This window comes from Apium graveolens, chromosome 4 (genome assembly GCF_009905375.1).
Source record: "Apium graveolens cultivar Ventura chromosome 4, ASM990537v1, whole genome shotgun sequence".
NCBI lineage: Eukaryota > Viridiplantae > Streptophyta > Magnoliopsida > Apiales > Apiaceae > Apium > Apium graveolens.
Genome location: NC_133650.1, coordinates 289,044,870 through 289,116,958, shown reverse-complemented (window position 1 = coordinate 289,116,958; position 72,089 = coordinate 289,044,870). Strand labels below are relative to the sequence as shown.

Here is a 72,089-nt window from a genome sequence, read left to right as displayed (position 1 = left end):
TTACGAGTAAGTATTACGGAGAATGTTTAAGTAACCGAGCAAACGCGTAAACGATTAAATAAACGTAACGCACTAACTAAACCATGGTAAGGAAGTAACCATGGTTACTTCATCAAATAGTGAGCTAACCATAGGATGACCAAGCTAGCTAGCAAATAGTGAGCTAAGGAAGCTAACCTTGTAGTTTAGCTTGTAAGCTAGCAAGCTACAAAGATATGTCTATGGATTTGGCAACAAGGAATAAACCTAGAATACTATACTAGGAAGAATAAAATCAAGTTGCAAGATATCAAGTCACCTTCCAAGAAGCAACATATCGAAAGCATCCAAGAGAAGCAACCAAGTAGTATAAATACCCCCCCCCATCTCCATTTGTTCCATTCGGCCCCAAGGAAGAAAAAGGAAGAATAGGAATTCAAAACTCCAAGTTCAAGCTATTGTAAAATCACCCAATTAATTCCCAAGCCTCCTAGTAACTAAACTAAGGTAAGAAAATTCTTTAATCTCTTTTTATCAAGGTTTGATGGGTGGAATAAATTCAAGAAACTCACTAGTGAATAGTATGAATAGTAACCTCTCTTTGGTTTCTTAATTTCAATGATGGTTTTAGGTTCTAAAAATCATACCAAGCACTTCCAAGCCTCCATCATCCTTAAGAACACATCTCAAGCTTTCAAGAAAGGTAAATATCTTTGGCTCAACTTTATTTAATGTTCATTTTTAAGATCCATTTAGTATGTGGTAGTAAACCTAGCTTACTAAGTAGTATTGATGAAATCTTGATGATTAAGTTAAGTAGATTTTAGATTGGTTGTTGTTGCCTCAAGAACATGATGTTTTTGAGAGGAGTTTTTGTGTTGATGATGATATGATGATTTTTGGTGGTTGTGTTGATAGTTAGGGCGTAAACGAAACCCCGATCGTAAACGTAACTTTGTTAAAACCAACAAACCTTAATTTTAAGTTTCTGCAGAATGTCCCAAAGTTGTAAACTGTAGATTCTTGAAAAATAACCTTTTTTAGGATGGAAAATGTTATAAGGATCGTTTAGGCGCTTGAATCGCTTGATTCTGATTTACGGATCAAAATATTGAGTTTCCTAACTGCCATAAAAATTTCAAGTGAAAATAATGATTTCTCAATTTTATAAGAATGTCGGAGCCGAGACCGCGCGAGTAGAAGCCAAGAGAATCCATAAGCGGAGCCGACAACGATAATGAGAATGAACCCAATATACTTAGGAAAATGAAGTAACCATAATGTGATTATGACTTAAAAGAAATGTTAAGGGTGGTATGAGTTGAGAGGGTGCATAATGAGTAGCGCATGAGTGCGAGTTACCGTAAATTAGAACGGAACCTAATGAAATGAAATGTGTTTATGGTTATAGATTTTCGAGCGGAACCTAGAGCATCCTCCACCTCGAGATACCCAGGCAAGTTTACAAGCCCAACTCCATTTTTACTGTTGTATTGTGAAAAGATTGTTTTACTATCATCGCATAAATACCATGTTTGCCATGATACGTAGTTGTTGAATTTCGCATAATGTAGCGATGTTGTATGATAAGTATATAGCGTGAAATGTTATTTCGCTTTAAGCGTGACGTATTATATAAGACCGAGAATCGGTCGGGATTTAAGACAAAACCCGGGAATCATTCCGGAGATATTATAGGATGGTTATAAGTCCATAGTAGTATGTTTTAAAGGGACTCATCGTCCACTTACGAAACATTAAAACACCTCGAACTTTTATTAAAATGATTTTCCAACGATCATATTCCCTCAACTATATTTTATTGTTCGGATAATAAATACTATATACTTATTCCTTTATTATGGGAGTAGTATACTCCAACGTTTATTTATTTCAAACCTGATTAATCATTATAGATTATTAATTACGTAGACACAAACTAGTTGAGGAATATTATTTTAAATAAACCTTCTAGAGAGTAAACTCATTCGAGGTTTAATTATTTATTGACTGTTATTTAATGAATTATTATTCTTAAAATGGTTTATTATTGATTTAAAAATCATAGATCCTAATTTAAAATATACTTCTGATTACATAATATCATTCGAATAATTTCAGATCGTCGGTGAATATTATCCCGACTTATTAATATATTGAATATAGTTTCGAGAAGAAACTTTTCCCCCCTTAATAATTATATGTTGACAACGGTCAACTCACATCCTTAGTACTTCCTCCGAAATTCTCGGAAGTACGTATATGCATATATATACACTTATATCTTAAAAAGATAAGCTATTTCTATCAACAAGCAAAACGCTTGAGGAACTTCGATGTGGTTCGAGTTCTCGAGATTGATAGAATTCTTTTAAAGGACAAGGGAGGGGTAGACTCTGGTACTATGTGTGCTAGATGGGCTACCAAAGGTACCGCAGGCGAAGGTACTCAGTGTACTCAGGAACTTGTGAAGTATGTGTATAACCGAAAATGGGACACGTAGCCCGAATGTGGAAAGGGTGATACCCGAGGGATGACGGTTTCATCCTTCTACTAGTAGAAACGGTTACTATTTCCGTAGTACGACTGATCGTATGCGGTGGCTCCGGTGAATATCCAAACTCTTCCAATTGGAATTGAAATGCAATACCGTAACCCAAGCCTAGGTGCTGGGATTACTATTAAGGTATTCGCAGGTTATTAAAACCCCCTTAAAGAATTGTCTTCGTAAGAAGGTTTGTGACACCAAGGAAAACTGTTTTCGAATAAACATATATATAATATATGATGTTATCATACAGTCATTTCCATACTGTACATTATTATGCTGAGCATTATAGCTCACACTTATTTTCTTAAATTGACACAACACAACAGTGAATCAAGATACCTGCCATGAGAACCACAGTCAGGAAACGGGTAGGAAATGGCTAGTTGTTCCGTAGATTGTTTGGTGCTGTACCACAGGTAGTCAAAATAAGCTGGATTAGTTTTCAGTTGTTTATAGTTCGGCTTATTTATAAGTATGATTTATGTAGATAAGGAACAAGAAACGTATATTTGGTCGGCGGACTAGCCTTACCTAAAGGTCACTCTCCGGTAAGATTAATTACTTTTGGATTGTAATAAATATCATTTGATGGTTAACAATTACTCTAGTTATGATGGTTCGTTTCCAAGACAATAACCTGTAAGTGTGTGTGTGATAAGTGTGGGGTCGTGAAGTGTGAGTATTTATATATTATAGTGTGAGTTGTGTGAGTTTAGATGGCGTGGCTTCCGAGACTCCTGACCCCAGGTTATGGGGCGCCACAACATATCTTCCTTTGTTTAGTCCAGATCCTCTCCTAGAAATCAGCTGCACTTTACTTCTGAAGCATATCCTTCCTTAAGTTCTGATACCTTAAGTTCTGATATCTTCCTGTCTTCAGTAAATCTTGATTTCCAGTAAGTCCTGATAAGTTCTGATATTAAATTCTGAAACTAAACAAATCAGATTAGACATGACATCACAAATATATCTAACAGAGTGACTGAAGGGTGTCAAGGTTTCCCCAACCTCCAATCCGGAATCTTTTTCCATTTTTCGTTGGAGCTCATAAATCATATCTTTCAGATCCTTCTGGCCCTCCTCATCGTCATCAGAAATGACCTCGGGGGTGGGGTCCCTCGTGCCCTTTTTCCCTTTGTCTTAGCTAGGAGCCTCTCCTCTTCCAGCTACATTCTTTTATGAATCTTTAGCTCAAGCTTTGCCTCTTCTTATCTTCTTATTTGTTCCCTCATTTCTTCCAACTTCTTCTTTCTGGTTGCTTCTGTCTCTCTTTCTTACTAGGATCTTTTTTATTCTTTTTCACCTTAGCTCCGATTCGGTCGAAGACAGATCTCCTAGATTGCTGATAATCCCTGGACTCTTCCTGATCATCCTCTTGCTCATATTCTATCTGAGCCCGGGCTTGTTAATCTCTGTAGAGCCTGATTGCTTCAGCCAGTTCATGACTTGTTAAGTTGGCTATATGCTCCTCTGCCATTGGAATATTAGTATACTTATACTGATTGAGCTCGATGACGTTCCTGACATCCCGGGGTGTTACTATCCTTTCCAGGAACGGGGTATGCTGTGTCAATGGTTGCTCCTGGAGGGTCTCTCGGTCTCCCCCAGGTTTTTGAGCTTGAGAGTGGTCCTGATCCTGGCCCTGGGTACTGGCAGAGGGCCTACCAACCGTACTCTTTCCTGATCTTGCAATTACCATAAGTGTACAATCAACTGACCAAGTTTTGAGGCTAAAAATGTAGATCTAAGGTTGCTTTTTCTGAAGATAGCAAAAATTTTCCAGAACAACACCAAACAAACTTTCTGGGTTTTGCTAATAATATTACTGAACAAGAACAATAGGCTCTAGAGCACAAATATAATATTCAAACTAAAGCAGATCTGGGTTTTTAAAACTATCAAAACTACAAAACCCCAAACAATCAAAACTAACAAACGAGAACGGGCTCACACAAACGTGGCCTAGCGTAATGAGTTCACACAAACGTGGCTTAAATGAATAACATTCATATTCAAGAGAGGGTATGGTTGCTTGTGTTCTTACAGGTTTAAGACGTGGACTCTTTTAATAGTTTGTTGATGAAGGTGAATCCAGGGGCACCGAGACCCAAGGATGGAGAGCCCTCCTTCTAGCGCCAAATGATAACTCCGGTGAGCGGGTCGGCTTCTTCTGACGCCGTGTCTGGACCTTCCTCCTGAGAGCGGGGTGTAGCTGATGTTAGGTATCTGCAAAACAACACCGGAGGGGGGTTTTGCCTCGCGTCGCCTCCGGTGTAAGAATAAGAGTTTGGTTGGGGAAGAAGATGAAGATAGAGAGGACAAGGGTGGCTGTGTGTGTATAAGCTGTATATATGAGAGTGTGTGTAATAAAATGTGTCTAACCCCTAAACCCTTCATTTTTTGGGGTATATATAGCCCAAAGGTAGGGTTTAGGGGTTGGTACCTCTAGATCAGGGCCGTCGGTTGCTGGAGGCGGAGGACGTCTGACTTGGGTGGATTGCATACACGTGTCCAGGCGAGGACCACCTTCAGGGTGTCCTAACAGTACTCCGACACGCATCGTGCTTGTCTGATATGTTAGTTGTTGATAGCTGTCATCGTCACGTGCCCACGTACCCTTCCTTGGCGGGTTGTGGGATGTGCCTGTGCTCGTTGTGACCCCCCTCGGGTCTACCCTATCTGGGTGATCCTGGATCCGGGTTGGATCTATCAGGGTGGTCCTGGATCCGAGTTGGATCTATCTAGGTGGTTCTGGATCCGGATTGGCAGGTGATCCAGGTCATGGGTAATCATGGCTAGGAGATGATCCAGGTACTAGGTCGGCCCTGAGTCTGGGTCTCTCCACTTGATTGCATTAGGTAAGGGGGTCTTAATCCATCAATTGAGCCTATTACCCTTTAGATCCAGATTGGTACCTGAGTCAGGTTACTTATACCCTATCGAATATATCTCTACCACGTGCATAATAACCATTCGCTAACCCAACACCACTTAACATCAAAGCATCAGTTCCCTTTCCTTTAGTATGTTTGCATACATAAGACCTCCGGACTAATCTTTGCATAATCTTCAGTCTCCTATGCTTGGTGCCATCTTAGTAGTGTTGGTGCAATTTAACAAAATCAACTTCAAAGTTAAAATAGGTGACTTAGCAAACCACTTCTGATATGCGCGTAACATGATAACTAGTCAATGTTAATTGTTAAGTGTGTGCCCAGCGAGTTCAACCTATGATTTTTTTTTATAAATTAACTATTAACTATGAGCTATAGTTCACAAATTGCAGCATGATGTGATCTGCTTGACAAAAAAATTCACGACAATTCGATTCTAAATAGTTACATATAGTATAACTTATACGGGAGGATCCCTAACAACGGTTTATCAGGAACGACTTATATAACAAACGATTTTTTTGTCTATTAGATCAACTATCTAATGACTGTGATTAAAATAGTACTTATAAGGACCGCGGATATTGTCAGCGTTCTGGAGATACGGACTGCGGACAATCGGTCTGGAGATACGGACTGCGGACATTGTCTGCGGTTGGCACCTTCCTATTTACTAAATGAAAATAGATCCCACATATTAATATCAACTCCTCACCGTAAACAATATCCACGGTCCGTGATAATAAGGCAAAAAGGTAATTTAAGATAAAAAGATAATTTAACTTATAATCATAATCATGACGTGTGTTTAAAAAAGAAAGAGATGACACAATTCATCCAAATTAAAGCTGGTAAAAATGTGTTAATCACCTCACTAAGCCACAATAATATTCCAATTCTAACCAAAATCAATGCATACATCATATTTGTCTATATCTACTTACATTGTTAATAATGATAATTAATTAGAAATCGGTTGATAATTTAGCCAATCTTCTGATATAGTTGAACTTAAATATCATCTTAACCGCTCTACAATCAGTAATTAAAATGTTTCATTAATATTTTAAAAAGCTAAATAATCAAAACACACTCTCACTTGGGCCCAAAACATTCATCACAGGTTTTTCTTCCCTTTACGACGTACATGAGACATAATTATTACTTACAAAGACAATGGGACTGTTTGCCAATTCCGATAAGTCAATTTACTGTTTTATAAGCCCGTAACAGCTTATTGACGAGTTTTTGTCAACCCAACTTATAAGTTGAATTTAAAACTTATAAGCTGTTAAGTTGAATATTAGTAACGACGTACTTTTTTTCAACTTATTTTTTATTTTTCATTTTTTTTATCAATTTTACTTTAAAAATATACTTTTAAAATGTTAATCAAACTTAAATTATATAAATTAAGAATTATATTTAAAATTATTTATTTTAGTTCATTTAAATAAAAAAAATTCTGACTTATAAGTTAAATTATCCAAACACTTATATAATTTATAAGTATTTATTAACTTATCACTTATCAGTCATTTATTTGATTTAAGTAATAAATTATTTATTTTAATTTTTCTCAAACGCACGTTTTTGGTGTCATGGCCGCGTAGACATATCTACATCCATGTCCAACTTATTTTGCTAGTATAAACAAATGAATAAAACAATATCAAGAGCTGAGAGCACAATTGGCCTTTCCACCTCACCATCACCATCATGATTCATGATCATCAACAAAACACAAACAAGTGAAACAATATGATGCATACTTAATTTCTCATTCTCATGAAGATGGAGAAGACTATCTTACAACTTTTCCCTCTCAAGATCTCCATTTACAAACATAAAAATCGCAGAATCTCCGCTTTATCTTTATGAATATATGTATTATAATCCCAGCCCTCCTTAGATTATCCACTTCTACAGCGTTGGGTTGGTTTCTACTCATCATTCAAGTGCTTTTATTATCTAAATTATATTCAGTTCCCATGTGCATTAAGCCTGCCTCTATTTTTATATTTTTATTTTCAATTAGTAAGTGCTTAGGTTGGAATCCTCAGGCTCACGCTAGGATGGTCTGATTTACCCGTTGTGACTATGTCTCTTATTGTAATGTCCCTTGGCATGCCGCAGAGGTCAATCAAGGGGATCACCGATAATGTATCAACCAGTACCCAGTTACTCCCTCCGTCTCAAAAAGGTTGACACTTTTCTTTTTATAAAAGTACCAACTTTACATTAAAACAAATGTTATGCCACAATTATTGAACATTCCGTCGGTGCACGTCACTTCCTGCTCTGCTCTGAAATCCAATTCTGTGTGTGAATTATCAGTGTTTGGACAACAATCATCATAATCATCTACAATTGTCTTTCAATTCTTATTTAGAAATGAACCAAACTCATTAAGTCAAACAAACCCCACATGCATTATCATAATCATACTGCACTAACCCCATACTATATGGTTTCTGTGCAGTGTGCAGTGTGCACTGTGCACTGTGCACTGTGACTCCCTCCGTCTCACTTGATATATCTACGTTTGCTTTTTGCACGTATTTCAATGTTCAAATATCGTATAGTTATATAATATTTTTTTAAAATTTTATTTTTTCTGAATAAAAGTTTAACGTTTAAATTTTTATTCAGGAAAAAAAAATTTCAAAAAAATATTATGCAACTATATGATATTTGAACATTGAAAAGCGTGTCAAAAAATAATGTAAAGAATTCAATGGGAGAGGGAGTAATTTAGTGCAAGTGCTATGTAGTTGGTGCCTAGTACTAAATTTTGATAGCCTGATTTGTAGTTAGAAAATTTTGTAAAAATATGATGGCTTTTCCTTACAAATCTCCACATCTCAAACTCTCTGTCCCCCACCGCATTGCCTCATAATTAAAACATCAATACTTTCAAGAATTAACATAAAACAAGTAAACAATTACAATGTATCAAATTATCTTCAAATTACTAAGTTCTTCAGAGCTTTTAAAAAATTGATCATAACCACCACCACCACCACCATTTAGACTACTCTCCAGTGCCCTCTTCTCTTGCTCCTCTTCGTTTACATTTCCTTTCTCCTTCTTGTCAGCCTTCATTCTCAATGCCTCTAATACTTCCCAAACAGCTTTTTCCCTGTCTCTCCTATTCTTGATCAGAAGCTCACTAATATCAGCTGGTGACATTTCGGCTTTATCGATGATGTCCCTCAATTGATTCATCAAATCTCCATCGATGTCACCTTCTTCATACTCCAAGTAGTTTTTAAAAAGTATTTTTAATGAATTAAATGAACAATAATTCATAAATATATGCATATCCATTCTTCCACTTCTCAACAATGCCGGATCAAGTTTCTCTACATGATTAGTAGTAAACACAAATATCCTCTCACTCCCACAACACGACCATAATCCATCTGTAAAATTTAACAATCCCGATAAAGTAATCGTATTACCACCCTCTTCTCCTCTCATTTCCGCTGGCAGGGTTCCGTCCAATCCCCTTCCAGCAACAACATTACTATTACTCTTGTTCCTGTTCGTCAAATTTATCGAACAATCGATATCTTCAATGACAATAATAGACTTCGAACTGGTCTTCATCAACAACTTCCTCAACTCGGAATTTGTGTGCACTTCAGTCAACTCCAAATCATAGATATCATAACCTAGATGATTTGCCATCGCAGCAATCATACTAGATTTACCTGTACCAGGAGGACCGTACAGCAAATATCCACGCTTCCATGCACGACCAGTCCTCCGATAAAAAGCCTCACCATCAGCAAAATCTTTAAGATCTGACATGATTTGGTACTTTCTAGAAGGATCCATTGCAAGTGTATCAAATGTACTAGGATGTTTAAACGGCACAGATTCCCATGGATGTCCACGCGCATCCAAAGATCCTCCTCGGGAATTGGTGTACAACAATCTATCCTGATTTAACCTTCTTATTTCGTTAGCTCTTTCCATAATGAAACTAAGATACGAATCTAATATAATTTTCTTGTTTTTCTTGTGTATCCGAAGTGTAAACCCACGCTTCTCCTCCGGGAGTGGGCGCCACGAGAACGTTTGTGATTGTCTTTGAGTGACAATATGTTCCCATATAACTTCAATGCCGTTATATGTATCGATCAAACGATCATTATTCGACAGTCCGAAAGTGATTGCCGAGGAGTTAAGGCCGCGAGTGAGACTCAAACGGTTACCAGTGATTGATGCTGAGGTGGATAGGTAGAGTTGGACAGCATTGTAGAGTTCATTAGTGTTGACACCATCAATCTCTGTTATGTCGTAGTAGCAGTACGATGAAGCCCAGTGGAAAATACGTTGAAATATTTTGATGGAGGCGAAACGGAGTTCTGGTGGGAAAACAGTGTGTAAAATGCTTTGACAAAAAGCCCAAACGCCCATGAGAGATGCTAAAGATGTCCAAAACTCTTTCATTTCTATGTAAGTGTTTTGGTATAGAGAAATGGAGAATGGAAAGTGTTTAGGTATTTGGTGGGGTTTTGAAATAGGGTATAAATAAGATTGAAAATGTTTGGGGATTATGATATATGGGTTGTTTGCTTGTTTTATAGATAAAACTTCGGTCCTTATATGGATTGTACATGAGTTCATATTATATCTAAACATAGATGACCATTAATTCAAAGATTTCTTTTGCCATTATATGGTATTTTAATTTGAAACAATGTTTTTTAGGTAAAGGTTATCTGCAAAACTCCAAATACATTGACATGAAACAGAACATGTCAATGTATCCCGTTTAATTTGACTCATGTTATAAGTAACTTATAAATTAGGAAATGTTTATAATGACTTACATGGAACAAATATTTGTAGATAATTTGATTGTATAATTAAAATTAATATTTTTAATTTTTTCTCCTTGTGACTAAAGAGAATAAGAACAGTAGGGATAGATGGAGAGAGGGAGGGTGTGTTTTTGAGGTTTGAAGGGGTAAAGCAAGCAAGGGCAAACATAAAAAAGAATTGGAGTGGTATTTGCTGGCGACGAGAATTGAGAAATATTGAAAGGATTACAGCAGAGAAACAGGTAAATGACAAACTTCGTAATGTACTTGCATGATTAAACATTTTATATAAAGTTCTCAAGTGGTACTATAATTACCAGATGGGGTCTCCAAACCAGTTCTTTGGGGTACTCCTCTTTTATTTTTTAACATAGTGGAATACTAGCTAGCAAAACTACTATTACATGGCGGTCCGAGATGCTAAAACTACCACTAAAAGTTTACACACATCAATCTTGTTAATGAAGGCATGTGCAATTTACTTTTTTACCTCTATGCGGCACAACTTATACTGTAAATAACTTTCGTTCAAAAATTATTTGAATAATAACACTAAACAATTAGAGTAACTTTGAAATGTATCTCATACGACAGACTAATTACTTACCGAAGCGTGTTTTTACAAAATAATTTTAGGTTTCCTGGCGATGACGTCAAGGTCAAGCACACATGTACAGAACAATACTATGAAGTATGAAATCTCAATTATCAAATAAATGCATACTGAGAGTTCAGAACAAAAGATTATTAAGAAAGGGTCCTCATTTCCGGAAGACACTTAATAAAACATATTATCTTAATTTATTTAGTATTCACAAAATTATAGGATTTCTAGTCTGAATGTAGGATCCCTGTTATCGTGTACATGATAATTTACCGGATAAGACATGTTAAAACATACGTCAACCATAGACTATAAGCCTTAAAAAAATACCACTAACCACTTTCTTTCTGTTTTCTTTTGAAAATTTATAATATATTGTTTTCAATGCACCACAATTAGATTTGGTTGTGTTGCATCTTGTATAATTGTCCGGACTCTACAGCCATCTTTGGATAGCATTTTTTATTATAATCGAGTAGACCAACGATAAGATTATCCCTTCCATTTTATTAGTAAATATAGTAACTGCATTTTCTAAATGACATTATTCCTATATGATAATGTATATAGAATATGAATTTAAGATAAATTTCGAAATAAAGATAAAATAGCCATATTCGACGGACCGGAAACTGTCAAAATTAGGTAAATTCAATCAAAAAAATTCGGTTAAATTTCGCCGATTTTCTTGTACCGTGATACATTAAGAGATACCCCCGTCTCTAAAAACGTTTCCTCTTTATGTAGGACATGTTTGACAATGCACACTTTGATTGTTAATATCTTTAATATCGTATTAGTATTAAATATAAAAATTTCATTCTATTAAACTACTCATAAATACGAATCCAACAAAATCACTCATGACTATGTTTGATCTTATGAGTTAGATGTAAATTAGTAGTCAATCGTTTATCATAAATATTACAGAAATTCAAAATGAAAAAAATAATTTGGGACGAAGGGAGTAAAAGTTTAGAGGGCTCAACCAGATACGAGTATGACAAACCAAATAAAGAAGTCCGTATCCGGTGGTAATATGAGTTCAGTTTATAGAATAATAGAGGGAAAGGTAGACTAGAAAAGGAACCAAGTAGGTTTGATTTTGATTCCACTCCCTCCGTCTCTAAAGACGTTTGCTATTTGTGTATGATATGTTTGTCAATACACACTTTTGATTGTTAATATCTTTAATCTTATATTAGTATTAAATATAAAAACTTCATTGTATTAAAGTATTTGTTAGGTAATGAATTACACACAGAGGGGGTGAATGTGTTTTAGTGTTTTAAAGCTTTTCTTGAACTATTTTGGTTGTGAACAGAGTAAATCAAATCTTGTAGTGAAATGTGTTAATGCACAAATTAAACATGCAATAATAAAGAACACAGATCTTTCAAAACTCACTTAATTTTATATTAAAATTAAGAATGTTTTGCTATAGAATTTCTAGGCTCTTTGTTGATAAAGAGCTTAGCTTCTTTCTTGAGAGAATACAAGAGTTCCTGATCTAAAAATGTTACTGCTAACAAAGGACCAGTGTTAACTTTATAAGATAGTTAACTTCTGGTTTGCACAGTGTATAATAAGAAATTACTTTTTACTTTAGTAAACTGTCACTTGTCATTTCCATTTTAGGAAAAGTGTATCTTCCATTTCTGGTTTTGCAAATCTTTGCACATTGTGTTAACTTTGATCTTCCTTTGTCAGTTAATCTTCACCATTGATCTTGCACACTCTTCCAGCTGCTTTTTGTAGACTTGTCAATCCAGCTGGTTGGATTGTTTATTGATTGTTAATCTTGGATATTGAACTGGTCTGTAATTTTGTACTTTGAGATTTTACCTCGAGATCTCCAGTTTGGTCTATAGAGAACTTGACATCTCGATAAGTATATTGACTTATCAAGATCTCTAGTACTTCATAGTTAATTTGACTTGTAGAGGTCTCTGAGTTCTCTATAAGAGAATTTGGCTTGTCGCTATCTCTAGTCTTCATATCTTCACTTGACTTATCGATATCTCTGAGATCTCTAGTGGATTATTGACTTGTCGATAACTCAGAGTTCTCTAGTAAAATTTGACTTGTCGATAACTCAGAATTCTCTAGTGAATCTTGGCTTATCGATATCTCTGAGTTTAGTAGTGAAATTTGACTTATCGATAACTCAGAGTTCTCTAATGAATGTTGACTTGTCGATAACTCTGAGTTCTCTAGTGAAGAAATGACTTGTCGACATCTCTAATCTTCATGTCTTCAATTTGGCTTGTCGATATCTCTGAGTTCTCTAGTAGCTTTCCTGAGTTCTCTATAAGTCATTCTAGAGTTCTCGAATGACTTCTCTATAACACTAAATCTGTGACTTGTAGAGATCTTGACTTCAAATATTTTTCTCAAAACAGATTTATTCAACTCCAAACTTCTTCATAATTCTTCTGAGGCATGATCTTCTTGATCTTTTTCCAGATAGAATTCTTAGGCTTGACACTGTTTATAGAAAAATACTTCAGTCTGCTCCTTTAACATTTTTACAGACTTTAAATGTTACAAGTACAAAATACAAATTAAGATTACATTACAACTTACTTAGGGATGTCAATTTGACTTAGTCTTGTTAAGGTAGGGGCATGTCTTGCACAACAATCTCCCCCAATTTGTGAGTAGATTGCTTAACACAAATTCATGCCTGTTGTTGACGGAGGAATTTGGTAACAACAAAGTTTGAGGTTTCTCGCCGGAATCAAGATCTATGACGGTGGTTCTTCGCCGGAAAATTAAGCGGTGTGTGATGGTTGTATGTTAATTGGTGGTTGAGATTGATTAGGGCAAGTGGTGGCTCCTTCTCAGCTCTTAACTTCTTACCCCTCTCAATGTGCCTACGGACCCTTTATATAGGGATCAAGCCTGACTTAGTTCTTGGGGAATAAGAAATCTAATGGGCTTAGACTTCTTATCCCTAGGTCCGGTAAAAGTCTATCCAGAATCCATCTTCCGCTGGCTTTAGGAATGTTTAACTATGAGGCCCATCTTCACGGATAATGCATCTCCCTGTGCAAGGATAACACTCTGCTACAACTATCTCCCTTGATTTATGGACACAGGTATAGCCACGGTTCACCCCAAATGCCAAACGCGTCCCTGTCCCCCGAATGAGGATAACCCACCAGATAACAGGACAGGTGATCCCAAGCTCTTGGGTGCAAAGTGCAGGATGACTCCAAAGTTCTTCAACGAGGACACCCATTGAATACAAGAACAGAGTTCTCAGAGCACACACCAGAGATAACCCCACATCCCCAACGAGGACACCCGTTGAATACAGGAGGAGGCCTTCAGTCATCAAGCATACCCCTGGAGGCCTTCTAGCTTTTCACGGACATCCCCCTCCTTGACCGTCTGAAAGAGGGAATTCTTCGCAACAAATACATTAGTAAAAATAATCATTCCTTGCTCCTTTCCATGCATGCCTTGTCCTGAGCTTACCCTTAAAAATGCATTTCCCAAACATAGGACGTGTCGTAGGACACTAAGCGCGTGCTCACATTCATGAAGCCTGTATTTTTCTCCATCAACAACCTCTCCTGACTTTCCACAGAGACAGGATGCGTCCTATCCCCTAGGCGCGTACTTCAAACTTCCTTGTCAAGACCACCCTTAGTATACACTCCCACCGTGATGGACGCGTTCTACACACATGGGCACGTCTTTATTCCCTCATATGCCCGCAACGCTGAGTTTGACTCTAATTAACCCGCGTTTGACCCGCATTGATCCAATGTCAAATTTTAGGTATAACAACTACCCCCAAATTCCATTTGCAGTTGAAAACAAAATTGGAAATTTTACTCAAAAACCACAAGCAAAATTTGGATTGTCCCTCTTTTAAACATCAAAAGCGTCCTGACCCCTGGACGCGTCCTGACCCCTGGACGCGTCCTGATCCCTGGACGCGTCAAAGCTTTATATTCCCAAAATTGACCGTTGCGTGACAGCTGGTGTACACGTCAGCATACCCTTTCCTCTATAAATACCCTAAAATAAAACTCACATCATTATTTTACTCTCTCAACAACCGCCGTCGCCGCCGTTCAAGCAGAAGTTTCAAGTTTAAAAATCCGGTGATTTAACCAGCCATTCTTCGAGTTTTCCCAGTCTATCAAACCTTCAAGTTCTAAGGTACACAAATCTTCTTTTACTTCTTTATTTTGTTGAGCCAATTGACCATAATAAGCAGAAAACCGTTCGTGTTCCTCCTCGTTTTTTTTACTTTACTGTTCTTCATTTCTCTTTGTGTATATATCTGTGTATGTATATAACAACCTCCATATTTTGCTCTTTTAATTATGTAATCGCATGTTTCTAGGGTTTTAACTTGATTTCCCCAAATTAGCCATAATCGATTAAGATTCTGCTACATTTTTACTATGATGGACGCGTCTATAAAAGAGGGCGCGTCCTGATGTTGATTGCATGATTTACCCATTGTAGTTTAACTTGCTCCAACAAGAATAGAGCAGACGCGTTGTCAAACTAGGACGCGTCATATTGTTTCTTAACCTCTAACTTACTTTTTTTTGCAATAGATTTTCTAGGATGTGTCCTAGCATAAAACCCGTCTTTGCACCTTTCTTTTTTATTATCTTACTTCTTTTCTTTAAGACATGGACGCGTCCTCAAAATCTTTTCCCTTCTTGTTTCAGCTGGAGGACGCGTCTTCATCTTCTCCATTCCACCCATTCAAAGTTCTCAACAAACGTCTCGGTATTTATTCCCCGGCTTCCATTTATTTCATTCCGGAATTACCTGAACATCATAAGATAAAATCTTTCCTTGAAGCAGAATCCCGTGTATTTGAATCTTTGAAATCAAAAACTTCAATCATGGCAAGCTCAAACTCTGAATCAATGGACAATGTTCCCCTTAGTGCAAGACTCAGAAAGAAACACAAAAGGACTTCCCAAACCGCCCGTAGTCAAGCAATCGAGGATTGGACTGATGATGAGATCATCCCCTCCTCCAGTAAATCACAAAAATATAAAGTCATCTCTGACGAGGGCGCGTCCATATCCGCTCAAGAAGCATCTCCTGAACAGGACCCGTCTTCTTTTCAGGACGCGCCCTCTCCTCATAGTGAGGGTGATTTTGAGAAAAGAGCTCTTGAGCTTGATAAATACCCCATCTCTCCTCAACAGTCCGTCTCTCCACTAGAACATTAGGAGCCAAGCGATGTAGAGCTTGATTTTGACTGGAAAGAACTTGAAGATCTCCCTGAGGCAGAGAAGAATGTCTGAAGGAAGAAAGAACACAAATTAGCTTGTGTTGGGATGAAATCTACTGCAACAGACCTAGAGATTGGATGGATCATGAAGTATTACGACATAGGAAATCTGGGCGCGTCCTCTTAGAATGATAAGGCCCCATATTTTTAAGTGGAGAATCTGAGGATCCCTAGAATGGTTCTTACTCCAAAACTTGTTTTTCTGGGTGTGGGCGTGCCCTTGCATCCATACATCATGAAAATTTTAAAATGTTATGACGTTGCTCCAGTTTAACTATTCCCAAACTCATACAAGTTAGCATGGGCTTTGTATATATTATGTACCACAACCTTGGGTTGGGCGCGCCCTCCATGAAGGAGTTTAGCTACTTCTTCAGCATTAGGAAATCTATCTCTGGTTACCACTTCTTTGTTGTCAACAAGTGGTTAAATAGAAAAGGCTTTAATGAAGGCAAGGTGAGCCATGAAAGGGACTGGAAAGAACCCTTTTTTTACATCTATGATGTCAAGAGAGCTCGTGTTCGCTTCAACTTAAAACCAAGTAAGTGATGTTCCTATAACGCGTCCTATTAACCAGGACGCATCTTCCCATTTATCAACTCCTTTACTTTTTTTAATCCTCATCTTTCCACCTTAGATAAAAGAACTCAAAAAGAGTTAACAGGAAGGAGAAAAAAGAGATCATAGAAAGTGCTCAAGTATGCTGAGGAACATTTCAACCTCAAAGATATGATCACAAAGGCCAATCTTAAGAAAATTGGGGCTCTGTCTGCAAGGGTTGGTTCCATTTATAAATACCGTGACTTTTATAGTGGAAACCCCGTCCTCACATCTTCTGAAAAAGCTAAGGGACTTAATGCCACATAATTGGTACAAGTTGACATTAGCAGATAAGTGGACCTAGAACAGGGTAAGAATGATCATATATAGGACGCGTCATACATGCATCCTCGTACGCATAACTTTCACTTTACCTGACATATATACATGTTCTTACAATCCGTATATTTTCCTTTTGACGCGTCTTGATGCTACGATGTATCCTCGTATCCTTTATGTGATTTTGATGTTTGCACAAGGCTGTTATACTTTATAATTTACACATGATACATCATATCACACAGGACGCGTCCAATTTTATATGCATACTTGTCATTTTAATATTACTGTTAAAATATATAGGGTGCGTTCTGTTATCTCGGCGCGTCCATTTATGATATTTTGTCATATATATGACTTCTGTTCCCAAAGGGTTTTCTATTGGGGCCACCAGAAAGCTGAAATCCAGGACCAAGCACACTCTTGTGAAACCTGATCCAAAAACCAAGGATCTTTTGCCTGCTGTTGCTCCTTCTCCCCCACCAAAGATCATCGACACCACTGTGGTGAACATCTCAGATAAGGAGGACGTGCCCTTAAAGCATCTGAAGACAGTGCCTGATGATCAATCTTTTGTCCTTAGATATCTGGGCGCATCTTCATCTAGCACTTTTACTGAGGAAGAGGTTAGAGGCTGGACTTTTAGAACAGAAGAGAAAACTGAGCAAACAATGGTGAGAGCAGCAGCCGAGCTTCATATGCACGCAAGGCAAAATGCCAATACGGCTGCCAGACTCAGGGCGTGTCTTGCTATCACTGACACTGCAAAGATTCAAGTTGAAGACAAAATCAAATCTCTGGAAAAAAGCATTAGTTTGCTCACCAAAGAGAAAGATGCTGAGATCCTTCAGTTAAAGCAAGACAAGGCACGCCTTGAGGGTGACAAGGCACAACTTGAAGGCAATGTCACCTCTGTGGAGAAGGTTATGGAAAGCGTAGTTACTGTAAATTCCACCATGCAACTGGAGCTTGATACTCTGAATGATGACAGACTGCACGGTTGGAAAGAAGAGAAGAAGCTGGTATATCAAAACGGGTTTGCAGCTAGTTTTGAAGAGTGATGTTCTGGGTTCCTAGAAAATGACCCAGAATACACTTTTTCCAAGTTTGATGAGGATACAAAAAAGTGGGTAAATGACTTCAGAATCAGGGCTGTAGACTCAATCAAGAACAAAAGGATCATCCTAGGCCTGGAAGAGGATGACGTGTCCCCTGCGCCTTCTCCACTTTAAGCCCAGCCTCCACCTTCTTCCCTAAAAGACCAAGACAAGCCTTAGGATGCGCCCCCTGTCTAGGACGTGTCTTATGTCTATTTATGAACTTTTATCTGAACTGTCTCAAGGGTGCAGGTCCCTTAAGCCTTGCAATTTGTAAACTTATGACTGTTTCTGAATATTGCTTGCTATTACGTTTCCAAGGTTTTATACCTTGAATTTTCTTAATGCGTATTTTTACTTTACTGGTTATTCTTCTTTTAGCAACTCCTTTTTAAAAGTTATATAGTGGGCGCGTCCTTTTGTCAAGTCGCGTCTGTTGATTTCCCCACGTAAGCCATGTTATTGTCATGTCCTTAATTTTGTGAACCAGAGACTACACTGTAAGGGCGTGTCCTATATGGAGGCATCTACCTTATCATTTTAATTCCCCAAGTCACAAACTATTCTCAAGACTATCAGGAATATTAGGGCGCGTCCTGAACAGTAAGCGCATCCCTATAATTTATAAATCATTATACAATTCCATAGTCAAGACACGTCCTCTAACAGGGCGTGTCCACCCTTTTTCCGAAAAAACAAGTTACATTGTCCATTTTTACAGTATTATTTTATATTGAAGGTTAAGTGGTGTACGCGTCCTGATTTGTGGACGGAACTTATTTTCTGAATGATTACCATAACTTCCCCTTAAACCCATTTTATGAAATATTAAAGCGAAGCATTCCTTTAGGAGGGCGCATCCTACTAACAGGTGCATCAACCTCACTTTTTTCTATCTTACAACTTTGTATAGCCGTGGGCGCGTCTTTACCCTATGGCGCGTCTTCATTGTTTTGAATGAAAAAGTTTAGAATGTTCAAAGTTTTTGTTTTAATTGAATAATGCGCTCCAGTGTCAAAAGTGCACCGGTCCCATGACTACTATGCTCTGTGGGGAATTTATTCGAAAATATGATGCTTCAACTAGTTCTAAGTTAAGTAGTACATGCACTACCCCCTAGGCTAGGAGGAATTTTATTACTTCTAGTCTAAAATTTAGGCACAGCCCTAAGTATATAACTGAAAATGTAAACATGATATGCAAGGGGCTAAAGCCGCGCCTTACTGATAATACTTTCGAAGGTGCTCCGCATTCTATGCTCGCGGAACCAACTTCCCTTCCAAGTCTTCAAGATGATAAGTCCCCTTCCACAAGATTGCTTTTTATCTTGTATGGTCCTTCCCAATTAGCTCCAAATACTCCATGCTGGGGATTCTTTATGTTTGGCATTACCTTTCTGAGCACCAGATCCCCAACCTTCAGCAGCTGTCCCTTTACCTTTTTGTTGTAGTACCTCGCAGCACGCTGCTGGTATGCCATGAGCCTTTGCTGGGAGTTTTCCCTTATTTCTTTCAGAAGGTCCAAGTGAAGTCTTTGGTTAACTTCTGCATCTTCCTCCATGTAACGATCTCTACGAAGTGATCTTGAGCCAACCTCCACAGGAACCATAGCCTCATACCCGTAGGTAAGCATAAACGGCGACTCTCCCGTAGTAGACCTTAGAGTAGTGTTGTAGGACCACAACACTTTTGGGAGTTCTTCGGGCCAATTCCCTTTGCGCTCCTCCAGTTTGGTCTTGAGGGTATGCTTAATTATTTTATTTACGGCCTCTGTTTGTCCATTACTCTGAGGATGATAAAATCGCTGCAAATTCCTTCTTAATCTTTAAATCCTCACACAACTGTCGTAGCTCCTTGCTATCAAACTGCTTCCCGTTATTAGAAACAAGTTTATAAGGAATTCCAAACCTACACACAATGGAGTTGAAAACAAAGTCTTTGATTTTCTTCGCGGTGATTGTCGCTAGCGGCATGGCTTCCGCCCACTTAGTAAAGTAATCAACTACAACCATTGCATACTTGACGTCTCCTTTAGCCTTGGGTAACTCTCCAATAAGATCAATCCTCCACATGAAAAATGACCATGTGCTCACCATAGGCGTCAAGAGCGTCTCTGACATAGATGAGTAATTCATAAAGCATTGGCAGCGATCACATGCTTTAACGAAATTTGTGGCATCCTCCTTTATCGTAGGCCAATAGTAATCTTGGCATAAAACTTTCATCACCAACGAGTTACCCCCCGAGTGATTATCACAAATTCCTTCATGTACCTCCCTTAAGATGTAATTCCCTTCTTCTTCATCAACATATCTGAGCAGCGGTTGATTGAAACCTCTCTTATATTAAAATTCATCATACACCACATACCTTGCAGCCCGGTAGTGAAGTCATCGAGCCTTGAACTTATCCTCAGGAAGTGCTCCCTTGTGAATATAAGCAAGAATGTGCGTCATCCATGTTTCCTTGGGAGCCTCATCTACTTGCATTACCTCTACCCCTGGGATACTAGGAATCTCCTGGATTTCTAAAGGTATAGATCCAAACAACACATCCTCCTGCTATGATCCCATTTTTTCCAGAGCATCCGCGTTGCTGTTCTTTTCCCGCGGTACACATTCCAGCCTAACCTCTTTGAACTTTCCAATCAGGCGCTATGTGCACCTCAAGTATAACTTCGTTCGCGGTCCTCGAGCTTGAAACCCCCCATTCACCTGGTTTACCACCAACTCTGAGTCACTCTTTGCAATTAAGTTCCGCACCCCCATTTCCAAAGCAATCTTTAGGCCATTGATCAATGCTTTATATTCCACATCATTATTTGTCGTAAAGAATTTGAAGTGGATTGCACTCATCAGATGATGGCCCTCCGGAGATACAAGTATTATACCCGCGCCTGCTCCTCCATTGTTAACTGCTCCATCCACATGTAAAATCCACCAGGGGTGTGGAAACTCTTCTAAAAGCTCCTCCGTATGAGATGGATGCGACACTATCAAGGCCTTATCATCAACCTCAGAATCAAATTTTAGTAAGAAATCAGCTAGGGCTTGTCCTTTGATCGTTGTGCGAGGCCTGTACTCCAAGTCAAACTGTCCCAACTCCACAGCTCATTTCAACATCCTTCCTGACGATTCTGGTTTATGGAGGACTTGTCGTAGAGGATATGTTGTACGGACTTCAATTCTATGAGCTTGAAAATATGGGCGCAGCTTCCTTGATGCGAGGATTAAGGCATAAACCAGCTTTTCCATACTAGTATAGCGAGTCTCAGCATCGTGCAACCGTTTGCTCACATAATATACTGGTGACTGTTGCTCATCCTCCTCTCTCACCAATATTGCGCTGATTGAATACTCCGAGACTGCAAGGTATAGGATCAGAGACTCCCCATCCAACGGTTTTGACAACATGGGAGGGTTCCCCAGTTGCTCCTTGATCCTCCTGAAAGCTTCCTCAAATTTTGGTGTACACACAAAGTCTTTCCATGCCACTTAAATCACCTTAAAGAATTCCTTACATCTGTCGGATGACTTAGAAATGAATCGATTCAATGCGGCGATTCTTCTAGTTAAGCTTTGCACCTGCTTCACACTTGTGGGAGACTTCATGTCCAGCAGTGCCTTGATCTTCGCAGGGTTAGCTTCAATTCCTCTATGATTGACAATGAACCCGAGAAACTTGCCTGACTCAACACCAAACACGCACTTCTGCGGATTCAACTTCATGCGAAATCTCCTTAGAATGTTAAACATTTCCATCAGGTGCTCGATATGATCATTTGCTTTCTTCAATTTTACCAGCATGTCATCTACATACACTTCCATGGTCCTTCTAATCTGATTCTTGAACATCATATTCACCAACCGCTAGTAGGTCGCGCCCGCGTTGATCAATCCAAATGGCATCCCTATGTAACAATATAACCCTCTATCAGTGATGGAGGACGTATGCTCCTGATCAGGGCCATACATGGGAATTTAATTGTAACCAGAGTAAGCATTCATAAAACTTAACAAGGCATGCCCTGCCGTTGCATCGACTAACTGATCGATTCGTGGGAGTGGAAAACTGTCCTTCGGGAAAGTTTTTTTGAGATCCGTGAAATCTACACACGTCCTCCACTTCTCATCCAGTTTCTTTACAAGCACCGGATTTGCAAGCCACTCGGGGTAGAGAGATTCTTTAATTAATCCAACTTCCAACAATCGATCTACCTCCTCCTTTAATGTTATCGCTCTTTCTCTGCTCACCGGGTGACGCTTTTATTGTATGCCCGTGCAATTAGGGAAGATGTTCAATCGATGACACATTACCCCTAGGTCGATCCCAACCATGTCTGAATGACTCCATGTGAAGTCGTCAAGATTTTTAATCAGAAAACGGGTGAGTCTTTCCCTCATTTCATGACTTAACTGAGATCCTACTTTCAAAATCTTGCTCGGATCATCTTTGTCGATTGGAACAGGTATCGTATCCTCAGCCGACCCCATTTTTTCAGCAGGCATAGGGATCCTAGGATCCAGATCGAAATCAAATTCTCAGGGGTCTTCCACTTCCATCCTTGCACTTGAGGGCGCGTCCTTATAGTTAGGAGCATCCACCTCAGTGCAAGATATAGTTCCATGCATTGCAGGTATGAGGGACGCATCCTCAGTTAGAGGAGTTTTATTCTTTATAAACATGGAGGGCGCATCCTTCTTTTGAGGAGCATCAACCTCACTTTTGTTTTCACTTTTCAAGGGCGCGTCCTGTCTCCGAGGAGCCTCTACCTTGGGGTTACTTTCCAGGATTTGTAAAATCTCACTTCTCCCTTCCAACTTTTATCCATTAATTTCCTTCTGCACAACATCTCTTTCGCGGTTTACCATGACTTCCTCCACATTGCGAATCCTTGAAATATTCCCCAACATCCAAGCGGGAGTATTGGTTATATGAGTTTCTTCTTCTACTGGATCTTCCACAAAATAATGGGAGTGAACTTCTCCATTTGGTTTCACCTGAATGTCCGCCGCATCTTCAATGGGGAGACTCTTTCCTTCATACCTTCTTCTGCGAAATTCCTTAACAGCCTTGTGATAGCAGTCACGCGATTCGCATTATGACTCTCTCAGACTGCCCACTCCGTTAGGTGTTGGGAACTTTATCATCAAATGATGTATCGTGTTTATTACTCTGAACGCTCGCAACCAAGGTCTGCCCACCAGCACATTGTGCGCGGACTCCTGATCCAGCACTTTGAAGTATATCATTTGAGTAACAGACAGATCTCCTTCGCCAAGCGTGAGAGGAAGTCTAACCGAACCCATAACTCTTACTGCCTCCCCAGTAAAACCGTAGACGTGTGCATCTTCAAAATTCATGTCACTATCTGGGAAACCCAATTTCTTGAACGTGCTATAATATAAGATGCTCGCAGAGCCTCCGTTGTCCAGGAAGACCCGATGCACGTTCATTGCCCCAATAAGCATAGTTATTACCAACACATCATTATGGGGGTGATGTACCCATCTTGATTCTCTTTCCCTGAAAGTAATATCAGCAGATTCCCCTTTGAATATTTTTGAAGGTCTATCTTATAAGCTATGAATGTTGGTGAGTGGTAGGTGTCATGCCTCTCTAGCATTTTTTTCCAATGCCCGATTACTATCATCAACAAATGAATGTCCTCCGAAAATTGCCCGAATACTTCCAGCTCTTTGGAAGTTAACCTCGGCCGGCTTCTCATCTGCGTCCGCTTGATATAGATGCCTTTCATCTTTCCGTTTGTCGTCGTTGCCTCTGCGTCGCTTCACTTTGTCAATCCACTCTCCCAGATACCCAGCCTTGATCAATTCCTCGATCTCATCTTTTAAGTGATGACATTCGTGGGTATCGTGATCGGTAGACTCATGGTACTCACAATATTTTTTCTTGTCTCTACTTTTCCACGAGGTCAAACGGTCTGGTTTCTTGAAGATTCCTCTTTCCTTATTTACCTCAAAGATGTGATCAATGGATGCTGCCAGCGGAGTGTAATTGCTCACTCTCTTTTCATAGTTCAATGGTGGACTCCACTCTCTCCGTACATTCACGGCATTCACCCTATTAGGGCCCTAAGCATTCCGCTGATAATCTGGACTCGCGGACCCGTCCCTTCTCTTAGCTCGCCCCTTTGAACTGTGGGTATTATCATTCATCTTTGTCTCGGCAAGTGATTGCTCAATCGCTTTGAAGGACTCAGCCTGCGCTAGTACATCAGCCAACTACGCAGGGTCTTTCCCTTGCAAATGTCTCCAGAAATCTGTTCCCACGCGCAGACCAGCTATAAGAAGTATTTTCAGTATCTCGTCAGTTGCACCTCTCCCCAAGGTAGACTCTGCATTGAACCTTTTGAAATATAAAGTCAAGCTTTCCCTTTCCTTCTATTTCACATTAGCCAGTGTGGTAACAGGCAGCGTATACTTCACCGCAGCCTGAAACTGAGTCAGAAACAAGGTTTTCATCTGTTCCCAAGATGTGCTAACTCCTGGACCAAGTTTTTGGAACCACTGTTGAGCACCTTCTCTAAAGATGGCCGCCAAAAGATGGCATCGTGCTAAGTCAGGTACCTGATATACATCCATCTCAATGTTGAAACGTCCCAAGAACTCCACAGGGTCGGAGTTTTCATTAAAGCATAAGTCATTGATCGTGTTCCTGTATCCCGCAGACAGCTGTGCTTCCCTTACAACAGCAGAGAAAGGGGATGGGGCTTGAGCAGTTGCCGTTACCCTACCTCCTTCAAGATGGTTGAGTAACCTCTTGAGATCATTCACATTAAATGTTCCTACTCCATGTATGGTTTGAACGTTAAGTTGTTGGGGTTGCCTCACAACCTGCTGTTGTTCCCCTTGATTACCCCCGGGTATATTGGTGGATCTTGCCGCCTCTCGCCCTGAGGTTGCGGCTATGGTATATTACTATCTTGATTTTGAACATTTCCTTGTGCACGAGGTTCCTCCTGGCCACATATCAGTATCTCATTATTGTTTTGCAACCTCTCTTGAATTCGGACGCCGTCTCGGTCAAGAGGACGCGTACTGGATCCATTGCCCGTAGCACTATGAGAAGCTACAGGAACAATGACAGGGGCTTTTTCAGGAATAACCTTCCATGCTGGTATCCCATCCTTCCTCGTCCATTCCTTTAATAGCCTCGGCCATAATTTCCGAACCTTCCACATGGAGGGGCATGCTCGTGTTCGCGGTTCCGCACCCTATCATCTCTTGGATATGTAGGGGGCACACGTGTTGTATCACGGGGCCTCAGTACTCCACTGTTTCCTTCCTTTTTCCATTCTAGCAACAACATTCTCAAATCATCATCTTCCAACCTTATGCCAAGTCTTCTTTTCAGGGTTGAGAAATCTCGCCTTCTGGATATTTTCTGCACGACGACGTTCATCGACCGTACACCCAGACCTATGCGGATTTGGGACAACCTGATTGTCGGTGCAAGGCCTTTCTCTTCCATCAGTATCCTCATCGATAAGCTCCACAATAGGCTCGACGTCATCAGAGTATTCCAAGCACCGCGAAGTAATTCGCAAGTTTCCTTTATTGGCTTGGCCGCGAACGTCCTGGGTATCTCCTTCGACCACAGGAGCTTTCCCCACGGCGTGGCCATGGCGGGGCGTACGACGACCCCTCCTTGTTTTGTGACGCTCCACCGTGCTCAGCCTCGAGTTAAAATTATTCAGAGTGTCCCTCGAGAACGGGTGGTGTTCCTCCCACATCTGGAGCTCGCAAGGGGTTCACTATGTTTCTAGGCACATAGGGTTCTTGGCGAGTGTAGCCTCCCCCGCCCTCTCCTTCAGATCTGTTATTCCATCATGATTGTAAGACATCTTTTCCTCCCAAGACTATGATCTTAATTAGCACCCCTCCTTCTAGTACCAATTTGTTGACGGAGGAATCTGGTACAACAAAGTTTGAGGTTTCTCACTGGAATCAAGATCTATGACAGTGGTTTTTTGCCGGAAAATCAAGCGGTGTGTGGTGGTTGTATATTAATTTATGGCTGAGATTGATTAGGGCAAGTGGTGGCTCCTTTTCAGCTCTCAACTTCTTACCCCTCTCAATGTGCCTACGTACCCTTTATATAGGGATCAAGCCTGACGTAGTTCTTGGGGAACAAGAAATCTAATGGGCTTAGACTTCTTATCCCTAGGCCCGATAGAAGCCCATCTAGAATCCATCTTCCTCTAGCTTTAGGAATGTCCAACTACGAGGCCCAACCGCAAAGGCCTAAGGCTTGTCCGTAATCGTAGGACTTCACGAATAATGCATCTCCCTGCGTAAGGATAACACTCCGCTACAACTATCTCCCTTGATTTATGGACACAAGTATAGCCACGCCAGAGCGTCCCTATCCCCCGAATGAGGATAACCCACCAGATAGCAGGACAGGTGATCCCAAGCTCTTTGGTGCAAAGTGCATGATGTCTCCAAAGTTCTCCAACGAGGACACCCGTTGAATACAAGAAAAGAGTTCCCAGAGCACACACCAGAGATAACCCCACATCCCCAACGAGGACAGCCATTGAATACAGGAGGAGGCCTTCAGTCATCAGGCATACCCCTGGAGGCCTTCTAGCTTTTCATGGACATCCCCCTCCTTGACCGTCTCAAAGAGGAAATTCTTCAAAGAGCACCTGCAACAAATACATTAGTAAAAATAATCCTTCCTTGCTCCTTTCCATACATGCCTTCACCTGAGCTTACCCTTGAAAATGCATTTCCCAAATATAGGACGCATCTCAGGACACTGAGCGCGTCATCATCTTTATGAAGCCCGTATTTTTCTCCAGCAACTACCTCTCATGACTTTCCACAGAGACAGGACGCGTCCTATCCCCTAGGCGCGTACTTCAAATTTCCTTGCCACAGGACCACCCTTAGTAAACACTCCCACCGTGATGGACGCGTCCTACACACATGGGCGCGTCTTTATCCCCTCCTATGCCACGCAACGCTGAGTTTGACTCTAATTAACCCGCGTTTGACCCGCATTGATCCAATGTCAAATTTTGGGTATAACACATGTTAACAAGACTAACCCCAAGTTCAAAAATGGAAAATAAGACTAATATAAAAATTGACACAATTACAGTAATTATACATTAGATAATTTTGAATTTGAGAATTTACAAGCATCAGACAAAGACTGGAACTTTTGACTCTTCTCTTAAGAGGTCCTTTAGATACACAAGAATTTCTAGTTCCTCTATGATTGGAGTCCCAGTTAGAGCTTCTATTAATTCAAGTCTGTCATGATTTGGATAACCATCTAACATTTCAATTCTGAATCTTGAAAATGAGCCAGCTTTTATATTTAGAAATCTTCCATCCATGGAGATTCTGCTCATCCATTTTGCTTTGAGTTCTTCAGATCTTTTGATATACATTTCAATTTCCTCATCATATTTCCTCCTTTTCTCCTCATATTCTACTTTACTTTTTGCTCTTCTATCTTCCCTTACAATCAACCATTCAGCTAAAACTGATCTCCATGCTCTTGTAGCAGTATCCTTGTCCTTCAACAAACTTATCACTCTCTTAATTTCAGTTGGAGAGAGAGTGTCCATCAGATTGCTGCCTAGAAAAGTGAAGGATCTATCTTGAAAGTAGATTCTTACTTCCTTTAGAGTGACAACCTAGACTCTAACTATTTCCTCAGCCAGTTGTTAAAAATAGTCTTCATCTGAGCAACACCAATTTAAGGGTAGAAAATTATTCTGTTTGAAGCAATTCCAGATGGCCTTTTTCAGTAATCTTAACTTTTTCAGTAGGCTTAGCTTTCTTAGGTTTTCTTCTAACAGATTTGAAATGAGTTTTGTGTGATGAATTGACAGAAGGTAAGGTTGAGATTTTCTTAAGAGATGTTTAGCTTGTGATGACTGAAATTTTTAGAAAAGAGTTAGCACTTTGTCTGTATAGAAATTTGGGCTTTGAGGTTTGCGGTGGTTTAAAGTTTGAGATAGTTGATCTTGAAGGTTGAGCTGAGGGTTGAGCTAGTTGTGTTTGGATTTTTAGGGTTTGGTGTGGTTGTGAGCCATCATGATTCTTTTTACTTCTCCTCTCACTCCCTCTTTTCTTCTCATCATTCTTCTTCTCTCCACGCTTGCTTCCATCTGCCTTACTGGATTGACTTAGATTTGAGCCAGAAGATTTTTGATCATCTTTCTCCTGCTCATCATCATCCAAATTATCCTTGTTGATTTGAGTTTTAGGCAAATTGGCTTTAGGATTTCTCAGATATCTTTTCAACAGCTTGATCATCTCCTCAACTTCAAAAGTCTTCTTCTTCTTTGATTTTAATTCAGTCTGCGGAATCATGATAAGCTTCTTGTTGGCCATGACACATTGTTTAGGGATTTGGAAGTGTTTGAAGTGCTTGGTGGTAGGACAGATGTATGCTACTCCCTTGCTAAGCTGTAGATAAGCTTCTGGAAAAGCAGCCACTTGTGCATTCTTCAATTCATATAGCAAGAGAGTGTCTTCATGAATCACCACTCTAACTTTGCTTATTAGAATGTCTAATTCAGATGCCCTTCTTGAGATAAGATAATTGAGGGACACCTGTATACACCTATCAACCCCAGAGTCATTTATATTGACCACTATCCTCTTCTCCTGAAAATTGTCTTTGGTCACCATAATCACCCTTAAAGATTTTATTGTCTTGTCCAAGGCCTTTTTTTAGGTGAAGAGGTTATTGTTGAGAGAAGCCTTTAGAGCCTTGAGCAATTCATCAAATTTCCTGTACAGACTTGGACTTTCAGCAGCCCTAATAAGCCTCTCCATATCAATATCTACTTCTTGACTTAAGCTCTTTTCCGTACCTTGGACATATTGAGTAGATGATCTTGATTTTACTAGCCTAGCCTCTATCTCCCCCTTAGTCTTGTTGGCAGGCATGAGAAGGGGAGTAGGAATTTCAATCCTTATTTGTTCAGGAAATGATGGTAGAGGGATGTTGAGTTTTCCCATGATGGCTCCCAAAGCAACAGAGTTTTGCATTTGGAGATGCTTGTGAGAGTCCACCAGAGTCTTGATATATGACTGTTGACTTTGAACTAGTGAAGTCAAAGCTTGCACTTGAGCATTCAGTGATGCATTTGAGATTTCCAGAGAATCTACTTGTGACTTGAGTTCTTGAAGGTCTTGTGGAGAGGAGCTTGCAGTAGAGAGAGCAGGAGAGAACAATAGATGGTCCAAATATAGCTTGCACAACTTTCTAAATTTCATCCATGACTAGAGGTGAAGGAGTGTATCTTGCAGTGTGCATTTGATCCAACTTCCACCTTGTGTTATTGGATTTAGTGATGTGATCTTAAACTACCTTGTGCAAGGCTACAAAGGATTCTTTGAGTTGATTTACACTCTTATCAATCCCACTGAGATCATACATTGACATTTGTTGTGAGAAGATCTTGAATTGGTTTTTGATCTCAGTTTGAGAGGGGATGATTTGGTCCATTTTTTCCCTGACCATCTTCACGATTTTGTCTTGATGTCCATTCAATGTGATTTGAAGTGCTTTTTCAAAGTTGTAGAAAGCCTTGATTTGAGCTTTGTAGACTTCATTGATGGCATCATACACCTCTTGCGGAGTTAGGGATCTGGAATTACTTCCCAGAATTGTAATGTATTCCTCCCTGAATTTAGCTAACACAACATCCATCTCAATTGTGAATTCTTTGTCCAACCAAGCATCACAGTTAGCATCCTGACCAACTTCATCAACAATGTTTGCTTGATTATCTTCAACATCAGCCTGGTAGGAGAGCATGATAACTTGGTAATCCTGATTAGACATGTTAGATGTGAGTAGCTGTTGTGAGATTTGAGAAAGGCCTCCAAGTTGATCAACTCTAAGATCTTCAATTGTAGTTGATTTTCAGTGTCTTTGAGCAATTGGGAGATGAGGTGTGATTGAGATGTGAAAGGTTGTGAATCAGAACCACCTGTGACTGAAGTCATAGTTTTACTCACCGATTACTCTGTGGTTTTGACAAGTTGTTGTTCCTTACATAAGGTGGGAACCACCAATTAGATTGGATGGGATTTGACTGGGTTATTTTCATGTTCACCAGTCTCAAACCCTTGTGCTTCTTGCAAATCACTGTCACTTGAATGTGATAAACTTGCCTCCCCCATAGCAGGATCATTGGCAATTGTACTCCTAGCATCAACTCCCAAAGCAATTTCTGCTAGGGTTTTGAGGGGAGTTATTCCTACATGAGGAACCTCCAATTGAATTGGAGAGGATTTAGATAGCTCCCACTCAGGAGTACTACCCTCAAACCTAACAGCCTGTGAAGGTTGATTTACACATAAAGGTGCATTTGAGATATCCATGGGGTCTTCAGTAAAAACTGATAAATCCCTTATGTTTTTATTGGTGTTATCAAGGTCTACCCCAGCATGTAGCCTCTCACCATCTGAATGTAGTGTCTGAGTGGTGAACAAGGTTTCTTGAACGAAGTCACTAGATTTAGATTGCACTTGAGAATTGGATTCAAGTGCTATAGTTAGAGAAGAAATTTGGGAAATTAGAAGTCGTTGCTCATAAGTGAGTGTTGGCAGCTCCCCCTGAATGGATGAGGGAGCTTCAAAAGATATGCCCTCACTATGTGTGCCATCCTTATTTCTCATACCATACACTTAAATTTCTTCAGGTGCAGGCTGTGCAGACTCTATACAAGGTGCATTGGGGTGAATGCTCTTTTCAATAAATACACCCTGTTGAGAGGATGTATCTAGAGTCTGTTTAGTCCCCATTGTTACAACTGTATCCTTTTGGGAGGATACAGAGGTGGTTTGAGTGGTCAGCTCAGATTTCTTACTCTTCTTTGATCTCTTGACCAAGGGTGACTCAGTTTCTTTTTTGATCCTTAACACTCTCAGTTATAACTGTTAAGGTTACCTCATTTCTCTTCCTTTTACTCACCTCATCCTTTTGAGAAGATGAGGTGGTTGGTTTCTTAGCTGCTAATGGTTGGTTTGAAGAAGTGGTTTCAGCTTGGGAAGGTTCCTGTGGGTGTTCCTGTGTTTGTACTTCCACAGGTTCAGGAACCATAGCTGTGCTAGATTGTGCATTGGATCTCATGTCAGGTTTTGGGTAAGGGTAAGTCCTAAACCTCTCCAACATGAATGGAGTGATTTTCAGACTTACATTTACCTTGTTCTTTGTAGTAAGTGGACCAAATATTATTTTGGACACTTGCTTACAATTGCCTATTTTAGTGCTATCTATCCCATTCAACAAATGTATGTCTCCTACTTTATGATTTAAAGTGGACATAATGAATCTAGGAAAGAAGATTTCCTTACCTCTAGCAAACAAGGGCATGGTCATCCTGGTTGCAAGTTCTTCCAGGATCAGTAGACCAACATTCAAGTATCTGTTGTGGGCTATTGAGTACACCAGCTTCTGCACCACACTTGAAATATTGTCATACCCTGTCTTCCTGCATGTGAAGGCCCTCATCACAGAATCAAACACAAAGGACCATTCCTTCCTAAAGTTAGTCTTGTTCAATCTTGACAAGTTGATTCTTCCACCATAGTTGATGAAGTTCATAAACTCAGTCAGTTCATCAGGAGTTGGCACCTCCACCAAGTTGGAAGTCCCAAGACTATGTTCACATCTTGCTCATTAAACTCAATTTGTTGTCCTCCAACTGAGCAAGTTATCACCAGAGCTACAGAGTTTTCATTCATCACAGTCCTTACCATGGTTGTAGTCCAAAACTCATGCAGCACATCCAAGTACAACACTGGGTTAGAAGTTAAAGCTCCTGCAAGGTAAGATTCAGACAGAAATTTTACAAACCCCTTGAAACTATCAGGAACTTGGCTAGCATCAGTAATAGCTAGGTAGTTTGTTCCTTTCTCCGGGATAGTTGCCCTAACATTGTTTTGTGCCATTGTTGTTTAGTGAGTGTGAATGAGTAAGAAAAATTAGTGAGAAAGGAGTGGAAATGAGAGAGAAATAAGTTTTGGATTGAAAGCTAGGTCACTTGAGATCTCGAAAGTTATAAGTATGTATATATATCGAGATGTCTGAGTATTTATAGTAAAAGAAAATGACTTGTCGAGAACTCAAAAATATACGTTTGGAATTAGTCTATCGAGAAGTCATTTTAAGAAATGAAATTACATATCGAGAAGTCATTTAAAATTACTCTTATAGAGAACTAGAAATTGACTTATCGAGATGTCAAATAAATACTCAGTTTGTCCAGAAATGGACTGAATTAATTCCAACTTTTATTTGAATAAATTAAAATTAAATTAGAATAAATTTGCCAAAACTATTTTACCAAAATAATTTATTAAATTAAATTATTCCAGTTCTGAGTTATTGATAAGTCTAGAAATTATAATTGTAGAGAACTCTATTAATTAACACTACTAGAGAACTCTACAAGGACATATCGATAAGTCAGAATTAATCTTATCGAGAAGTCACTCGAGAAGTCAGTAATATTGACTTGTCGAGAACTCACTCGAGAAGTCTTAAAATGACTTGTCGATAAGCCAGTTAGACTTATCGAGAACTCAGTTCTCTATATACTTTTGATCACTATAATTATGCCTTGTGTTAATTTTACATATTAAAGATGTAAATTAACAATTAAGCAGTTTACTTAGAATTTTTAAAAAAACTTCCAAGTTAAATTTTAAATTTTGAAAAATAAATATGCAGAGACTTCTGAAAAATTTATAATTCATATTTCAGTTAATTTCCAATTAAATCAAATAAAAGTTGATTTATTAGAAATTAATCTGCTGCAAAACATTAGCTGAGTTGTTGCCTTAGGATGAAGAATTAAGCATTCCAATTTCACCTACAAGTCTAGTGAAAGTTGCTTCATTCAAAGATTTAGTAAAAATGTCAGCTAATTATTTTTTCGTTGGAACAAAAATGAGCTCAATGGTACCATTTGTAGCACGTTCTCTAATAAAATGGTACCTTACATCAATGTGCTTTGTTCTAGAATGATTAAATGAATTAGCCACTATAGATATAGCACTAGTATTGTCATACATGATAGGTATTTTGTGTAACACTAGGCCATAATCCATTAGCTGATTTCTAATCCAAAGCACTTGAACACAACAATTTCCTGTAACTATGTATTCAACCTCTGCTGTAGAAGTTGATACAAATTATTATTTCTTACTATACCAGGATACAAGTCTTTGACCAAGAAATTGATAGTTTCCACTAGTACTCTTTTTGTCAACCCTGCATCCAACAAAATCTGCATCTGTGTAACCAATAGATTCAAAACCAGTTCCCTTAGGATACCATAATCCCAAGTTTGGAGTCCCTTCAAATATCTGAAAATCCTCTTCACAGCCATCAAATGTGATTATTTTGGATTGGCTTGGAATCTTGCACATAGACATGTAGCAAACATGATGTCTGGTCTACTTACAGTTAAATAAAGCAATGATCCAATCATCCCTCTATAGCTTGAGATATCTACACTCTTGCCCTTTTTATCTTCATCCAACTTTGTTGCAGTGGACATAGGTATAGATGCAGGTGAACAATCAACCATGCCAAACTTTTTCAATAAATCTTTAACAGATTTAGTTTGGATGATGAAGATTCCATCACTTCTTTCACTGACTTGAAGTCCAGGAAAATAACTTAATTCCCCCATCATACTCATTTCATATTCACTCTGCATGAGCCTAGAGAACCTTTGACATAGCTTTTCATTTGTAGAACCGAAGATGATATCATCCATTTAGATCTGAACTAGGATCATATCTTCACCATGTTTCTTGTAGAAGAGAGTCTTGTGTATAGTACCTCTAGTAAAACCATGTTTAAGTAGGAAATCTAACAGTGAATCATACCAAGCTCTAGGTGTCTGCTTTAGTCCATATAGAGCCTTGAGTAGCTTGTACACAAAATATGGAAATTCTGGATCTTCAAAGCCAGGTGGCTGTTGCACATAAACCTCTTCTTCTAGCTCACCAATTAGGAAGGCACTCTTGACATCCATTTGATACTCTTTAAAATTTGAATGTTCAGCAAATGCTAGAAAAATCCTTATGGCTTCAAGTCTTGCAACTGGAGCAAAAGTTTCATCATAATCAATTCCTTCTTCTTGTAAGTAGCCTTTTGCAACCAACCTTGCCTTGTTTCTGGTAACTACACCATTTTCATCCATCTTGTTTCTGAACACCCATTTTGTTCCAATTATGCTTCTATTCTTTGGTATAGGAACTAACTCCCAAACTTTGTTTCTTTCAAGATGATTCAGCTCTTCCTGCATGGCAGATATTCAATCAGGATCCAGTAGAGCTTCATTAATTTTCTTAGGCTCTACTTGAGACAGAAAACATGCATGTAGGCACTCAATAGCAGTTACACTTTTAGTTCTCACACCAATAATAGGATCACCAATAAGTGCTTCTCTAGTGTGACTCCTATCCCACTTTCTAGTAGGAGTTTGTTGACTTGTGCCTTCACCATTTTCTTCATAATTGATATGACTGGTAGATCCTTCTTCACTTTCTCCGCTATCAAATTCAGGTGTGTGAGATGAGCTTCCATTCCCATGATTTTCTTGTTCAGTATCCTCTTCATTTATCATCTGTTGTGCATCAACTTCATCTTCTCCATCAGAATCACTATCAATGTTGAGGTTTTCAAATGCAAGGGCTTCAGCTTCATTATCATCAAGGCATTCCAAGCCTGGACACTTGTCATCATCAAAAGTCATATCTGTGATTTCCATAATCTTCTTTTGATCAATCACATAAATCGTGTAGGTTGTTCTCTCCAATGAATATCCAAGAAAAATTGCTTCAAAAACCTTTGAGTCAAATTTTCCCACATATTTAGAGTTGTCTTTCAAAACGTAACACATGAAGATGCTTTACAGTAGGCTTTCTCGTAGACATGATTGAGTAAGGTGATTTTCCATGAGCCTTGTTAATGAGATATCTGTTTTGAGTATAGCATGCAGTGTTAACAGCCTCTTCCCAAAAACTTGTTGGCAACTTAGCGTCTTGGAGCATTGTTCTAGCAGCTTCAACTAATGTTCTGTTCTTTCTTTCAACTACTCCATTTTTTTGAGGTGTTTTAGCAACTGAGAATTCTTGAACAATGCCTTTGCTTTTGCAGAATTCACTCAATATTGCATTTCTGAATTCTGTTCCATTATCACTTCTTAATCTCTTAACACAATTGTAATCTTCAGCCTATTTTTCTATCTTCTTGATGTACTCAATTATGATGTGTGGAGTTTCATCTTCAGAGTGCATGGACTCTACCCAAGTATATCTTAAGAAATCATCCACCATCACAAGTGCATATTTGTTTCTTGAAATAGATAAGACATTTACTGGCCCAAACAGGTCCATGTGAATAAGCTGCAATGGTGCACTTATAGAATTCACAGTTTTTGACTTGTGACTTGATCTTTTCATTTTTCCTTTCTGACAAGTTTCACAGACTTCAACTTGAGCAAACTCCAGTTTAGGCATGTCTCTTACCAACTCCTTTTTGACCAAGGTGTTGATTGCCTTGAAATTTAGGTGAGACAATTTTTTATGCCAAAGCTTGCTTTTTTCTTCTGATGCCTTGGTGTAGAAGCAACAAATTCCATCCTTATTTGTTGAGTCCAAGTCTGCAACAAATAAGCTTTCTTTCCTTGATCCTTTCAGAGCTACTTTACCAGTTTTCTTGCTGATAAAAGTGCATTCTTCTTTGTTGAATAAAACTTCAAAGCCTTTGTCTGCATATTGGCTAACACTGCCCACAAGGGTTGGCTCAGTTGGTTAAAGAGGGGATAATTATCTTCTTGGTCACAGGTTCGAATCCCCACGGGAGGAGAATTTATGATTATGCCTCATCAGTCAGAGCTTGTCGCTTAATTGCGGTTTACCTTGGTTCACGTGGTTTGCAGGCTATTGCATGAGCCCGTAGGGTTTACCCAGTGCGCACACGAAGGGTAGCGGCTGCGGGTTACCTACGATAAAAAAAATTGGCTAACACTGAGAAGATTCACTTCAAGACCATCTACCAGTGCTACATCATCAATGACAACATTTCCAGAAACAATGTTGCCATATCCCATTGTGAATCCTTTGTTGTTGTCTCCAAAGGTTACCAAAGGGCCATCCTTCTCCTCAAACTGTGATAGCAGGGCCTTATCACCTATCATATGCCTGGAACATCCACTGTCTATGATCCATATGACTTTCTTCATTTTGTCCTGCACACAATGAGTTTTAAGTGTATTTAGCAACCCAAGCAGTGTTGGGTACTTTCTTCTTGTTAACTGATTTAGTAGAAGTAGAATGAGTAGTTTCAGATAAAATAGAATTCATTGACTGCTTTGTATTTTCCCTTTCTGTTGTAGACCCAATTTTTGTTTCTTTGAGGTCCACTCTCAGTTCGTGGAAACTCTTCATCACTTTCAAGTTGCAAGGGATGCAATCAAACTTGTCACAGAATGAGTAGGAATCATTTTCATCTGCTTCATTGTATTTGCAGGCTCCTTCAGTTGGCTTGCTAACTGCCTTTTTACAAGGTGAGTTAGGTGATTCACAGAGCCACATTTTTCACATTTCTTTCTTGGAGCATCTGCAACATATGCAAAATTGTTGCTTTTGTTTATCCCAATTTTCCCATTTCTATTTTTCTTCTTCTTTCTTGCATCTTCAGTCTTGGTTTCTTTGACAGGTGTCTTGGGACTTTGTTTATCCATCAGCTTCTCTTCAGTTTTGGAAGATTGAGTTGCTTCTGTATTTTTCTTCTATTTATCCTCATCAATAATTTCTTGCTTGATAATCAACTCTTCTTCACTGAAGTTAACTTCACATGCCTTGAACATAGGTGATACAACCTTTTTCAGCATAGCTGGAACATTTTCATTTTCTGTTGCTTTTCCTTTGTCACCTATCTCTATCTTCTTCCTGTTCAAAACATCATAATCAAGACCAATAGCAATATTTGCACATGGCTTGTTTTTCTCATGGTATTGTCCAACCAACTCAGATGCATTTCTGAAGGACTTCAACTTCACTTCATTCTTTTCCAGCTTCTCCCTTAGCACTGCTTCAATTTCACTCACACACTTGAGCTTGTTCTTCAGATATGCATTCTCTTGTCTTACAGCTTCAAGCTCCACCACCAACAGTTCAGCTTCTTGTTTTTCACTCTCAAGTTTTTCATTTATCTTTATCAGTCTGCTAATTTCTTCATTAGCAGAAACCATACTTGTGTGAATGTTTCGTGCTCATCTTCTCTACAGTTTCCTTATATTGACTCACAGTTAAATCAATTATGGTAAAAGTTGGTACCTGTATTTTAGATGAGGATGATTCTCCTTGCTCCAAGGTCATAAGTGCATAATTTCCAAATTCTTCATCTTCATCATTTTCAGAATCATCCCAACTTTTCCCCTCTGCAATATAAGCTTTGCTTTGCTATTTCTTCAGAAGAGCTTCATACTTTGCTTCCTGTTCAAGATAAGCTTTATCTTTCTTTGCTTTCTTGGGTTTCCTACATTCTGTAGCAAAATGGCCTAATTCATCACAATTGTAGCACCTTATCTTCGATCTGTCAACAGATCCAGTTTTGTAACCATTGTTGCTATCAGAAGTGTATTTCCCTTTTCCTTTCCAGCTGTTGTCTTTGTTGAAAGACTGTCCTTTACCCTTGAAGTATATTGGCTTCTTTACTCTAATGTTAGAGAACTTTCTTGCCAAATAGGCCATTGACTGATCTAGCTCATCCAATTCAGCAACGGTGTAGAACTCATCTTCTTCCAATTCCAGAATTACTTGTTCCTTATAGTCATTGATTATTTGCTCACTTGTTGAGGCAACTGGAGTTTGGGATCTTGGCTCATCATTAGAGGTCTGACCATCATTGACAATTAGAGCACTGGAAGCATCCATAACATGCCCTTGGCCAGCTCTTAATGATTTTCTTTAAATCATTTCTAATTCATATGTCTTTAATATTCCATAAAGAACTTTCAGTGTTATCCTGCTTAGATCTCTCCCTTCTCTGATTGCTGAGATTTTCTGTTCCAAATGGTCAGGGAGTGTGAGCAAAAACTTCAAGTTCACCTCTTCAGCTTTATAATATTTATCATGCAGCTGCAAGTCATTTATCAGCTTGTTAAACCTTTCAAACACATCAGTGATGCTTTCTTTTGGCTTAGCCATAAAACCCTCATACTGTGAAATCAGTATCCTTCTTTGATTTGACCTAAGTTCCTCAGTTCCTTCACAGAGTATTTCAATCTTTTCACAAATCTATTTGGCAGTGTCACAGTTAACAATGTTGTTGTACATTACATTGTCAAGTGACTCTATCAATATCAACTGCAAGCCACTAACCAGGGAAACCTTTTCTTTCTCAGACTCAGTGTACTCAGAAGGATCTTTTGGAGCATAATGAGTTGGGATAACCATGTCTCCATCTGTAGATTCCTCAACTCTAACCATAGGAGTGAAGGGTCCATTTTTGAGAATCTGAATGTAGAGTGGATTATCCATCCTGATAAACAACAACATTTTCTTCTTCCATAGAGTGTAGTTGGTTTTATCAAATTTAGGGATTTTGATGCTACTGATTTTCTATGTATTCATTCATCCAAGATCTTGAATCCGTTTACTTTCAAATTTTTCTCTGATACCACTTATTAGGTAATGAATTACACACATGGGGGTGAATATGTTTTACTGTTTTTAAGCTTTTCTTGAACTATTTTGGTTGTGAACAGAGTAAATCAAATCTTATAGTGAAATGTGTTAATACACAAATTAAACATGCAATAATAAAGAACACAGATCTTTCAAAACTCACTTAATTTTATATTAAAATTAAGAATGTTTTGCTATAAAATTTCTAGGCTCTTTGTTGATAAGGAGCTTAGCTTCTTTCTTGAAAGAATACCAGAGTTCCTGATCTAAAAATGTTACTACTAACAAAGGACCAGTGTTAACTTTATAAGATAGTTAACTTCTGGTTTGCACAGTGTATAATAAGAAATTACTTTTTAATTTAGTAAACTGTCACTTGTCATTTCCATTTTAGGAAAAGTGTATCTTCCATTTCTGGCTTAGCAAATCTTTGCACATTGTGTTAACTTTGATCTTCTTTTGTCAGGTAATCTTCACCGTTGATCTTGCACACTCTTCAAGCTGCTTTTTGTAGACTTGTCAATCCAGCTGGTTGGATTGTTTATTGATTGTTAATCATGGATATTGAACTGGTATGCAATTTTGTAATTTGAGATTTTACCTCGAGATCTCCAGTTTGGTCTACAGAGAACTTGAAATCTCGATAAGTATATTGGCTTATCGAGATCTCTAGTACTCCATAGTTAATTTGACTTGTAGAGGTCTCTGAGTTCTCTATAAGAGAATTTGGCTTGTCGAGATCTCTAGTCTTCATATATTCACTTGACTTATCGATATCTCTGAGTTCTCTAGTGGCTTATTGACTTGTCGATAACTCAGAGTTCTCTAGTAAAATTTGACTTATCGAAAAACTCAGAGTTCTCTAGTTAATATTGGTTTATCAATATCTCTGAGTTCTCTAGTGGAATTTGACTTATCGATAACTCAAAGTTCTCTAATGAATGTTGAATCATCGATAACTCTGAGTACTCTAGTGAAGAAATGACTTGTCGACATCTCCAATCTTCATGTCTTCAATTTGGCTTGTCGATATCTCTGAGTTCTCTAGTAGCTTTCCTGAGTTCTCTATAAGTCATTCTGGAGTTCTCGAATGACTTCTCTATAACACTAAATCTGTGACTTGTAGAGATCTTGACTTAGAATATTTTTCTCAAAACAGATTTATTCAACTCCAAGCTTCTTCGTAATTCTTCTGAGGCATAATCTTCTTGATCTTCTTCCAGATAGAATTCTTAGGCACACTGTTTACAGAAAAAGACTCCAGTCTGCTCCTTTGACATTTTTACAGACTTTACATGTTACAAGTACAAAATACAAATTAAGATTATAATACAACTTACTTAGGGTTGTCAATTTGACTTAGTCTTGTTAAGGTACAGGCATGTCTTGCACAATAGTACTCATAAATACGAATCCAACAATATCACTCATGACTATATTTGATCTTATAGATTAGACGTAAATTAGTAGTCAATCGCTTACCATGAATATTATAAAAAGTCAAAATAGGAAACGTAATATGGGACGACGGGAGTACTAAATTGCACTCAAGTACTAAGACCATCTCCAAGGCTATAAGCCCTTGGCTAAAATGTCTACCTAGCAAGTGAACACTGCAAAATATAGCCAATGTCTTTTGTTTTTACTTCTCTAATCGGCCATTTAGCCATCCATTCTTTGTTGGCTATATATAGCCAAACACTACAGATCTCTAAGACTGTCCCCGTAAGCTAGATAATTTATTTATTCACTTTATGCACCTCTTTAAAGCCATCTCCAACATCTGTGATCTAAAAATTCAAATGTGGATCACCAACTAATCCAAATACTGATCCCAATTTCTGATCAACTCCAACAGTGTGATCCAAATATTTGATCCAAATTAGTTTTTATATATAATAATATATAAATATCATATTAAGCAATTTTATCTTAAATTTATCGTTTAATCATTATAAACAATTTATATAACATTTCATAAATTAATTAAATCAAAAAAATTTGATACACATAAAAATATTAAAATTGTGCACTTAATTTACGAAAAACACATTCATCGCAATAATTAACATACAAAATATTATTGATACACACTAATTTTCTGAATTAGTATATTCTTCCCATAAATGCTCAATTAATGCATCTCTAAGTGCAATATGTGCCTCTTTATTTTTATTTTTTTAAAGCAGTCCAGGAATTCTTGGAATCGAGTATTTTCATCGATCGGAATAGTCTTAACTTCTGGATTCAGCATTTCTGACTCTTCAATGTACTTGTATTTAAATTTTAATAAAATTATGTTTTCTCATTATTTTAAGTTTTAGTTTAAAAAGAAATTTTTTTAACTATTAATTATATTTTGTTATTAAATATATAATTAAAAAATCAAGAATTAATTTAAAATCTCATAAACTACATATAACAAAATCATTATTTTATATTAAACCAAGTGATCCAAATTTGGATCAGTGAACATTAGTGATCCAAATTTGGATCACTGTTGGAGGAGAATTTGGGGTAATCTGCCCCAAATTTGAATTTTTGGATCACTATTGGGCAAATACCTCATGTTCATGTATCTTATCTTTTATTTATTTATTTATTTATTTATTTATAGTCAGATAAATTATTTAAATATTGGTTATAATCTAATTTTTCATAATATTAAAAGTATAATTTTAGTTATTACATAAAATTATTAGTGTTAATATAAATGTATTTAAATTTATTAAAATATATAACCGCGATTTCAAATCAATTGGAATTAATAGTATTTTCTGAAAATTTAAATTTTATTGAAAATTATTGTTAAAAATTATACTCCCTCTGTACCCAAAAGCTTTTCTCATATTGTGAATTGCACAGGTTTTAAGAAACAATGATTAGCAAAGTTAATTTCAAAAAGTTAAAAAAAAAAACAGGGAAAAAGTGCAGACAAACTCCCGCCTAATTCAATACTCCCACTAATTTGTACATAAAATATTGAAATTACAAGTTAGTGGGATTATTACAACCAATCAAAATGGAGCATTAGTATCACACAGATTATGCTAAAAAATATAAGTACAGAATGAAAATTTTACAAGTACAAATTGGAAAAAGCTGCATCATTGCTTTGCCCCATTTATTCAAAAATGAGTCTTTCCTTCCCTTTTGATTTGAATCTACCAGCTGAAGAAACAGGGCAAACACATGAAGAGGAGGATGTTCATCATCACAAATCAAGGGCAAAGCTCAGCTGTGACAGTAGAATGCAAATTGTAATATGGCTTCTGAACAACCAGATAGAGGGGAAACTCAAACATGGTGCAATCCAAGAAGTGACAACTTTATTCAATGTAACAAGGAGGACAATAAGCACAATATGGGAAATTTCAAGGAGGCAAAACAGAGCAAGTCAGCCATACAACATGTCAACAAATGGACATAACTCAGGGAGGAAAAGAATACAAGTGCAGCCAAGTACAATAACTGGAATAAACATGGGAGACAGAGCATGCATAAGGGACTTGGCAGTACAACTTAAGGTATCATCAACAACAACAAATAGAATGATAAATAGGGGACTAATTAAACCACACACAAACCCTTTACATCCTGCTTTGAAAGAGGCAAATCTCTTTCAAAGGGTTTAATGGGTTCTGAACTTATTAATGGGAAGTACACCTACAACAAAGAGGCAGTACTGTCCAATGTTCAATTTTGTACACATTGATAAAAAGTGGTTTTTATCTTAGTAAAAAATCACAGAGAGTATACCTTGAAAGGAATGAAAAAGGCAAGTACAGAGTAGAAAAGTCAAGCAAATTCATACCAAAGGTCATGTTTACAGCAGCTATAGCTAGACCAAGATTTAATCAAGAGAATACAGAGTGTACCTTTGATGGGAAGATAGGTATCTTCTCATTCACTTACCAAGAACCAGCTAGGAGAGCATCCAAGTACAGAGCAAAGGGGACAGTGGTCACAAAGGTTGTTGAATCAGTGGGGAGAAAGGAAACAAGAAGCATGTTAATCAATGACATTATACCAGCTATCATGCAAAAATGGCCAGTGAGTGAAGGACATAAAACAATATACATACAGCAAGATAATGCAAGAACACACATAACCCAAGATGACCCAGAGTGGCAACAAGTACATAAACAAGGGGACTTCACTTTCTATATGGTGCAACAACCACCAAATAGCCCAGATTTGAATATTCTGGACTTAGGTTTTTTTAGAAGCATTCAATCTTTGATGCACAAAAAGATGCCAAAAGATGTGGATGACATGTTGAATGCAGTGCATCAGGCCTTTTATGAACTAGATCCAAGGACACTAGCAAATGTATGGTTGTCATATCAATATGTTATGAATGAAGTGCTCAAGGTAAAAGGCTCAAATGACTACCTAGTGCCTCATGTAAACAAAAAAAACTAGCAGCTGAAGGTAGGCTACCAATTCAAGTGACAACACCAATGTGGGCAGTACATGAAGCATGGAATTACATTAGGGGACCTAACAGAGCATCAACTTCAACAAGTTAAGTGGAGAATATAAGCCTATTTTATTTTCAATGTAATAGTGCTACAAGTAAGCTTAGTTTTAATCAGCCTATGTATTAAAATTGAGCTTAGTTCTAAGCACATTTTGTATATATTGATCTCAGATTGTCCCCAAGTATCATTGACAACCTCCACAACCACTAAGCACACACTGAATCAACATGGCACATTAGGGAAGTCATTTGTCTCAGCCAAATTATGAACATTCATCATCGATCACCCTAAAGGAATACACAAAGAACACTATAATCGGATACACAATCACAATCAGTGCAAAACAAGCGAATCCACAAGGAATACAGGGAATTACAACAGTTATAGCAACTACATCACATTGGATACATGGAATTACACAAAGAACACTACAATCCACCACTGACTGACACAATCCACCACTGAACTACACAATCCACCAGTTAGTTACACAAAAACCAATCGGAAATAACCACAATCGGATACACAATCACAATCAGTGCAAAACAAGCGAATCCACAAGGAATTAAAATTAATAAACACAATTGAATACATGGTTAAGCACAACAAGTCAATCATGGTAAATATAAGCACCAAAACCAGTAGTTTATGATGAATATACGCACAAAATAACCAAAAAAATGAAAGAATGATTTCTTACAAAGTCGATTAAGACCTAGAGCATGCATCTTCAGACTCGCCCGCCGCCTCCAAGTCGTCGCTCGACGGATCCGGAGCAACAACGGTGGCCACAGTCTTCGCAACTGAAGAAATAGGGGAATGAGGCGCATCGTCTTCATCAAAGGGAACTTCGATCTCACTTGTATGCAACCCCGATTTAGGGGTTTCATCCACCGTATTCTCTGATTTCGCCGCTGATTCCTCAAATGGAGTTCGACCACAACCCATTCGGACCTTTTCCCGACAATAAGTGTGGTTCCCCTCACACCAATCACCTTTATCACAGTGATTGGGATTGGAGCACTCGTACACGTTGGTGGATTCATCATCGGAATCAGAAAACCCGTAATTACCGCTCATTTGTGTGAATAGAAATTAGGGTTTTGGTGGCGGAGAGGAAATAGAAGGGAGTGATGAAGTGAAAGAGACGGGGAGTAGGAAATGGAATGATTAGGTAAAAAAATAAAACTGGTGACCCTGGCCCATTAAGCCTAGTAGTGGGTTTTAATATTAGTATAGTTTTCAGTTTTTGTGTTAAAAAAGGAAAGTGAGAAAAGTATATTGATTTACCTAAAAAAAAAGTGGGAAAAGTTTTTAGGGACGGAAGGAGTATTAGACTATTTTCATGCCAACCAATATAACTAACCCCGTTGGAGATGCAATAACCGTGACCCTGGCATAACTTCTTTCTTTCACTTGATGCACGACTGGAGAAACAGCATACTACTTTTCTGCCTGGATGAAGAAATGGAAGTCTATGATTAATTTTATTTAACATATACAACGGTCATTGAGCGACTCGTACCGCGCTGACAATGACAGCTAAACACTTGGGTTTTGATGAAGTGATCACATAGCCCACAATTTTAATGTTCACAAAAGTCCTGCAACCATAGTTGGTTTTAGGGGCTGTGGAACCAACAAAGAATTGCAATAATTTAGTACTGAACGTGTACTTCTGCAATTAATTATTGTTAAAACTATTTCCTTCTTTAATTATTTTAAAATAAAATAAATATTGTATCATTGTGTTATATTTAAATTATGTTATTTTTATTAAATAATTCAACTATAATAAAATTAAGTATTTCATAAATTTTTGTAAAAAAATATATCACCGAATAATAATTTTACAATTCAAATATAATAATATTCATTTCATATTTATTATTATTAAATTATTTCGAGAAACGTTTATCGGAGAATTTTTTTAATTCGTAAACTTATTACACCATGAGTTTATGAATCAAAAATCATACCGTGTACACGATTCTCAAATTAATATAATAGTAGTAATAATTAAACGAGTAATATTTTTTTTTTTAAAATAATAATATGGTATTATTTAATAAAATATATTTTTACTAAATTTATAAAATATTTTTTGAAAGATATAAATGTGAACATAAGAAGTCCATATTGAAAATAGTTTATTTATTATATTTGAATATTATATATATATATTTCAAATTTAAATGTTCAAAATTCTCCATTTCGAAAAAATGATAGAAATTATACTCAAAGTACTTCTTTCGTGATTATGATGGGTTAAAATAGTTTGATACATAATTGTATATTATTCTTTTCTAACCGGACTTTATATCATTAATAAATTATTCTAAATTAATATTATATTTGTTAAATTATTATTTTTTATTTTTTAGTGTACTTATTTTACCAAAATAGGAGGTAGAATAAATAATATTTATGTTCAAAAAATTTTAAAAAATGATATCAGAATTTTATATAAAATCAACAAGGGGTAACAAATTTATAATGAATTTTAAATTTTTTTATTAATTTTTTTGTGACACAAAAAAATTGTTTAAAAAAAATGAAAAAAAATTCACTACATATACTTCCGCAATGAATCACTGCGGAAGGAGAGAAATTTTTTTATAATTCGCGCATCACTGACGCGTTGCTTGGTTGTAAAATTTAATACTCGCAATGTATACTGACGCGTTGTTTTGTTAGAAAATTGAATACTCCTTCGACAATGATTCATTGCGGAAGTATTAAATGCACTTTCAACAACCTTCTTCCGCAATCTGCTGCGATGAATCATTGCGAAAGCATTAAATGCACTTTCACCTACCTCCTTCCGGAGCATTAAATGCATTTTCACCAATTTTTTTTTTCGAATTTTCAAATATAAATTACATAAAAAATTATAAAAAATTGAAAATAATATAAATTTTGTCAAAAAATTGTACATTTTTTCTGTAATTTTTTGAGTTTTTTTTATTTTTCCTTTTTTATTACTTAATTCTAATTTTCATATTTAAATTACTTAAAAAATCATAAAAAAAATAAAATTAATACAAATTTAGTCAAAAAATTACAATATTTATTTTCTTAAAGTTTTTATTTTCCTACATTTTTTATGGAATTCTTTAAAAATATTTTTATTTTTCCTTTTTTTTATCACTTAATTCGAAATTTTCAAATTTAATTACTTTAAAAATCATAAAAAATTGAAAATAATATAAATTTACTTGTGGAAAGAAAATAACAAGAAATTGCCTCTGTTATTGTCTTAATTGCTTGAAATTATCTCAGTTATACCTATTTTTGAATTTTAATCGAATAAAATCAGTTAACTACGGAAAATAAAATTTATCAGTTTTTATGACGTTCCGCAATGATTCATTACGGAATAGTTGGTTGGCTGTGAAATAAACGGGAAGGGAACCCTTTAATGTTACTTTAATTTCTTATTTTGTAGTTTCTTGTTTTAATTTATTAAGTTTTTTTGACTTAGAAATGATTTATAAAATATATTATATATAGTATTTTAACCTAAGGAAAAGTCACAAAATGAAAGTTGAAAGTAACGTGTAAATGCACCAGCTACATGATCACTTCAACATAGCTACCGCTGTTTACATACCGTGTTCAATGACCTTGGTTTGTCTCAAAAAATTCTTTTATTATATTTTTTTACCTAATCATGACTTTCCATTTTCTCATCCAACAGCAGAAAAGCTGACATATAATTGCCGCGGACCAGCACCGCTGTATATGATGTACGAAACTAGAACATACTGTCACACATTTACAAATTTGATGCAATAGAGTTCCAAACGCTGGGCAAGAAACCTATGCATGTTTTGTGAAGATTGACATGACCCATTTATAAATTAATTTTGAAGAGTACTCTCTTATTTATTAAGCTATATATGCATGTTTAATATTTACACTCTCTTAGTTTATACACTATCTTTATATGTATGCAATTTTGATATTTACTCTAATAGTTCATATGTTATTGTTATGTCCTTGAGTACTACCACAGATAAATGTCTTTTTAAAAAACCCTCTAAAAACAAAATGAAAGGCAACAAATCATACCTCCTAATGATCCGAGACCCTACTCTATAAGCACACTGGACTTGTTTTATAGTCATCCTACACGGAAGCCTCTGACGTGACTTGTGAAGCAACCCCTTGGACACAGAAAAACCAGAAGAAAGAAAGTTAAGAATAAGGTCAAATTGTGGTAAGTCACAGGCATGCATGAGCAGTTTATTAGTCTACAGAGATGTATCACAACTCACAAGCATTGAGTTGGTCAGTCTCTTCACACTCTTCCACTTAATTTATTAGTTTTTAATATGTCAAAAGTTTAATTCATATATGCAGGGTAAATTTGTTCATACTGATGACTGTGCTAAATGAAAGGAAATCTAATTGATGAAATGACTACGAGTTCGTTTGAGGTATCTTAAAAAAAATTACTTTTTACTTATATCTCAAACAGCCAAGTGCTAGATGAAACCAGGTCTCCTAAAGAAGTGCCAAAATTTGTTGATTAAAAAATGATGAACATTCAGGGTATCAGCTGTTGCAGATGCAGCAGTTAGCTAAAAATAAATTGTTGCAGATGTAGTAGTGCACAGAAAAAAGAGAGGGGGAATGGTGCAGCAAATATCACACACGACTTGAACCCAGTCAGATTCATGACACAAATTACAGGCCTGATTAACCTGAATATGTCTCTTTTTCCTAAAATTTATTCCTTTAAAATTATATATTTATTTAAATTATATTTCCGTAAAATTTAGGCTCCCCGAAATTTGCTACAGACCTGAATACGACCTTAAACTTTGTAGTCTGCAAAAGTCGATTAGCAGATTAATGGTTCTTTGACAGACAGCCTAGTCCAAGGGTAATTCCCCTCCCTCCCCTCAAGGACAAATGGTAAAGTTCATGAATCCAATTCTCACTCCCCACTCCCTTTCTAATTAAGAAATTTAATAAAACTGGAAACATATGTTACATTCCTAATGTAGTACTACTGAATTATGAGATCGAATGAGGTAGATAACAGGACTGAAGAATGAAACATAAATAACTTGAAGGTTTTTTCACCATGTCACAATCACGTCGTCATTAAGATAATAGCTGACATGTGCCTCGGGCAGTGCTGCAGTTCAATTCAACTATGATTTATGCTAATCATATTGTGTTCCGAAACATATGTATATTCAGAGGCGGATCTAGGGGGTCCCGGGGTCCCTGGTTCCCCCTAAATTCCCAAATATCATTGAGTTTTGTATTTTTAATTTAATTTGCTACTATAACCTAAATGGTTGTTATTGTTGTGGTTCTCCATGAAAACCAAGGATTGAACCCATTCCCCTACATTTTCTTTATAAATTTGTGTTTTGCTGTATATACCTCTTCAATTTTTACATTTTTATATAAGTCAAACCATATAAATCTTGGAGAACACGTGATGCATCATGGTGAACCGGTGATATTTACAAATTATTTTTCGAACCTTATAATTTTTCATTAATGGTTTTCAAACTTTCAAGTAAAATAAAAAAGTTTGCGCATGAAAGTTTGACATGAAAATTTTTTCGGATGTTACGAATGAAAGTTTGGCACGAAAAATTTTCAGACCCCCCTAAAAAAGATTTCTGCGTCCGGCACTGTTTATATTAATCATTGATTTGCTTCAGGGCTTCAGGGCAAGAAACTTACCTAGTTGTGGGGCTGCCTGCAGTCACGGCCTTCATGTCATAGTAAGCTTAAACAGTTAAATTAGACTGTGACATCCATTCTCGTTGGCATAGCAGAGCAACCTTTCCATCATTGGAGAGTCATATTTCCACCCTGGTTAATAAAACTGTTTTCATAGCTGGAAACCCTATGAATCATCTCGGCCCCAATCTCGGTTCCAATCAAGTTCACAAATTGAACATTAGATGCCCTCAATGTCAGCCCTTTATCAAACCTATTTTATACGATAAAAAATTTAATAAGATACCTCGCCACAACAAAGACTTCAATAGACCATTATTCAAGATAAGTTTATAAAAATAATACTTCCTTCTTCCAACAAAGCATTCTGTAATCAGAAAGCATGAGGATTTAATGGTTTTCTCAAGCATCTTGTTCCACATGAAGATATCATTTCGTTTTATACATTTGTAACTGTTGGTATATATAGTTACATACCTGGCCTAGATATAGGAAATGCACAACAAACTACTAGATCCCAACAATGTGCAAAAGATGAAAGGAGATTTTTTTTTTGGAGAAAAAAAATAGCTATTACCGTTTGCAGTCAGATGACTCAGATTTTAATTTGAAGTGATTTGGGTGCCTACTGAGTACTGATAGTGATAACGTCCTTCCCTCTTCATGTCAGGTTGCGGGTTCTATACATGTGGGAGGTGAGATTCCTGATTATTAGAAGGAATTATCAAGAACCTCGATAGTATTCATACATTGACGAAGCACTAGGGAAAAGCCCAAACAGCTACCAAGATGCAGACACAGATACTAAAAAAAAAAACTGGATACCCCATAACGAGAAATCAAATCTATCAGAATAGAAGCAAACAACCCAAGTAGAGTTTGGCATAGACAATAGAAAGTTGTGATCGTACTTGTAATCTTTGATCAAAAAGTCTGCAGAAAGTACCCTCTATCAAATAATATGGTAGTTCCGCATTTGTAATTACAAAAATGTAGTACATAAATGATCCAATTTTTTTTTTTTTTTAATATTAAATTTACCCCCTAAGCAAGATAGTTTCCCCTCACCTGAAGTATCAACACTTATCTTCAAGCTTTACCTTACTCTAATAGTTTGCAGAGCAATTACAGGGTCACTGAATGAAGTTATACAACAACGAAAGTAAAACCCAAATCGAATAAACAAGAATAAGAAAATAAACGACAATCACTCGAGATAAAAATTTACGTGGTTCAGAAATTCCTACTCCACAAGCCGCACTAATTTTGTATTGATCTCTCACAATTTGTTGTGTTATGATTTTACAAATATATGAGTATTTATAAGAGAAAAAATTAGGCCTAAATCAAAATTATAATCCAAATCTAAAAAATAAACTAATCCATAAACTAATCTGAATCTGAATAGTCTATTTTCATGGGTTTAATTAATAGACTCCACAAACCCAACAATCTCCCACTTGGAGTCTAGTCACATCTTCACTTCACTTTTGTAAGTCTAGTAAAATCAATTCTTCAATTAATAACTCTAACTAGTGCAATGCCTTCTCAACAATCAATTCTGAAGGCCTTTTGAAACTACGCAAAACATCAACTTTTCATTCTTAACCACCTTAGTCAACATATTTGCAGGATTCTTTGAATCAAGGATTTTCTTCAAGGACAAAGTACCATTGCATATCAACTCTCTTGTAAAGTAATATCTCAGCTGAATATGTTTCGTCCTAGCATGAAACACATGATTCTTCGCAAGATGAATAGCACTCTGACAGTCGTTATATAAAGCACTGTCCTCCTGTTTCTTGCCCAACTCCTCAAGAAAATTCTTCAACCAAATCATCTCCTTGCTAGCTTCAGAGATAGCCATATATTCTGCTTCTGTGGTTGAAAGAGCAACACTCTTTTGAAGTCGAGATATCCAACTAACTGCGGTGCTACCCAAAGTGAAAATATAACCCGTTGTACTTTTTCTTGTATCCAAATATCCCCCCAAATCTGCATCAGAGAACCCTTCCAAGATAACATCTTTCTTACTGAAACATAGTGCAACCTTGGATGTGCCTTTCAAGTAGCGTAACAACCACTTGACTGCTTCCCAATGCTCTCTTCCTAGATTAGACATAAATCTGCTAACAACTCCCACTGCATAAGCAATGTCTGGCCTTGTACACACCATAGCATACATTAAACTGCCAACTGCAGATGCATAAGGAACTTTAGCAATATCTTTCTTGTCTTCATCCGTTTTAGGTGATTGCTTCTTTGTGAAATTAAAGTGACCATCCAACGGTGTACTTCTGATCTTCGCATCCTGGACACTGAATTTCTGTAAAAATTTCTCAACATACTTCTCTTGAAATAATTTTAAAGTACCTTCAGCTATATCTCTTATGATGCTCATACCAAGTATCTATTTTGCTGCACCCATATCCTTCATCTCAAACTCCCCTTACACCTGTCTCTTTAACATGTTGATTCCCCTCATGTTCGATCATGCTATCAACATGTCATCAACATACAACAACAATATGATATAAGATGAATCGAACTGTTTAAAGTAACAACAATGATCCATATCACTCCTCGTATACCCATTCTTCATCATAAAGCCGTCAAACTTCAAGTACCATTGTATCGGTGCTTGCTTTAAACCATACAAGCTTTTTATAAACTTGCAAACAAGGTTTTCTTTCCCAGCTACCTGAACTCCCTCTGGATGAACCATGTAGATGTCTTTCTCAAGATCACCATGTAAGAACGCGATCTTAACATCTAGTTGCTCTAGATGTAACTCCTTTGCAGCCACAATACTTCACACAATTCTAACTGTAGTAATCTTAACAATGGGAGAAAATATATCGGTATAGTCAATACCCTTTTTCTGTTGATAACCCTTGATTACTAACCTCACCTTGTATCTCTTGCTTCCATCATGTTCTTCTTTGATCCTAAACACCCACTTATTATGTAAATCCTTCTATCCTGCTGGTAACTCTGTTAAAGGCCAAGTCTCATTCTTCTCAAGAGAACTCATCTCCTCATCCATGGCTGATTTCTACTAAACTGAATCATCCACTTGTGCTGCCTCTGAATAACACTAATGCTCCCCTTCCTCGGTCAATAATATATAATATGCTGAACAAGAATATCTTTGTGGTGGCCTCACACTTCTGCTAGATTTTTTTACCTCAGTATGTGGAGTTATTGGAACCTTGTCATCAACATTCTCCGAACTCCCACTATTTCCTGCAAGATCTGTTTCTGTAATATTTTCAAGCACCGCTTCTCTTTCTCAGGTTATTCCTTTGTAAACTCAGAACCGACTACAAGCTTATCCTTATACACTGCATTCTCATTAAAAGTAACATCTCTACTTCTAGCAACCTTCTTAGTCAGTTCATCCCAGATCGTTAACCCATATCATCTGAGCCATAACCAAAGAAGATACATTTCTTTGCTTTCGGATCAAGCTTGTCCATGTTGGAATCTCTAACACGCATATAAGAAACACAACCAAAAACTCGCAAGTGTGAAAGATTTACCTCTTTTTCTTGCCACTCTTCTTCAGGAATCTTGAACCCTAAAGGACTTGAAGGTCCTCTATTTATAAGATACGCTGCTGTGCTAACTGCATCAGCCCAAAACATCTTTAGGAACCCTGCATGTAATCTCATACTCTTGGCCCTCTCATTCAAGGTTCTATTCATGCGCTCTGCAATACCATTCTTTTGTGGTATCTCTGGAATAGTTTTAATCATTTTAATCCCAAATTCCGCGCAATAGCTTTTAAACTCATCACTACTGTATTCACCTCCATTATCTGACATCAAACTCTTCACCTTTAAACTGGTCTGATTTTCAACTTCAGTCTTCCACTTCTTGAAAGTAGCAAACACATCCGATTTATTCTTCAAAAAATAAACCCATACCTTTCTAGTGGAATCATCAATGAAAGTGAAATAGTAGCGAGATCCACCCAACGACGCAACTGTTGTTGGACCATATACGTCTGTATGAACTAGCTCTAACTTATTAGCCTTGGGGGTCCTCCCTGATTTTGCAAAAGTAACACGTTTCTGCTTTTTAGGAACATATGGCTCATAAAATCCAACTTCCACATTCTTCAACTATGGAATATTCCCCTTCAAAGTTAACAACTATACCTTTTTCACTCATATGACCAAGCCTTTGGTGCCACAAAGTTAAAGACTCAATCTCATCAGCAACTACATTTGTTTCATAGCTAGATTGTTCAGCAACGTACAAAGTCCTTTTTTTCTCTCCACGAGCAATAACTAGATTCCCGTTTATAACCTTCCACTGTCCGTCTCCGAAAGTAACTCGATACCCTTCCTTATCTAACTGACCCACATATAAAAACATCTTCTTCAGTCCAGGAATGTACCTTACATCATTCAATGTCCAGCTAGTTCCCAAAGAGGTTCTGAGATTAATATCTCCCATGCCCTTAATATCCAAAGTCTCTTCATCAGCAAGACGAAATTTACCAAAATTTCTAACTCTGAAATTTAACATTAAATCCTTACAAGGGGTAGCATGGAATGATGCACCAGAATTCATAACCCATGATTCAACCGAACATTCAACACAACAAATCAAAACATCGTCATCCACCACTTCTTCAATTAAGTTAGCTGAATTATCCTCTTTACTCTTTTCTTTAGGAGCCGCGGGAGCCGTGCACTGATTCCTGAAGTGATCCTTCTTCTGACAATTCCAACAAACAATATCCTTGCGATCTTTGGATTGTCCTATCTTCCGTGACTTCGATCTGCTACGCCCCTTATTCTGCCCCTTTTCGAACTTTCTGCCTCTACTCTAAGCACTTAACAAGGAACTTGACGACTCTCCTGAGTTTCTCCTACAAATATCTTCTCCAAGAATCGAATCTCGAACTCCATCAAAAGTCATCTTACCGCTCCCAGATGAATTACTTATAGTAGTGACAAATCCCCAACAACTGTCTGGTAATGAGGATGCCAATAACAAGGCCTATACTTCATCATCGAATTTAATATCCACCAATGTCAATCTTTCTAGGATAGAATTAAACTCGTTCACATGATCAACAATAAAATCTCCTTCATTCAATCTCATGGCAACTAACAAGCGAATCAAATAAACCTTTTTTAAAGCAGACGGTTTCTCATACATGTTTGACAAAGCCTTGATCAAACCATAAGTTGTCATTTACTTGACGATATTGTAAGCAACGTTCTTCGCCAAAGTTAACCTGACAACTCCCAGAGCCTGCCTGTCCAATAGCTTCCAGTCTTCCTCCTTCATTGAAGTTGGTTTCTTCTCTTTCAGCGGTTCATGTAGTTTTTTCTGATACAAATAATCTTCAATTTGCATCCTCCAAAACCCATAATCTTTGCCATCAAATTTGTCGATCTTTACCTTCCCGTCTTCTGCCATCGCTCTCACTCGCCTGAGAACCTAGGCTCTTGATATAATGACTCGTGTATTTTTATTTTATTTTTAATATTTGGAAGTGTAATAAAAGTTTAAGTAAATAAATAAAAGATGTGTATTGATTTTGGCAGCGGTTATTTATTGTTATTTAATTAATTATAATTTGTTGATATGTGGAATTGAATTGTGTGATTTATTAGTGAGTTACATGATTTTATTTTGCTTGTAAAAGTGATTTTATTGTAATTTTAATTCCATAAAGATTTGGGTTGTCTTTAAAATTGGTTTTCTAATTTTATAATTTCAATAATTATTTTTAGGACTTTATAAAATTGAGAAATCAATATTTTGTTAATTATTCATTTTTAAATGATTTTCTGAGTGTGCTAAAATGTTAAAATCCATATTTAATTATGGGAATCTTTAAAAATTATGAAATTTATATTTTATTAATTTCATATTATTCTGAGAATTTTAAAATTATTTTGGGAATTTTCGGGAATCGTTTCACCCGCGTGTCGTTTCGTTGTTTGTTAGAGAGCGGGTATAAAGTGCGCTTTCGGAATTGCTTTTAAAACTTTGAAAATTATATTTTAATTAGTTCGGAATATTTCGGATCTTTTTGGATTAGTTGGAATTTATTTCAATGCATTTTTAATACTACTTAGTTCGTTAAAAATACATATGTCGGGATATAAATTGGGTTCCGGGGATTCAGAAATTCAGTTTATTAATAAACCAACACGTATCCTGTTTTAACAGGACATGTGTGGCTGCCCTGTTATTTCCTTGGTTTATTCCCTTTGGTCATTCGGCTTTCTTGAACTCTCTCGATTCTCTGTTTTCTTTCTCGATTGTTTCTTGCTTTTGCTCGGCTCCATTCTTCGACTTTCATCTTCTTCCTTTTACTTTGCCTCCCTGGGCTTCGTTTCTCCATTTCTCTGTTTTCCGGTGATCTCTCCGGTGAGCCGCCCCTGTTTTCTGGTTGGCTTGGCTTTGATTTATACAGTTGGTATACATATATATATATATATATACGTGTGTGCCCTGTGTGTATGTGTGTGTGTGTATGTGTGTGTGCGTGTGTGTGTGTGTGGCGCGGTGGCGCGTGTGTCACCTGTCCAGTGATGCGGTTGTGTGTTTGGTTGGGCTGGTTATTGGGCTTGCAGTTGGGCTCTACTGTTGGGCTTGTTCTGTGAGCTTGTTTTTGGCAGTTGGATTTTGGATTATTTTGTTTGGGCCTATGTTGGGCCTGTTCGTGTAGCAGATTTATTATGGTGAATTGATTTTGATTCTTTTTATTTACTTAATTTTCTGCAGGAAAATAAATGAGTATCATTTGTGAAATAAAAGAATTTCGTGGCGAGAAAATAATATTAATCGGTATGATTTATTTGGGAACCCGTATTATATCGGGCGCCAATAAATTGTGCCGCCGTTGACGATGAACTTCGGTGAGTCAACGGTGGACGGTGATGACGATATTCTGAGTCCTAAATTCTATAAATAAATAAAATAAAATAATTATGTAAAATATGTTTGGATTTAAATAATTAATTTTTGTTGGTGTTGGGTTGTACAGAATAATATTGTGGATTGTTGAGAACTGTTGACGTCGATTATAATCGACGGGTAGTCTTATAAATAAAGAAGTTGCTGCCAAAATTTTCTAAAAATATATTTGTAATCGTGCATAATTATGTTCTACGTGTTATCCCTATTTATGCTCGAGAGATGTGATTACATGATTATGTGTATAATAATGATACGAGTCGGGTTGTTAGATTTGGGTTATTAGGATTTGAGGATATCAAGCATGTCGGTATAACTAATTAGGGTATTTTGTAATTGTAGATCCCAGTCGAGTTGTTCCAGGATCAAAGTCAGCGTGAAAGCTATTAGGGTTGTAAAGCGTTGCAAGGCAAGTACCCCTGACCATTCTTTTATGGTTCAGTGCATATGAATAGCTAAATGTTTTATTCTCGTAATAGAACAAAAACGTTTTAAGTTACGTATCTCCTGTCGTTATAATTCACTGCTTTCGAATTGTTTTGGGGAAAAGTAACTTCGAAAGGTACCTGTCTCAAATGGAATGATTTGCAAAACGGATTTTATATGTGTGCTGGCTAAATAAATGATTTTGAAAATGAGATAGGTACAAGTGTTTTGAAAACTGGATAAAACGGTCAGATATGGGATACATTGGGGCTAGAGTAGGTCTATTGAGGTGGCGTAAGAGGCTAATTCGGTTGCGCGCATTATAAAACCGATTAGTCCAGCAGGTCAGAGACCTAGCTAGTCTCTGAGTTCCGGAACAGGTAAATGGGATGGCAGTTAGAGTCGTCTGGTGTTGATAGCCTGATCAGCTGTCTTCACATATCCGCTATGTATCTGATTGGGATTTGTGAATTATATGAAAGCATGATTGATTGATACAGCGGTTTTAGAAAATAGTTAGCATGCTAAAATTGGACTCTGGTATTATGCAACACACTACAATGTTGTTTTCATAAAGCATGCTAATTAGTGATATCCAGTTACTTTGATTATCATTATGAAATGTTGATATCATGATTACAGCTCTGTTCCCATTATTGTTACATTACTGTTTTAATCTGTTATTCATATTTGGTACTACTGAGCGATTATGCTCACCCTTGTAAACTGTTATGTATATTTCGCAGATGCCTAGAAGATCAGTCAGACCGACCCGTGTTCCCGCCCCTACTGGACCTGGCTCCTCTGAGGTAGTTTGTATCAGACCATGAGGTCTGAAGAGTTGCTGAATAAAGTTAGTGTGTCATAGATAGTGAATAAAGAGTTTGTAATAATGAGAATCTGAATTATACTTGAGCCTGGATCGGATCTTGGTTCGGGGTCAAGTTAGTATATTTTAATAAAAATTCTGTTGTTTATATTTTTTTGGTAATTGTGTTTAGTGAAGTCAACTCCTGACCCCGGGGTTGAGGCCGTCACAGTTGGTATCAGAGCTACAGGTTCAAGTCCCTGATTCAGGTTAGGGATCGTGTCGAGTAGGTGATAACGTGAGTCTTTAAGTGTGAGTCAGCAACTCATATAGAGGAGCAAACCTTTAGAGTCAGTCGAGGGTTGCGACGGCGTTACCCTGGCATCTATTAAATGTTTTGATAGAATTGCCTTGACCTGGTTGTGTCTTGCCTGTATATTTATTATGTTGGCAGTGGCCTATTGCGATTTCAAGTTCTCTATCTCGGGCTTCTGATTCGGATAACTCAGATTGGGAGAAACCCCTTGATGCTGTTACCGAGGAGACCCCTATGCCTCCTCCACCAGTCCCTTCTTTTATGCCTCGAGACATCCCTGGATCTGGTCCTCGTCCCCGTTGGATACGTAGGTCTGTGTCTGCTGTCAGGGATTTCCCTCCCGGCTACGGTCCCAGTTCATCGATGATGAGACCTCCGATACCTCCTGTGGCCCCTAGTGGTACTTCTTCACCGATCCCTTATCATGTCCATAGGGTGGTGAATACTTCCTTTATCAGAGATCAGAGTCCAGAGTTTGCTGCCCAGTTGGACCAGGTACCTATTGCACCATTTCAGGGTATTGCTGCCCCTTCTCCTGAGGTGCGAGCCCGTGTGAGAGCAATGACCCAGATGGCTGTAGAGAGGGCTAGATCTGTTGACCGTTTCATTAGCTCTGAGTTTAGAGTGGTGCAGTATCAGGACCTAGTGAACTGGCTAGTGTTGGAGCTAGGTTCCATTGGTGGCAGTGGTAGTGGCTAGACAGAGCTGCAGTAGAGGGATGCAGAGCTCAGAGTGACTTCTAGGAGTTCTGCAGTTGTTTACTTTATATATGTACATTATATTGTGATAGGTTGTAGTAGGCGAGGCTGTTATGACAGCCAATTTTGGTGTGTATTCAGATGGTTCTTTGTATTTGGATTTTCAGTTGTACTAGTTGGATTCTGTTGGTTACTGTAGTTCAGCTGCTTTATCTTATTGTTCAGTTTTTATATATTGTGCGTTGCTATTATTGTTGTTATTATTATTATTTATTCTGTTGCTGGCATTTTTAGATTATAATCATTCACTCAGGACGGATCCAATTATAATGGGGGATGAGAATATTGTCTTAGTGGTAACGCTCTCCTGATGCATGAATATAAACTGCTGGAGCAATCCATTTTCTTATATATGACTATTATGTTTCAGGAGATGCCACCAAAGAGAAATTCTCAGCCCAATAACGGATCTGCTGGGGATCCTTCCATGAGTGATTTGATGAACTTGTTGTGTCAGCAGACTGTACAGCTGGCCCAACAGCAATAACAATTCCAGCAACAGCAGCAACAATTGCAACAACAACAGCAACAGAAGCTCATACAACAACAACAAATCCAACAGCAGCAACTACAAATCCAACAGCAGCATGAGATGAGAGGGGCAAATCACGGTGTTAGTTTTAAGTCTTTTCAAGCAGTGAAGCCCCCAAAGTTTAAAGGAGAGGTAGATCCTGTTGCTGCCAGGATATGGTTAAAGGAAATGGAAAAAGTGTTTGCGCTCACTAAGGTGAGTGAGGATTTAAAGACTGATTATGCTAGTTATTTTCTGAGGAATGATTCGAATTATTGGTGGGAATCTACGGGAGCCCTAAAAGGAGAAGGTCCAGTTCCCTGGGCCAGATTCACAGAATTGTTTTTGGAAAAATACTTTCCAGCCTGTCTCCAAAGTCAAATGGAGATGGAATTTTTAGAGCTAAAACAAGGAAATAGGAGTGTCACGCAATATGAAGCGAAGTTTACGGAGTTGGCCCGTATAGCACCGGAATATGTGAGTTCAGAAGCCCAACGAGCGAAGTGGTTTCAACAAGGGTTGAAGCCAGAAATAAGGAGTGGAGTTGTAGCCTTACAACTCAAGACATATACTTCGGTAGTCCAGGCTGCCTTGGTGATAGAGAGTGATCAGAAGTTAGCTGCAAAGGAGCAGGGTGAAAAGAAGAGGAAATTTGAAAGTGGACCTGCAAAGTCAGAATCAGGGATAGCGAGTCGGAAGTTTCAGCGTTGGTTTGGAAGGAATAAGAATAAAAAGTTTAAAGGGCAGAACTTTCCCCAAGTTAAGCCCGGTACAACATCAGTTAACTCTGCCCCGACGAGGATGAGTAAGCTAGTGGTTGATTGTAAGACGTGTGGGAAAAAGCACAGTGGACAGTGCCGCGAGAATATTAATTGTTTTATGTGTGGACAGAAAGGTCACTATTCCACGGAGTGTAAGTCTGAGATTCAAGGAGTTACTTGTTTTAGTTGCGGCAAAGTGGGACACATAGCTAGGAATTACAAGTCAGTGACTCAAGGTAATGTTGGAAAGAGTGTGTCCCAAGGACCAGCAACCAGTACTGCGAGAGCTAGGACTTTTAAGATGACCCAGAAGTCTCCAGTTCATGATTCTGATGGGGTTGCAGGTACGCTTACTTTAAATTCCGTACCTGTTAACGTTTTGTTTGACTCAGGAGCGTCCAAATTTTTTATATCTATGAATTGTGTGAATAAAATGCAATTGATGTTAGAAGACTTAGATGGACCTTTAACTATAGAAGTGGCTAATAAAGATAAAGTACCGGTAAAGCAATTTTGTCCTAGTTGTTCCCTAGAGATTTCAGGATATATATTCCCTGTTGACTTAATACCCTTCGAGTTGGGAGACTTTGATGTTATTTTAGGTATGGATTGGTTGTCTCGATATAGGAAGAAAAAGAGAGTTGTTATGTACACCTCAGATAATAGAAGGATCAGTTACCAAGGGCAGAGGCAAGATAGGAAGTTTCTCTCAGTGATGCAAGCAAGAAGATTGTTGAGACAAGGATGTGAAGCGTACTTGGCTCATGTTGTGGATACGAAGAAAGAGACCCCTATTTTGGATGAAATCCCTATAGTAAGAGAATTCCCTGACGTTTTCCCAGAAGAATTACCAGGATTGCCACCTGATCGTGAGATAGAGTTTTCCATTGATTTGGTACCTGGAGATGAACCAGTTTCTAAGGCTCCATACAGAATGGCCCCGATGAAAATGAAAGAATTGGCTAAGCAACTTCAGGAATTATTGGATAAAGGAGTTATTCGACCCAGTGTTTCCCCGTGGGGTGCTCCAGTGTTATTTGTGAAGAAAAATGATGGAAGCATGAGATTGTGCATTAATTATAGAGAGTTGAACAAGTTGACAATAAAGTATAAGTATCCCTTGCCACGAATCGACGATTTGTTTAATCAGCTTAAGGGAGCATGTTACTTCTCAAAGATTGATTTAAGATCTGGCTACCACCAACTGAAGATAAAGCCGAAAGATATCCCCAAAACTGCATTTCGAACAAGGTATGGCCATTATGAGTTTCTAGTGATGTTGTTTGGATTGACGAATGCGCCAGCAACTTTCATGGATTTGATGAATAGGGTATATAAGGAGTATTTGGATAAATTTGTTATTGTATTTATTGATGACATCCTCATATATTTGAAGAATCCAGAAGATCACGCAGTGCATCTGCAGATTGCCCTTCAAAAGTTAAGAGAAAAGCAATTGTATGCCAAGTTTTCTAAGTGTGAGTTTTGGCTGACGGAAGTACAGTTCCTTGGTCATGTAATAAGTAAAGAAGGTATCAAAGTAGACCCGGTAAAGATTGAAGCCGTATCAAAATGGGAGCAACCGAAGACACCAACAGAAATAAGAAGTTTTCTTGGATTAGCAGGATATTATCGAAGGTTTGTGAAAGATTTCTCGAAGATTGCATCCCCATTAACCAAGTTGACCAGGAAGAATGAGAAGTTCATTTGGATAGAAAAGTGTGAAGAGAGTTTCCAAGAGTTAAAACGAAGACTAGTGACGGCTCCAGTGTTAGCATTACCAGATGAGACGGGAAACTTTGTAATTTATAGTGATGCTTCTTTGAAAGGATTGGGATGTGTGTTAATGCAGCATGACAAAGTGATTGCGTATGCCTCCAGACAACTAAAGCCCCACGAGCAGAAATATTCGGTTCATGACCTTGAATTGGCGGCTATAGTATTTGCTTTAAAGTTATGGCGTCACTACTTGTATGGCGAGAAATACAATATTTACACGGATCATAAGAGCCTGAAGTACATATTCACGCAGAAAGATCTGAACATGAGAGAGAGAAGGTGGTTGGAGTTGATTAAGGACTATGATTGTTCGATTAATTATCACCCAGGTAAAGCCAATATAGTGGCTGATGCCTTAAGTAGGAAGGAAAGGCTAAATATGGTTAAGATTGCAGAGGAATTGGCACGAGACTTGGAAAGAATGGAAATTGAAGTTCGAGGATCTAACGGAAGTCAAGAGCAACTACATGAAATTACTTTCCAGCCGGTCTTGATGGAAAAGATTAGAAGATGTCAAGAAGGAGTTATGGAACAAGAGTTGGATACTTTGACAGGAGAAGAGTTGTGTACTCAAAAAGATAGTCAAGGTTTATATAGGTTTTCGTCCAGAGTTTGGATTCCTAATGTAACAGAGTTGAAGAACGAAGTATTGCAAGAAGCACATAACTCTAGGTTTTCTATCCACCCTGGTAGTACCAAGATGTACCAGGATTTGAAGAGAAATTTTTGGTGGCCAGGAATGAAGAAGGATATTGCTAATTGGGTAAGTAAATGTCACGTGTGTCAGAAGGTGAAAGCAGAGTATCAACGACCAAGTGGATTGTTACAACCTTTGGAGATTCCCCAATGGAAATGGGAAGACATTGCTATGGATTTTGTAGTGGGATTGCCAAAGACAAGAGCGAATCATGATGCTATTTGGGTAATTATTGATAGATTGACTAAGTCGGCGCATTTCCTTCCGATTAATGCGAGGTATTCGTTGGAAAAGCTAGTGAAGTTATACTTGGATGAGATAGTTACCAAACATGGAGTTCCTGTTTCTATAGTGTCGGATCGAGACCCTAGATTTAATTCTAGGTTTTAGACTAAATTCCAAGAGTGCTTAGGAATGAAATTGAATATGAGCACGGCCTATCACCCTCAGACGGATGGCCAAAGTGAGAGAACGATTCAGACCATAGAAGATATGTTGAGAGTCTATGTTTTAGATTTTAAAGGTAATTATGATGAGCACTTACCTTTGATTGAGTTCTCGTACAATAACAGCTACCATGCTAGTATAGGGATGCCACCTTATGAAGCTTTGTATGGACGAAAGTGTAGATCACCATTGCACTGGGATAAGGTAGGAGAAATGAAAGTGTTAGGCCCTGAGTTGGTTCAGCAGACTAAGGATGCCATAGTGTTGATTCGGAAAAGGTTGGAAGCAGCTCAAGATAGACAAAGAAAATACGCAGATTTGCATAGGAAAGAAATGGACTTTGAGATAGGAGCTTTGGTGTTACTAAAAGTATCGCCTTGGAAAGGGTTAGTACGATTTGGTCAAAAGGGTAAACTTAGCCCTAGATTCATAGGACCCTTTGAGGTTTTGAAGAGAGTGGGAAAGGTCGCTTATGAGATAGCGTTACCACCGCAGTGGCGGCACATTCATAATGTGTTCCACGTATCTATGTTGAAGCCTTATGTCCCTAATTCGAATCAAATTATAGAATATGAACCGATTGAGCTTCAACCAGATTTGTCCTATGTAGAACAACCGGTTCAGATCCTAGACCGTAAGGAACGAGTCCTTAGGAATAAGTCAATTCCTATAGTAAAAGTTTTGTGGAGAAATCCTCGAGTAGAAGAGTCTACTTGGGAATTGGAGTCAAACATGCTTGATAAATATCCTCATTTGTTTAGTTGAATTAGATTCTGGGGACAAAATCTTTTTAAGGGGGAAGGAATATAACGACTCGTGTATTTTTATTTTATTTTTAATATTTGGAAGTGTAATAAAAGTTTAAGTAAATAAATAAAATATGTGTATTGATTTTGGCAGCGATTATTGATTGTTATTTAATTAATTATGATTTGTTGATATGTGGAATTGAATTGTGTGATTTATTAGTGAGTTACATGATTTTATTTTGCTTGTAAAAGTGATTTTATTGTAATTTTAATTCCATAAAGATTTGGGTTGTCTTTAAAATTGGTTTTCTAATTTTATAATTTCAATAATTATTTTTAGGACTTTATAAAATTGAGAAATCAATATTTTGTTAATTATTCATTTTTAAATGATTTTCTGAGTGTGCTAAAATGTTAAAATCCATATTTAATTATGGGAATCTTTAAAAATTATGAAATTTATATTTTATTAATTTTGCATTATTTGGAGAATTTTAAAATTATTTTGGGAATTTTCGGGAATCGTTTCACCCGCGTGTCTATTCGTTGTTTGTTAAAGAGCGGGTATAAAGTGCGCTTTCGGAATTGCTTTTAAAACATTGAAAATTATATTTTAATTAGTTCAGAATATTTCGGATCTTTTTGGATTAGTTGGAATTTATTTTAATGCGTTTTTAATACTACTTGGTTCGTTAAAAATACATATGTCGGGATATAAATTGGGTTACGGGGATTCAGAAATTCAGTTTATTAATAAACCAACACGTATCATGTTTTAACAGGATACATGTGGCTGCCCTGTTATTTCCTTGGTTTATTCCCTTTGGTCATTCGGCTGTCTTGAACTCTCTCGATTCTCTGTTTTCTTTCTTGATTGTTTCTTGCTTTTGCTCGGCTCCTTTCTTCGACTTTCATCTTCTTCCTTTTACTTTACCTCCCTGGGCTTCGTTTCTCCATTTCTCTGTTTTCCGGCGATCTCTCCGGTGAGTCGCCCCTGTTTTCTGGTTGGCTTGGCTTTGATTTATACAGTTGGTATACATATATATATATATATATATATATATACGTGTGTGCCCTGTGTGTATGTGTGTGTGTGTATGTGTGTGTGCGTGTGTGTGTGTGGCGCGGTGGCGCGTGTGTCACCTGTGCAGTGATGCGGTTGTGTGTTTGGTTGGGCTGGTTATTGGGCTTGCAGTTGGGCTCTACTGTTGGGCTTATTCTGTGAGCTTGTTTTTGGCAGTTGGATTTTGGATTATTTTGTTTGGGCCTATGTTGGGCCTGTTCGTGTAGCAGATTTGTTATGGTGAATTGATTTTGATTCTTTTTATTTACTTAATTTTCTGCAGGAAAATAAATGAGTATCATTTGTGAAATAAAAGAATTTCGTGGCGAGAAAATAATATTAATCGGTATGATTTATTTGGGAACCCGTATTATATCGGGCGCCAATAAATTGTGCCGCCGTTGACGATGAACTTCGGTGAGTCAACGGTGGACGGTGATGATGATGTTCTGAGTCCTAAATTTTATAAATAAATAAAATAAAATAATTATGTAAAATATGTTTGGATTTAAATAATTAATTTTTGTTGGTGTTGGGTTGTACAGAATAATATTGTGGATTGTTGAGAATTGTTGACATCGATTATAATCGACGGGTAGTCTTATAAAATAAAGAAGTTGCTGCCAAAATTTTCTAAAAATATATTTGTAATCGTGCATAATTATGTTCTACGTGTTATCCCTATTTATGCTAGAGAGTTGTGATTACATGATTATGTGTATAATAATAATACGAGTCGGGTTTTTGGATTTGGGTTATTAGGATTTGAGGATATCAAGCATGTCGGTATAACTAATTAGGGTATTCTGTAATTGTAGATCCCAGTCGAGTTGTTCCAGGATCAAAGTCAGCGTGAAAGCTATTAGGGTTGTAAAGCTTTGCAAGGCAAGTACCCCTGACCATTCTTTTATGGTTCAGTGCATATGAATAGTTAAATGTTTTATTCTCGTAATGGACATAAACGTTTTAAGTTACGTATCCCCTGTAGTTATAAATCACTGCTTTCGAATTGTTTTGGGGAAAAGTAACTTCGAAAGGTACCTGTCTCAAATGGAATGATTTACGAAACGGATTTTATATGTGTGCTGGCTAAATAAATGATTTTGAAAATGAGATAGGTACAAGTGTTTTGAAAACTGGATAAAACGGTCAGATATGGGATACATTGAGGCCAGAGTAGGCCTATTGAGGTGGCGTAAGAGGCTAATTCGGTTGTGCGCATTATAAAACCGATTAGTCCAGCAGGTCAGAGACCTAGCTAGTCTCTGAGTTCCGGAACAGGTAAATGGGATGGCAGTTAGAGCCGTCTGGTTTGATAGCCTGATCAGCTGTCTTCATATATCCGCTATGTATCTGATTGGGATTTGTGAATTATATGAAAGCATGATTGATTGATACAACGGTTTTATAAAATAGTTAGCATGCTAAAATTGGACTCTGGTATTATGCAGCACACTACAATGTTGTTTTCACAAAGCATGCTAATTAGTGATATCCAGTTACTTTGATTATCATTATGAAATGTTGATATCATGATTACAACTCTGTTCCCATTATTGTTACATTACTGTTTTAATCTGTTATTCATATTTGGTACTGCTGAGCGATTATGCTCACCCTTGCAAACTGTTATGTATATTTCGCAGATGCCTAGAAGATCAGTCAGACCGACCCGTGTTCCCGCCCCTGCTGGACCTGGCTCCTCTGAGGTAGTTTGTATCAGATCATGAGGTCTGAAGAGTTGCTGAATAAAGTTAGTGTGTCTTAGATAGTGAATAAAGAGTTTGCAATAATGAGAATCTGAATTATACTTGAACCTGGATCGGATCTTGGTTCGGGGTCAAGTTAGTATATTTTAATAATAATTCTGTTGTTTATATTTTTTGGTAATTGTGTTTAGTGACGTCAACTCCTGACCCCGGGGTTGAGGCCGTCACACTTGATACCAGTTGTTGAGTATACAACAACAAAAGCAAAACCCAAAATGAATAAATAAGAACAAGAAAATAAATGACAATCACACAAAACAAAGATTTACGTGGTTTGAAAATTTCTACTCCACAAGCCGCACTAATTTTGTATTATCTCTCACAATTTGTTGTATTATGATTTACAATTATGTGAGTATTTATAAGAGAAGAAATTAGGCCTAAATCAAAGTTATATTCCAAATCTGAAAAGTAGACTAATCCATAAACTAATATGAATAGTTTATTTTCATGGGCTTAATTAATATACTCCACAAACCCAACGGAACAATTATTAATTTAATACATATAGTAAAATGTTGAACATATTACATCATATATGTCACAATTCACAAGTGGTCAGAGAGATATTTTTGGTCATCACAATATCCGGTGGTCATTGTCAGGGAAAGCCCTTATATTTGATACTTGTCAACTATAGAAACTAGCATAATTATTAGTATTTTTTTTAGTCAAGAAGTTTAGGGCTCTGGAGATCACAAGCCGCAGACATTTCGTCAACCAGCTCTATGCCTGAGCATGATTCATAAAGCTGCACCTCAAGTAGTTCAGTATTCAATTCAGAGTACTCCCTCTGTCTCATTCAATTCTATCCATTACTTTTTGACACGCTTTTCAATGCTCATTTAAAACATAACTCCATAATATTTTTTAATTTTTTTTTCTGAATAAAAATTTTATATTTAAACTTTTATTCAAAATTTTTTTTAAAAAAAATATTATGAAACTATACTTTATAAAAGTCTAGAAATACGTGCAAACAGTGAATGTATAATATTCAACGGGATGGAGGGAGTAATAATTATTCACTAAATGTAGTTAATTAATTCTGTGCATGATACAAATATTATAAACAGAAGCAAGAGAAACCTACAGTGAGAAGTTTGGTGAAACACAACACTACGATCAGCGAAGATCTTGAGTTGTGAGGCCTTCGCACCCTATTTAGTATCTCGGGACTCGTGTGTATGTCTTTGATAATTGTAGTAGTCGTTATGTGTGTTGGAGGCCCGTCCTGCAAGACCCATTCGTTTACTATACCGAAGACATTACCCCGAAAGTCCAAATAAGGCCTAATGATCCAGTCCAAATAAATCTAAACATCTCGTAGCTTGCGGAGAAGTAGAGATACAAATGAATAGAGCCGAGCCGAGTCGAGCCGAGTTGAGTCAAGTTCTCTTCGAATGGAGTCGAGCTTCAATTTTTTTTAAAGGAGCCGAGCCGAGTTTAAGAATCGAGCCGAAAGTGATGTTCACGATCGGCTCTGCTGACCCAAGCCGTATAAGAGTTTGTTCGGAAATAACCGAGCCGAGCCAAACTCGGGCCGAGTTCGAATAGGCTCGAGTTATCCACTAAAGATTCGCATAATTTTTTTAATCGACCTATCTTAAGGTATAATTTTATAATTTTACAAGTTATTTAGAGATCGAATACTAGTCTTATCTTATAATTATATACGCACACTCACACCAAACACTTGTTTTGTGACATATTCGCTCTAGTAGGAGACTAACTTGATGATATAGTACATTCAAATTTCATATTTGTATTTTTTATTTTGAGAAAAAATCAATAATTTTATGATTTTTTTTGACAAGTTAGTAAAATCGAATAATCGATATTCATTTTCTATAAAAAGATTTTAATCAATCGAGAAAGTTACAAAATTATAACAAAAAAAATATACAATTCCATGTAAATTCTATAAAATACACTATTGTCCATATAAATATAAATAAAAATGATTTAAATATATATTATATAATAATAATAATAAATGATTTAAGTATGATACTATAAAAATTATTTTATAAGAAATTAAAAAATTTTAAAAATCAAAAAAATCAAACTCTTGTGTATATGATTATGTTACTTTTTCTTACTTTCACTTTGTCCAAAATCAAAACTCTCATCGGCTGTCCTCCGTACTATCAATTATATGAATAGTTAGGAAAATGGTGGTAGATGACTTGTTTTAAAAAGATTATAAATTATATAAAAATATGTTAATTTATATTTTTATTATAATTAAATCAATCATTTTACTTTAAAATATATCTTAAATTTTAATTAAAAAAATTAGAATTTTATACAAGTGATTAGTAAATATTTATATATATAAACTTTATCCGAACCGAGCTGAGTTACCGAGTTCGAGTAGAGCCCGAGCTAAACGAGCCGAGTCCGAGCCGAACATATAAAAAACTTGGATCGGCCCATTTACCTATCTGAGCTCATTTTCGTGTTCATGATCGGCCCATTTAAGCAAACGAACTGAACCGAGTTCACTTAAATGAGTTGATCCCGAGTTTTGTTCACGAACGGTACTGTTCATTTGCAGGCCTATGGGGGAGAATATGGTGAGCGTTACCACACCGTCCACTAGGCTAGTTTCTCTCAACCAAGATCGAAGTGTGGAGAACATCTATAAGTATTGATCCAGGTTTGTTATACAGAATACACAATTTTATACACAAAATTACATCTTCAATAGTCACTTGTACGTTCATATATAACCTTATGCCTACGATGACCAATTACTAATTCTCACGCAGGAGGTGATTTGGGGGATAAACCCTCACATTCTTCTACTTACAGGTCTGACCAAAGACCATCTGTGCAGAAAATTGGTTCTAACATTTGATGCCGTCTGTGAGAACGTACAAGAAAGCTTAAATCGAAATTCTAATGATCGCTTGTCTCCCGTTGATTGAAGATGATTGTCAAAGAAATAAATAAAAACTGGTCTCCGACAAGGGAAATTTAGCGGCCTCGAAAAGGGTTGAACGTGCCTAAGACTCGCGGATGAAAGTTAGCACGCTGGTTTTTAAACCAATTAATGTCAGACGAGCAACGATAAAATTAATTGCAAATTTACAACCAACGTTTGGTAGTCCAGAAAAGGAGCAAGACGAACATGACCTGGTGTAATCAATTTAGAAGTAAAAGATAAGTCAATCAGTCTCCAACTTTTCTTATTCATATATAATTTGACAACAATCCATGTTTTGTTATGCACATATTATATGTTACATGTGTTCACCGGTACTTAAACATTAAGTCTGTTAAAAGTAATTTTAGATTAGAAATACTTTATTCTTTAATTGTTATAATGATTACACAGAACATGTGTACATACTAAAAGACCATATATATCTAGTTAACATGTTCAATTTGTATGTTTTATGGTATTATATGGATATCTAAGCGGTTAGACAATTATAATACCCGAGTTGTCTACTTTTGTGTTGATCCAACACTCTATGCATGAACATTAAAACAAGATTTTCATATATTTACTTGATATTAATCTCGAGTTCATGACGAAACTTGACATGAAAATAACTTCAGTGCCTATCAAGCTATGGCCCTCTTATTTTGTGCAAATTAGTTTGTTGTTTATATGTATGTTCATGTGATGTTGCATTGGATTGCGTACAATATTCTTTAAAAAAACCTTGAGATTGTCACTTACAATCTTTTATGATCAAGGTTTACAAGAATGTAATTAATGCTTGAACGACGATCTTTTACCCTGATAATTGTCGACATTGTTCGACAAAGAGGATTAAAAAGAGATAACTTATGATGAGCTAAGCCGAGTCAGCAAACACTTGGTTACTCTACTTACAGACTCTCCATGATCTCGAAGATATCATTAAGAGCAAAAGACACTATGAGGAGGTACATGTGGCTCAAGATAGCTTAACTCAATCAGATTAGTTGGCGAACTGGCTGGCACAAATTCCAGGTGACTTCCCTAAAAAATGGAGGTCTTGAAGAAAATTTTTGTCTAGTGCTGGAGTCCTCGAAGTAGGTATGACTCTTCTTGATTGGGGAATCTTTCCCCACTCCCACTACGACAAGCCTGGTCTGGAAACAAACAAGATACTACAGTTGCCATCATTAGAATTGTAAAAACATCACTCCAACTCTTAGTGGTCGAATTGCAGGCCCCATCGAGCTAGTTCCATCTATGATTGTTGTGAAAGTCACAAGGGCCCTTGCATTGCCTCTTAAAGAGCCGTGTATCCCTTGTATGGAATATCTTGTAGGCTTGATGATAACTTAACAAAACACTCTAAGTAGATAATTTAAATGATTTTGTAACCATCAATTGATGGAGTGACTTGTATTAAACAAATTTGTATCACATCTCTGTATGCAACAAACAGCTTAGTAGCTTAGAAGTTGTAGTGAAGTATGAGTCATGTTGACTACTAGAAAGATGTACAAAACAGGTTGGCTAATTGTAAATAGAAGATGCCTTGTAATTTTTTATAAGTGAAAGAGTGTCAACTGCTAAGGAATTCATCATCAACGGATAAACTTAAAGTTTCAAGGGATGACTCAAGACAATTTCAACGGATAATCTATTAGAGACTCAACGAATAACTCAAATAAAGTATCAACGGATAATGCTGAAGTCTTAACAGATAACAGATTCAAATAGCAGTTGAAAGCAACTTGAAAGTCACATGGGTTGATTGTATACAAAAGGAATGTGGTAGCCTGTTTGCAGGTTTTAAAGAACAAAGAAACATTTCCATTTCCATGCTTAACTGAAGATATTCAAAGATGCCGGATAGAGAAATGAAGCAACATGTGAATAGACCTAGATTCTTGTTTTTACTATATGTCTTATTCATGTATAACTTGGTAGTATATAAACCAATTGTAGCAACTGTTAATAATAATTCGAACAAGCGAAAAATAGGAGTTGAACAGAAGAATAGAATAAGCTACATCTGTTAAATATTCTCTATGTTCATCTTTGTAAAAATACTTGTAAGCAGCTGTGTGCATTCTTGCATCATAGAGTTCTCGAATATATATATATATATATATATATTATATATATTATATATATATATATATATTTCTGGTGGAAAGATCAATCCACCAGAAAGTTTTTAAACTGTCTTGTTTAATTACTTTGTGTTTCAATACTTGAATTCTTTTAATCCGCACTACTGCATATTCATTCACAGTTATATATACTCAAAAGAGATTTTAAATTTCCAAAAAACATTATAATTCCATTCAACCCCCTTCTGTAATTCTGTTATTAGATGGTTAGGGAATAACATCCCTAAATCAGCTGACACAACCGTAGTCATAAGAGCATAAGGCCCATTTACAAACACAATGATAATTAACATGATTAAATTGATAGAGAAGGCTCGGAACAATGCAACAACTCGGCTGAACCTGCTTGGAAAACCATCAGAAAATATGCTAAAAAAGGACATGAAAATCTGCAAAAAAATTACCAAAAAAACTATAGAAAAATGATAAAAAAAACTGCTTAAAACAACTAGAAATGCTGTTGAAAAATGAGCAAACAAGATGATGAAATATTCTCAGAAAATTTACTGGAAAATCTATAGAAAAAGGACTAGAAATGCTGCTGAAAAAATCGCAAAAATCTGAAAACTGCAAAGGGTCTGACTTTAAATAATAAACTACTTTTATGTAATTTTCTTGACACAAAACTATATACCGATGTAAATGTAATATCTGGGATATATCGTGTAATTATTTTTGCTAATATATAATTATTATGTGTGTTCAGTATCTATTCTGTGAATTAATTGTTAAAGTGTTATCTGTACTTGGTTATTCAAAAATAATATTAATTGAGTATTTTAATTTTTATATGTCCAAAATAAAATATAGATAATTGTCATATCTTCCTAATTATTTTTATGTTGGTTTATGGATTTATAAGAATCATCTGAAATTTCTAAAATCTTTTTCCGGGTAATTAAAATCTATTTTATAAAAACGGGAACCAACCGACGTCAACCGT

The 72,089-nt window shown here is 37.2% G+C and overlaps 3 protein-coding genes and 1 long non-coding RNA gene across 4 annotated transcripts; 1 reads left to right on the top strand and 3 right to left on the bottom strand.

Moving 5' to 3' along the window:
• Positions 1-8,174: 8,174 nt before the first annotated feature.
• LOC141721170 (AAA-ATPase At4g25835-like) lies at positions 8,175-10,110 on the bottom strand. The gene has a single exon (XM_074523940.1). The coding sequence runs from the start codon at positions 10,075-10,077 to the stop codon at positions 8,380-8,382; it is 1,698 nt and encodes a 565-aa protein (XP_074380041.1). The 5' UTR covers positions 10,078-10,110; the 3' UTR covers positions 8,175-8,379.
• Positions 10,111-19,404: 9,294 nt separating this feature from the next.
• Positions 19,405-19,725, bottom strand: LOC141719821 (uncharacterized). The gene has a single exon (XM_074522193.1). The coding sequence runs from the start codon at positions 19,723-19,725 to the stop codon at positions 19,405-19,407; it is 321 nt and encodes a 106-aa protein (XP_074378294.1).
• Positions 19,726-41,964: 22,239 nt separating this feature from the next.
• LOC141719818 (uncharacterized) lies at positions 41,965-43,255 on the top strand. The gene is made up of 2 exons (XM_074522192.1): positions 41,965-42,357; positions 42,581-43,255. The coding sequence occupies exons 1-2, from the start codon at positions 41,965-41,967 to the stop codon at positions 43,253-43,255; spliced, it is 1,068 nt and encodes a 355-aa protein (XP_074378293.1).
• Positions 43,256-47,418: 4,163 nt separating this feature from the next.
• Positions 47,419-49,838, bottom strand: LOC141717389 (uncharacterized). The gene is made up of 3 exons (XR_012573626.1): positions 49,604-49,838; positions 49,027-49,279; positions 47,419-47,483 (listed from the first exon to the last, which is right to left on the bottom strand). It is a non-coding gene; the product is annotated as an uncharacterized LOC141717389 (long non-coding RNA).
• Positions 49,839-72,089: the final 22,251 nt, after the last annotated feature.

Excerpts from the sequence above, each read along its gene's own strand:
- LOC141721170 (XM_074523940.1), bottom strand. The coding sequence starts at position 10,077 with ATGTTTAGATATAATATGAACTCATGTACAATCCATATAAGGACCGAA.
- LOC141719821 (XM_074522193.1), bottom strand. The coding sequence starts at position 19,725 with ATGGTTCCTGTGGAGGTTGGCTCAAGATCACTTCGTAGAGATCGTTAC.
- LOC141719818 (XM_074522192.1), top strand. The coding sequence starts at position 41,965 with ATGAGTCTTTCCTTCCCTTTTGATTTGAATCTACCAGCTGAAGAAACA. Across the intron at positions 42,358-42,580 it reads ACTTGGCAGTACAACTTAAG|AGAGTATACCTTGAAAGGAA; the intron begins GTATCATCAACA and ends AAAAAATCACAG.